At 45.9% G+C, this 72,089-nt stretch overlaps 1 protein-coding gene across 1 annotated transcript; it reads left to right on the forward strand.

Moving 5' to 3' along the window:
* Positions 1-13,271: 13,271 nt before the first annotated feature.
* Positions 13,272-50,199, forward strand: LOC138480224 (uncharacterized). Its single transcript, XM_069612231.1, has 3 exons — positions 13,272-13,399; positions 13,724-14,515; positions 49,988-50,199. Exons 1-3 carry the CDS (start codon positions 13,339-13,341, stop codon positions 50,197-50,199), a joined length of 1,065 nt encoding a protein of 354 aa, XP_069468332.1. The 5' UTR covers positions 13,272-13,338.
* The last annotated feature ends 21,890 nt before the right edge of the window (positions 50,200-72,089 follow it).

A 72,089-nucleotide genomic window follows, 5' to 3' on the forward strand; every position in this document is an offset into this window, starting at 1 on the left:
GTTGTGACATCTCATCATCACACTAGGCATTATCATAATGTGTTTCAGTCTTAAATAAAGTGTAACAACTTCTTTCCCGGGTAGCTAGATGGAGTCTCCTCCCACAGTGTAACATCTAAATGTATGCAGACAAATATATCACACTTGTCCTGCCTTTCATCGCTCTCACTTTGTTGTTAGCCATCACCTTTGCTAGGCCTTGCTGTGATGCTTGAGCTAAAACATGGCGCAGGTGTGCAATGCATTCTGGGGGCACTCAGAGCCATAATGGATATTTATTCCATGCCTCAGTGAAAGCTGCACTTGCACGCATATTTTGCTGAAAAACATGTTTTCAAAGTTATTCGTTGCTGAGACTGGCATGCATTCCTCAGCCAAGGACACGGTGCTGGTACCCGATAAGGTTTGTTATGGTTTGCTATGCCCGTGGCAAGGTTGAGGATGAGTTATGGAATTGTTTTCCGTGGTGCCTTAGGAGAGGGAAGCGCTTTGCTACTTGGGGTTACTGTCGGTCGACCCGGCCGGCAACCAACGGCAACTCATCAATGTGCAAGCGCTAATGCCAGAAGGTTCAAGATATTGCCACCCCTTTTGAGGAGGGCATATAATGCGGAGCTCTGGAAAGGTCAGGTGAGAAAAAGCACAAAGACCTCAGTCGGAGGGGGGATACCTTGTTCCGACATACTCGTGGGCTGTTGTGCTCTCGGCCTGGCTGTTACCGGGGTCTTCCATCCGCTTTTGGCGAGATGAGGAATTCAGTTCCACCCATGGTGATGTATTCTTGTTAGCTTATTATTTTTTCTGTGATTTATTCTGTTACAACTTATTGCTTTATGTATGCTTAACTATGAATAAATAGCCATATAAGTGCTACTTATCTTCTAACTGTGCGTGTGGGTGTGAATCATTGCTTCTGCCTACCTGCGTTCAAACTATTTGCTCTGCTATGCAATGTACTGGTGATAGTGCACTCTTGGCGAACAAGACAGTTGCTCAGATTTACAAGTAGCTAATGGGAGTGGATGCCAGCCCTGCATCAAAGATTAATTATAACAGGTGTGCTGCACAGCGCACACTTGCAGAGAAGTAGGCATGTCAGTGTTTTTAGATTTTCAAAACAATTGCCAACATTGAGCTGCAGGGACTAAGGGGCTATGGTTTAGACTTGGCCCAGTATATGACTGAGATAGCATTCTCCCAGCCTTTGTGTGGTACAGGGCGCTACAGAATTAGACAACAAAGGCCTTCATTACGAGTTTGATGGTATTTTGGCAATTACCATTACCACCATGGTGGTTGGCAGTATGCCTGCAGACTCATAAGTAGGAAGGGCATGCACCATCATCGCCAGTAACAGTAATTCTGCTGGTGAAATTACCACAGAAAACACAACTCCTAAGGTAATTCCGTTGAAAATTGGAAAATCAGTGACATTACTGTTATCCTCGCACATATGCCGGTGGAAACAGTGTCATCGCCAGAACAGGAAGCACTCCAGCAGGCATCTTAAACACAATCCATTCTATATCTGCCTGTAGGAAAGCCATCCATCTTTGCAGGAAAGGCACCATGTCTGGAGGGAAAGTCAAGGGGAAGGTATCGGAAATGCATCTGAGAAAAACAAAATTCAGAGGCCAGGAGCTGTCTGTGATAGTGGAGCAGGTGGTGGCCAATTCTGAGGAGTTGTGTAGGTCACAACATCGTAAAACCATCCTGCAGCAGAGGAATACCATCTAGGCGGATATAACGGGCAAGTTGGTGGGTGAAGGCCAGGTCCCATGGAACAGTGAGGACATGAGAAAGAGGTTGTATGACATCAAGGCACAAGTGCACACATGCATCTCCATCCGCCGCCGGGAGAGAAGTTTCATAGGCCCTCATTACGACCCTGGCGGAAATCGTGGCGCCAAATGCACCATGGAGCACGGCGGAAAGCTGCCGATAGCGCCATGGGGGTTGGCGGATTTACCGCCCCATTCCGAGGTTGGCGGGGCGGTAAATCCCCATTCCCCATTTTACCCTTCCCCATTCCCATTTTTGCCCCATAGGGTATAATGGGAGTGGGGAAGGCGTTAATTACGCCACCGTAAAATACGGTGGCGTAATTAACAACAAGGTCCCGTAGCGCCATGGATTTCTCCGCCCGGAAAAACCAGGCGGAAAACGCTCCATGGCGCTACGGGAACTCGTAGTGGGGCGGACGGGTCCGCCGCGAATACCGCTGGCGTAAACCCACTCCGCCAGGGTTGTAATGAGGCCCATAGACCTGCTGCAGCTGACCCCATGGGAGGAGACGGTCAGCACCATCCTCCACAAATGGTGGGCCTGGAGGTTGTGGGTTCAGCAGAGGTCAGAGCCAGCAGCCAGGACAACCTAGTGAATACATGAGTGAACGATGACCCCATTGCACAACAGCCCCAATAGCATGTTAACATACACAAACTGCCATGCATCCAGAAGACAGTAACCTCGATAATGCATGATCCATCTATATGACACCCCAGGCCATTATATCATGGGTCATGGAAGCCGTGAACACCTTCAAACTGCTATGAACTCGACGGTCCCAAATTTGCCTGACACATCACCACTACTGTTTGCAGACACAATGACCACCCATGTACTGCCAAACTGGTACCAAGGATGTTTTGCATGTCAAGCAATGAACACCACTAGATGTGTGTCTCAGACTAACAACCAATGCAACAGACCATTTGCATCAGGGCCCCCATGGAGACTGTGTCCCCTGTAATGTCATTACCACACCACCACAACTAGCAGGTCTCCCCCCACCTAACACTATAATAGGATATGCAAGCAACCTGTCCTGCCATTTATGTGTAAACCTGACCCTGTATGTAAATGATTCTCAAATGACTCCATGGTCCAATCAGGGCACAACTTCCACATAACCATCTGCACGCACATCAGTCAAGGTAGTGATCCCACATACTGTCAGACACATGGAGTATGCTTCACCAGAGTCTTAGCACCCTGTAACACCAGGGTACACACACCACTACTTCCTGAGGCTCTTCTGGGAACATCAATCAGGAAGAAATCGCCTCATCTCAGCAACCCCATGGACAATATCAGAGGGATCAACCACTGATGGACTACGCAATCAGGTGACAAGAGCGTGTGTCATCCAATCAGGTTTTTTGGCTTCACTGCCTGGAACTTCACTGCCAGTGGCCACCATGGATTGGTGACTGACATCAATTGCAGTGGCCATCTTGGATTGGTGAGAGCACTTCCCTTGGCCATCTTGGATTAGTGACATCACTTCCAGTTGCCATATTGGGTCAGCGCCATCTCCAGCCGAAGATCAGAAGAGGCTCCTCTGGGAACAGCAAAAGCAATGACAATATCAGAGAGACGAACCACTGATGGACTAAGCGTTCAGATGACAATAGCATGTGTTGTCCATTCTGGTTTTAGGCTTCACGTTCTGCTTGGCACTTCACTGACAGTGACCGTTTTGGATTGATGACATCACTTCCTGTGACCATCTTGGGTCAGTGATATCACTTCTTATGGCCATCTTGGATCAACCCCATCTTCAGCTGAAGGTCTCAAGAGGCTCCTATGGGAACACCAATCAGAAAGAAATTACCTCATCCCAGCACCACCAGGGATAGTATCAGAGAGACCAACCACTGATGGAATGGGCGATCAGACGACTAGAGCGTGTGTCATCCCTTCTGAACTCTCGAGGCGTCCAGTCAGGGGCATAACAGTGAAGGGTGAAGACCATCTTCTTTGCCTAATAGCCTTTGCTTTTGCCTTTCTCCCTGATGCACCTGTGAGTACCGCAAGCTTCCTAATTACTGTATTGTCTCTCCACACTGTGTTAATCACCTATAATTCATTCACTTCTGTTCCTCCTGCTGCTCCTCCTACTCACTTCTCCCTACTCTTTCTCCAGTCACGCTACAACTGCCTCCTTTTCTAAATTACATTAAAAACAATTCTAAACATTTACAATTAATACAATTACAAAAGCTAGAAAATAACACCAGAGCAAAATGTTCATATCTTCTTCCTCATACACCACAACTAAAACAATATCATGAACCAATTTTACAATTTACAATTGTGCAATGGTACATTTTCTATATTAGATAACCAGTTAGCAACAAGGAAAAATGAATTACACCTTGTCCACGGGCACACACTTAGGTACTTCAGGTAGATTTAGGGCTTGCCTAAAATGTACCATTGCTATATTCATTCCAGTTTTGTGATTATCAAACAATGCCCTACACGGTAGTTAAGTGTCTAGAATTTGATACGCCTTAAAATAATGTTGGCAGAATCTAATTCTTAGAGTAGTCAAAGCTACACATTCGGAGACCAGATGCTTAATCGTCTCGGGTTGATTAATTTTAAAACAATAGCTGCAACTAATGCTTGGGCTGATTTTGCAGTTGTACAAACACCTAATAAGTGGATCATAAATTCATCCTTAGTCTCATATACAGGTACCACAATTTAGGGTCAGGGAACCTTAACAAGTAAGGCTCTGGTGTATTTGACTGTTTCATCCTAAATGCCTGTTCCTTAAACAGACACAATTTGGAGCAATTTTCTCTACGACGGATCCAGTCACTCAACCAGATCTTATTTTTAACCCTGAACAGATCGGCAATCAAGAGGCTTTCTTGTATACCCTCTAATTCCATAAAAGCCTGAATTTTACATCTCCATAGTTGCATTTTTATACTCTTTGTTGTCATTACGTATTCAGATAAGATATTCATAATGCAATTCGGAGCGACAGACATCAAATATTTACTATATAAGGATAGAAGCTTCCAAATATACAAGGCATAAAGGGAAAGAGGTCCCAATTGGTGACATATTGCAAACATGGGCACTGTTTGCGGTTAACCCAGTATTGATCTCCAGAAAGAGCCCTCCATTTTTTGCCAGACTAATTCCGGCTGCCATTGCCTCGTTTTCACCCCATAGGTCAGAATAGATGCTACTTTTTGGATAAAAAAAGATGTGTTTTATCGTTCATATTGGGGCTAATAGAAAGGGCCAAATATTTATATTCTTGCACAACCTCCAATTTAGTATCCTGCAAAAACCAAGGAAATGCCTTGGATAGGTTCTTTTGATTCCCACCAGTTACCATGATTTTACATTTTGCCTGGTTGATCCTCAACAAGTTCGCTTCGACATAACCACCAAGTTGCGCTAGGACGGGTCACAAGCCCCTGGGAGTTCTAGCCAACAGCACAAGGTCATCGGCATAAAACAACCAGGGATCGCTTGCCCCTCCAATTTAGGTGAATCTGAAACCACATCTCCGAATTCAGTAGACATATCGCTGACAAAAAAGTTGAGAATGGAGAATTTAAGCCCCTAAAGGTTTTAATGGGCTGTGAAAGAGTGCCGTCCAATGTCAACCTAATCTGAACGATGGTCTGTGAATGCAATTCTTTAATCCAATTTACAAGGTTTTCAGGACAAGCAGCTTTTTAAAGTTTTTCAATCAATAACTGTCTACATACGGAATCAAATGTCACTTGAAAGACAATAAATGCCATATAAAATGGCTGCTTTTTAAGATGTTCTTGCTGTTTTATAGCTTCCAAGACATGCACATGTATGGCTGTTCCCAGACTTGGCATTAAGCCGGTCTGATGGGGATCCCGCAACTTGATTGTATCAAGCCAGCGATTAAGGTGCCTAAGGATCAACCTGGCAAAAAGTTTTCCTGGCACATACAACAATGTGATTGGTCAATAATTCCCAGGGTTTGACCGATCAACTTTTTTATAAATTGGTAAAATGTTGGATTTCCACCAGGAAGGAGGCAAGAGGCCTGTCTAAACTACTTGTCTGAAAATTGCCAGAAGAATATTCGCCCAAGCTAGTGGATGCTGTTTAATGGCAGTTCGATAAGCCGTTTGGGCCAGGTGCCCTGGAAGTACTGATATAATATCCTCTCAGTCAAAATCTAAGTTCCCAGGCCTAGTAACCTCATGTACTTCCATGCTACCAACCAAGGGGTGGAGGGTTACAGTATGAAGTGTCTCATAAAATTTGACCCAGACTTCCTCTGGGACTGAGTTAATTTATGTCACCAGATGGACTTGGCCCTGCCCCTGATTCAAAAGACACCAAATTCTAACAGAACTTTTAGAGGCTAGTGTTTCAAGCATCTTTTCTGCATCATGCTGCAAAATCAGTGCGCATCTCACTTTTAACCAGTTTTTATAACTTATAACGGCACTTGAGGGATCTCAGACTACCCCATTTTGTACTATCCAATAATAAGCGCAGTTTCCTTTTTTCCACCTTATAGGCGGATTTCCTCTCCCCTACCTCAGGATCATAAACATGACATTTATTTTTTAGAGTGTAAGTAGAGGGACTCTTCTCAGTCACAAAAATTCTCACAACATCTACATAAGTGGCAAAATCAACCTTATCAGACTGATTGAAATCATCTAAGAGGGATAACAATTTTCGATGAAAATTCTCTAAAAGGTAAGGTGTCCAATAGACTCTATTTTCAGCACTATTCAGAGTCAGGCCAGTAACAGAGGAATGAAGGATTTGTTTTCTAGGATTGGACCATGCCCATGATACTACTAAGATATCATGATCGCTGGCAGCCTGTGGCTGTATCTGAAAATTGGTGACAAGATTGAATAAGCCGCCATCTGTAGAAATGTAGTCAATCAGGACCGTCTGTGAGCCTCTATGCCAGGTATTAGCGTGTGGAATATCGCCTTGGACCCCTCTGTTTAGCATATACATCTGCCGCTCCTTCATCAATAAATTCCATCGTACAGCCACTGGTGATAACTGTTTAGCTGGATGCATCAAACACGGGATATTAAAATCCCAGCCAAGATGATAAGCTTACAAGTTGGGTCCAAGGCTATCATATCAAATAGATTTTCCAAATCGATAAAAAATGTGTCATCTGAAATACCGATATGATTCCAATAGGCATTGATATGGGTGAGGGAGTACCCGTTACATCTGATATTCACCATCTGCACAAAACTATTGGGAGTAACCCAAGGTTCCAAGTGTAGATACACTGATGACTTAACAGCAGCCATAGGCCGTCCAGTAACCCGAACAATACCCGGTAGCAGGGAAATGTCATATTGATCCCACAGTGGCAGAACTGAGAGTCAAATCTCCTGAAAAGCGATAATGTCATAATTCTGGAGAAGGGCACCTTTAGTAGGTGTAAGATATTTAAAACCCCTTGTATACCAGGAGGCTAAGGAGATTATGGTTGGTTAGGTTCTGGCTGATATGATGTTTGTGGCTCCTGCCTTTTAATAGTGCACTGCGGCACACCTTCCCCAAGTGATTAACCACCGATATAGGAGTCATAGAACCTGCATCATTTTGGTGCTCACTCAAATGCACTAGATCGTCCAAAGAGACATAAGCCAGGTTCTGTCCCTGATCACGCACCCTAGTCTTCTGAAAGGTCGCTTTTCGACTTTTATTAGCAATTGAGGCACATGCTATGCCCGCGGCCGATTTGGGAAGTGTTAACTTTTGAATGAACTGTTGCATGCCTGTGAATCTTTTCCCCAATCCTACTTTATTATTTTTAGATTATTTTGGCGGGGAGCTCACCACTAATGATTTTGTTTTAGAATCAAATATAGTATAATTGGAAGCAGGCACTGATACAGCATTACTATCCGCTGAGGAGCACCCACTCCCAATATTAATCACAGCGTCATCTACTCCATCAGTACATGACCGCTCCACATGTTTGAATTTTCGCTTTTTCTTTTTCAAACATGGCTGGCCTTCTTGACAGAGTGAATCAGTTAGATCAATTCTACTGCTTGTAGGCTCGTTAAGTGTTCCCCTGTTGTCACAGACAGAAGAGGTCACGTGCACTGATCTTGTTGTTTTAGCCTGCTCACTATATTGCAATATCCTAATTTGCTGGGCAGGAGAACAGTCTATCAGTGACACTTGTTGGGGGATTTCAATCATCGCTGGGACGCGAGCCTGCAGGCGGGCAGGCGACTTGGCAGACAGTAAGCTTTGTTGTATACCTATGAACTAGCTGTTCTGTAAGAGTATATTGTGCATTCAGTTTACTATCCAATGTTTCATACAATCGTGTTAAAGAAAAAAGAGCTGCATTCATAGTCTGTAAGGAAGTGTCCACTCCCACCACGTACTTCCCCCCACAGCCCTGACCATCCCCGCCATCGGTGTCGTTTTGCGCCTCGGTGTCGGTTCTATAAACGATACAGACAGGGCGGAGGAGGTCCTGGCCATGGGGAAAAACATAACCAGGGACTGTGAAAGCTCCCTGTTCTGTTGGTGGGCAGCTGCAGCTTTTAAAAGTGCAACCCGGAACACCTCGGGAGTTTCATGTCCCATGCAACCCAGGGTATAGCCAGTCACATCTTCATTTCCACCTGCATTGTCGGCATCATTAGGGTAATTAGCTTTGACACTCTGATCGTTTGTCTCATTGGCCCTCATTACAACAACGGTGGTAACCAATGGCGCTATTAGCACCATGGTTGCTGCCGGTATTGTAACGAGTCCGCCATGGTGCAATGGGAAATTACCACCCCATTCCAAGGTTGGCGGGGCGGTAATTCCCCATGCACCATTGGCCCTTCCCCATTCCCATTTTTACCAGTAGGGCTCAATGGGAATGGGGAATGCGGTAATTATGGTACCGCAAATTGCGGTACCGTAATTACCTTCAATGTCCCTTTGTGGGTCCCTACTTTCACGGCTGGTCCAGACCAGCCGTTAAGGTCGGGAGCCGCAAAGGGACCTCGTAATTAGGCGCTAAGGGGTTAACGGCGCCGCAGCCTTTTATGGCGCGGTTAACCACTTAGCGCCAGGGTCGTAACGAGGCCCATTGTGTGGTAAATCGGTCATCTGAACCAAAGCATCTTTCACATTCTCACGGCCTCCACAGGCAGAGACTTACACTGGCTGCAGAGGCATTATCAAAAGCGCCCCCGCCTGTACCAGTGATTTTGACGGCCTATTAGTTAAGTCCACAGTAACCGTGTCTATACAGAATTCTTTAGAGGTTTCTGGTTCCATAATGCCATCAAAGGTAGTTTGTTATAAGGCGTGAGGCTTCGGCCCTTTCAAATCAACAGCATACATTTTCCATATATCTGCCGTCGGCGGCAACACACAGACGTTTGTAACAACCTTGCTACTACGAGAGAGATGTTTAACTCTCGTTATCGAGTCAGATGTTAAGGCGGTTGCCGCATATGCTGTAATGACGTTCTTATCCGGCATACCCGTTGTCAATGAGAAAGGCATCGGATTGCAGCAGCGTAATTATAAAAACACACGATCAAATGATTATAACACAATATAACAGAGTTTTGCTCAGGCCGCCCTAAATAGTCGTTTAGAACCGCTCCCTTCAGAATACAATTATCACAATAGTCACCTGGAGCCGAGCGTCCAAATCAATACAAGAGCCCAATACAAACAAAAATAGTACAATTAGCCGCCAAAGTCAGGTGCCATACACAAAGTTGCAAATTGCCTCCCGCAGCCCTCAGCCTTCTGACAGCTGATAGCACTTGGCAAAAGCAGTTGCCCAAAATAAAGGCGCGCAAAATGCGCGTGCCACAGTTTAAATAGAATTCTGGGAAGGGAGGCGGGGTTAGTGGTAATCCGCTCTAAAAAGAAAGAAAATCGTTGTAATGGAGGTATATAACAACTGTTTTGGATAGTTATACAAATAAAAGTATACAGCAATAGTTCAGCATTTTCCTTATCTAATGTCCATACCAGCCAGGTATTATTTCAAGGAAAGAAATGACAGCAGTCATCGGAAGCAAACCTCCAAAGCCGACAGCACTTGGCAAAAGCACTTGCCCAAAATGCGCGTGCGCAAAATGAGAGCACCCAAATGTTTAAATATAATTCTGGGAAGGGAGACGGGTTAGTGGTAATCCACTCAGCCAGGTATTATTCCAAGGAAAAAATGACAGTCCTCGCCAGTGACCCTCCAAAGCCGACAGCACTTGGCAAAAGCACTTGCCCAAAATGCGCGTGCGCAAAATGAGAGCACCCGAATGTTTAAATATAATTCTGGGGAGGGAGACGGGTTAGTGGTAATCCACTCAGCCAGGTATTATTCCAAGGAAAAAATGACAGCAGTCCTCGCCAGTGACCCTCCAAAGCCGACAGCACTTGGCAAAAGCACTTGCCCAAAATGCGCGTGCGCAAAATGAGAGCGCCCGAATGTTTAAATATAATTCTGGGAAGGGAGACGGGTTAGTGGTAATCCACTCAGCCAGTTATTATTCCAAGGAAAAAATGACAGCAGTCCTCGCCAGTGAGCCTCCAAAGCCGACAGCACTTAGCAAAAGCACTGGCCCAAAAGACATTCTTACATGAGGACTCGGAGGACTCAGAGCATTGCTAGGGTCCATTTCTTGGATGGGAGTAGACGCTACTACATCTCCCTTATACCTGCTTTCAACAAACAACGCCGACGAGCTAACCATACATTTTCCAACACCTATCCACCTTCGCCTCTCTTCCTCTGAGACTCAACTTCTCTGCTATTCTTTACCTCATCGACTGAACAATGTGCTCTGGAATGCTCAGTCTGTATGCAACAAAACCTCTTTAATCACTGACTACTTTCACGCCAGCTCTCCTCCCATAGACCTTCTTGCTATCACTGAAACCTGGATTTCTCCAGCTGGCACTGCCACTCTGGCGGCCCTACACGACTCAAATTGTCTTTCATTCACTCTCCTCGACTGACTGGCCCAGGTGGAGGCATCGGACACCTACTATCTTCCCGCCTCAATGCCTCCTAAATTTCCAACGTCATGTCCTCTCCTACCTCTTTTGAATTCACCATCTCTACTATTGCTCTACCTCACTCGGTTCACATCCTCTCCATCTATAACCCTCCTGGTCGCGCTGGACCATTTTTGGTAATCTTGGGCAACTCTGTGATTTTCTTTCCACCAAACAACACCACATAAATTTGACTCTTCCCTCTCCAACCAGTACTCAGAAATCTGAACTTCATTCTTTTCCCAGTGACCACGCCCTCTGCTCTATCCATAACCTACCTATCCACACACGAGGTTACTCTTTGGATCTCTTATTCATCTCCACCGCTCTCTCAGCCACTAATACTACTATCACACCATTCATATCTGATCACTCAAATGTTTCCACCGCCATCTCCTTTCCACCCTCTGACCTTTCCACCCCACTTACTTCACCTATTATTAAAAGGACATTTAAACCTTCTACCATTCCCCCGTTCCCTCCGACGTACAGTTCTCAATCTCTTCCTTCACACCCAATGCCACTTCCACCAACACAGCATTTCCAGCTTCCAGTCCCTACTATATGCACACATACATACTGCATGCATGCACTATTTATTTCTCTGACCATTTGCACGTAGCAGGACTGCGTTCCCTGAGAGCATTCAACATACAGCATGTTGAGACAATACCAATGGTGAAACGCGCAATATAAATGCCTATTAACATAATATAACATAAAATAACCTATGACTCATGCTCCTCTCACTCCACACTGCCACTGATTACTTTCACCCCCATGTCTCAGCATCCTCCACCATGGGTCATCCCATTCATACGCTCTCTCCGCACAGACATGCGTCGACTGCTTTGAAAATGGAGGCATACCCACTCGCATGAGGACTACAAGACACCCTAAACTCACTCCTCACTCCTCCAAACGCTATGACTATCCACTTGACTCTCATAGCTAATGACCTAGCTGAATCCTTCGCAGCAACAGTTTCCAAAATTAGAGACTCTTTCCAGACCTTCCTCACAGTCCCTCCTCTTACATTCTCCACTCTGCCTACTCTACCATCTTCCTCTGCCGCTATCTCCAACTTTAGTCACACTAATACTGACAAAGTGCTATCTCTACTGATAAAGGCTACCTCCTATTCTGTCCCATCAGACCATCTTGCTTCTCATCTAGTCAAGTCTATTCACACTTTTTTATTGCCTCTCACCTCGCTGAACTCTTCAACCTGTCCTTCGACTCTGATTGCTTTCCCTCTGTTTTCAAAACAGCCACGGTCATCCCTCTCCTAAAAAAGCAGGGGGCTGACCCGAACCTACCGGCTAACATTTGCCCTGTGTCTCTCCCCATTACTACAATGCTTGAAAGGGTTTTGTTCAACTGTCTTACCAATTTCTTAACCAGCCACAACCATCGAGACACGCTACAGGCAGGTTTCCGCTCCTATAACTCCACAGAAACTGCTCTCATGAATGTGTCCAGTTTCATCGCCACTGCTAAGCACTCCAATTTATCTCCCATCCTAATTCTCCTTCACCTGCCGCTGCCTTTGACACTGCCGATCACTCTGATCTCCTTAATTTTTTTTTATTTATTTATTTATTTATTGTTTACATTCATAAAGCACACAAGCGGCCCGGCACCATTGCGCTGTTACAGCAGGCTTACTTAGTTACATGAGAACAGTAGTATCACCTGTCTGTGGTTCTTAGTTACAGTGAACCAGATAAGAGACATTGGGCCTCATTACGACCCTGGCGGTAATCCGCCGTCATTACCGCCATGGCGTAATGAACGTTAACGCCGTGGGACGATGGCGTAAAGTGCGCCATATTAGGACCCATCGCGCACGAGCATTACGCCATGGCGGTAATGTAAACAGCGCCATGGCGGTAATGCCCCCAAAACGGCACCTACCGGCATCGTATGCGGCGCAAGGTGCACCACCGCCACCGCCGTACATAGCGGTGACCGTAGTTAGCGGTCACCGCAATTAGCGGTGACCGTAGATAAGCGGAACCGGAAGTAGCGTCACCGCGGCGGAACGGGAAAGAGCACGGCGGCCATCTTTAAAAACACAATCCATTGCCATCCTCCGAAACCACTGGACATCCGAGCCTGAGACCCCGCCAATACCGGCTTCAACCTTCTACCTGCAGGAAGATGCCCAAAGTTTTGAAAAAAGCCTGTGACCGCCAGCGGCAAGACCGCTTCTCCAGAGAGGAGCTTACCATTCTAGCGGAGACCCTCCAGGAGAACGCTGCAGTGGTATTCTCCAACCAACTGACAAGACCGGCCATATCCAAGAAGAAGGCCATATGGGCACTGGTAGCTCAGCGGGTCAGTGCCGTGGGAACAACACCCCGCAATGTCAAACAGTGCCGCAAGCGGTGGGACGATCTCCGGCTCAGAGTCAGGAGCATACTCTCAGCCAACATGAACCTGGCAATGGCAACTGGGGGAGGATCGGAGTCCCCTATAAAATTGCAGCCATGGGAGGAAATCTGTGCCTCCACAATCGGAATGCAGAGCATTGAAGGAGTAGGAGGAATGGAGAGAGGAGCCCCGACATCGGGCGATGCAGGTAGGTGGCTCAAATCAAGGCATGCAAATCTCACCTAAGTCCATTCATGTGAAGTACAATGTTGGCCCATAGTGTGAATGCAACACATCAGCAGGAGACTGCCCACAGATACATCCGATCTGCACCCTGTACACATGCAGCACGCACACCCTAACTGCAGGCACCCACATACCTCCATGCTACTTCCACACAAAAGGGAGACAACTTTTTTCCCCTGCATGAAATGTGCCACATGTACTAACTGATGAGATGCCAGTCGCCACAATGCCCGGCCAATGTCCGCAGACCCATCAATAACACTCTCCCTCCTCTGTCCCACCACAGGCTCAAATTCCGACCTTGAGGAAGAGGACACCACAGCCTCCACACCCACCAAGAGGGCCAGGCCAACTGTGCCAACGCCACAACCCTCCACCTCTGTCGTCCCGAGGAAAACACCACAGCAGGCAAAATCCATGCAAGGGAAACAGGACAGGGCACAGACAGCCACCCCAGCAGGCAGTACAGCAGCAGCAGCAGCAGCAGACATCACACCAATCATGCCCACAGAAGCCACAGCCTCTGCTGCAAGCAGCACAATTGGGGAGACTGCTGCCATTGCTGCCTCCTCCGATAGCGAAGCAGGGATCTTTGAGGAGAGTGATGTCAGAAGCCCCACAGGCCACCCTCATTCCCCCTACCTGTCCCTAAGCAGCCCGCATGCGGATGCCACACAGGGTCAGCCAGAGGATGACGATTGGCCAGCCACTCCATCCCCGCTGCAGGGGCAGATCAGCCCAATGGGAATACCACTGCCATTAGCCATGGGCCAGAATTCCAACCATTCTCTGGAGGCGATTGCCACCCGGCAGCAGCAACTTTCCTCGCTGCTCGAAGAACATGTTGCTGAATGTGGGGGGTCAAGTGCAGCAATGGAGAAATGTGCTGAGACTGTGAAGGCAGCTATAGAGTCGTCCACAAAGGACATCTGCGCGGAACTAGCTGCTGTGCGGCACGCCATCACTGACCTTGTGCAGACAATACGGGCCATGCGTCCAAATGAGCAGGCAGGATCCTCCTCGGTTGCCAGCTCGACACCGAGCAGCCCCATCCGCCGATCGGGGAGGAACCTCCGCAGCACAGGCAGGGGTGCCCCGGGGGCCAGTGGAGGGGGCTGCCAATAGTGGCCGGACAGTGTAGGAATCCTACTACTGACACTGCTGCACAGACCAACTCACACCTTTGTTGGGATTCCAGGGGGGGGGGGGGGAGGGTGGAGGGGGGAGTGGGTGTGTTGGGGTGTGCAGGGGGGTGGCGGGGTGGTGTGTTGGGGAGTTAAGGGGGGAGTTTGGGGGGGTGTGTGTGCAGGGGGGAGGTGGGAGGTGGGAGGGGGTGTGTTGGGGTGTGCAGGGGGGAGGTGGGAGGTGGGAGGGGGTGTGACACGACAGTTCATAGTTCAAATACACTTTTTTCGTTTCAAAAAAGGAAATGTGTGGACATTTTCATTGCGTATGTGTGCTTTATTGGTGTCCAGTCCTCAGTGTGCATGCCCCAGAGTCACACAGTGCCCCAAGTGCAGTCTCCATGCGATGAACACCAGCCGTGTGTGCTAGAAGCAGTGGTTGATGATACTTTGGCGCATGGCACGCCCCTCCTGTGCATCGCCTCCTCCATGTGGTGGCGCCCCTTCTGCACCCTCCTCATCCTCATCCTCATCGTCAGGTGGTTGCAGTTCTGCGTCAGGGGGCAGGGGCACATTCCGTCTGACGCACATATTGTGCAGCATGACACATGCCATGACGATCTTTGCCACCTTCTCATGGCCATACAGGAGTGCCCCACCAGACCTGCTGAGGCTTCGGAACCGTGCCTTCAGGAGGCCGAATGTCTGCTCTATGACCACACGAGTACGTGTATGTGCACGGTTGTAGTCCTCCTCGTGCTGGTTCTGCGGGTTCCGGACTGGCGTGAGGAGCCACCTCTTCAGGGGGTAGGCTGCATCACCTGTATGTAGGCGAGAATGTATGTGTCAGTCATGTTGTCTGATCAGGAACATGATGTCCCACCATGGCTGGCATGGAACTGTTACCTTGGCTCACTTCTACATGCACTAATTGATTCACACTATGCAACCAGTATATGCTCATTGCTGCCATGGCCTGTTTTGCATGCCATCACCCTATGTATGCAGAGGGGTTTTGTGCATTGTGAGTGGCCTTCCTCTGTATCCGTTCTCTGTGTTACTCACAGCCAGGTGGAGTATGCATCATCCCCCCCCCCCCTTTCAGCCAGGTGGAGTATGCATCATCCCCCCCCCCTTTCAGCCAGGTGGAGTATGCATCATCCCCCCCCCCCTTCAGCCAGGTGGAGTATGCACTGGTACGTCATTCCCATGCCCACTTCCATGACATCGCACTCACCGAGTAGCCAGGATCTTGGGCCTGCATGTCGCTCCATGTAGCGTGGTATTGTGGAGTTCCTCAGGACCATGGAATCATGGGTTGATCCGGGGAATCGGGCACAACAATGTGTGATGATCTTGTTGGAGTCACAGACCATTTGCACGTTGACAGAGTGGAACTGTTTCCGGTTGCGGTACGGTACCTCCATGGCACGTGGAACCACCAATTCCACATGGGTGCAGTCGATGGCACCAATGCAACCGGGTATGCTGGCTAGTGCATGGAAACCCACTTTGGTGTTTGCAATCTCCTGGGCAGTCCGTGGTAATGAGATGTGGTCGTCTGTGTGCTTGAGGAGGGCATCGAGCACTTGGATGAGTGTTCGTGAGAATAATGGTTGTGAAATGCCATGCAGGTGCCCCACTGTGTGCTGGTAGGTGCCTGTGGCCAGGAAGTGGAGTACAGCCACTACCTTCAGTAGGGGGGGGATGGCGGTTGGACTTTCTATCATGCTGACGATGTCGTTGTGTGTCATGTCTAGGATGGCGGTGATGGTGTCCCTGTCCAAACGGTACAGGGTGTGGATCTGCTCAGCAGTGAGGTTGTTTGGATTGGCTCTGATGCGTGGGATTGGGGGCTGCCTGCGTGGTGGCACTGGCTGTGCTGGTGGGGCTTGCTGGGCCTGCCTTGCCCTCCTTCTCCTCCTGCGTCTCCTCTGTGCTGCCTGTTGTTGTTGTTGTTGCTGTTGCTGTTGTAGTAGCACATGCATTGCTATCAGGTCCTCCAGCCCCAACATTGCTAGTCGTATTGGCATCATTGTGGAGTGTGACTGGGTGTGGGTAGGGGTGGGGTGTGCTCTTTTTATACTCCCCTGAGTCTGTATTGCCTTCACCTGTGCTGTTTCTGTGCACCTGTGGCAGCTGCATTCACTTGAATTGGCCCTTTACGGTTGGTTCGCGATGGCGTTATTTGCACCATGGCGGTAAGGTACTTAGCGGCCTCATTGATGGCGTTAGGTGCATGTCCGCTTGGGTCGGCATTTGCGTGCCTTTCCGCCATGGCGCTAAGTACGGTGTGGGCGGTCGCGTGCGCGCACCCTTAGCGCAGTTTGCGGCAGCGTTAACTACGATGCCGCTATTGGCATCGTAGTTAACGGTCACGGGTCATGATCGGACCTGGCGGAAAACGATGGCGGTAAGCATTTACCGCCATCGTTTTTCGCTTAGCGCCAGGGTCGTAATGAGGCCCATTGAAATAGTGGTGAAGGTTACAATGCAGAGAAAAATAACACAAGGGTCTCCACTGTTCCGTAGTTACTGAAGAGCACAGTGATCCTTCCAAATTCCTGGAACCGCTGTATGCGTGGGCCTAGTATGGTAGGGTGAGCTAGTTGAGGAGCTTTGTTTTGAGTGCTTTGCAGAACGAAAAGTGAGAGGGCTCATTCCTGATGGTTGTAGGGAGGGCAGTCCAATGTTTGGGAGCTAGGAATAGGAAGCTGGAACCTCCGGCTTTGGCCCTTTTGATAGCAGGGATGTTAAACTGATTAGAGTGGTGATAGCGTTTGGGTATGGAAGAGGTGGCTCAAACTGATTTTTCAGAGAGATATGTGGGTTCTGAGAGTGAGAGGCACTTGTGGGTTATGACTAGGGTCTTGAACATGATACGTTCTTAGACCAGAGGCCAGTGGGCATCCTGCCTTGCGTGAGAAATATGCTCCCTTTTGGGAATGCTCAACGCTGCCTTGAGAGAATTGTTTTAAAGGATCTGCAGTATGTTGAGATTTTTTGCCGAGGTACCAGCAAAGAGGACGTTACAGTAGTCCAGTTTTGCCCCAATGGTGGCTCTGTCTACGGAGGGGCAGTTTTGCGTGGATAGGTTGGGTTCGACAGCATTGATCAATTTGGTTTTGAAAACAGCGGAGGATGCAATGGCGCTAACTTGGCACGTCATGGAGAGAGTGGAGTCGATGTATACCCCCAAGGTTTTGACTGCTGATGTGAAAGTGATTTGGGTGTTGTCAATGTCAAAGGTGCTATATTGTTTGTCAAGTTTGTTGAGCGTTTTCTTGGGGCCTACAATGAGGATTTCATTCTTGATCCCGTTGAGGCATAGTCCATTGGCTGCCATCCAAGCTTGGATGGTGGCATATGTTTTGTGCAGTGTTTCTGCATCTTTTTTGTAGGAGCTCGAGAGTGGGAGGAGGACCTGAGTGTCATCAGCATAGTTTGTGTATGCTATGCCGAGATTGTCTAACTTGTTGAAAAGGGGTAAGGTGAAAATATTGTATAGGCTGGGTGAGGTGCAGGAGCCCTGAGGGACTCCGCAGTGGATGGTGATGGGTGCAGCGCATGCTTGGTCCGAGAACAGCTACATGGCTCTCCCTTCGAGGAAGGAGGTACCCATGCAGTGTTTTCGGGAGTGAATTGGGCCGAGTTTATGAGTTGTCTGCAGAAGGTCTTGTGGTCCTAAAGATCAAAAGCTGCATATAAATCGAGGAGGAGTAGCAAAGCTGGGTTGCCTTGGTCCATTATTTCCCCTAGTTGTTTTTTTAAATCTAGTAGGGCAGATTGCATCCCTTGACCTGGGCGAAAGCCTGATTGCCTCTTGCCTAGGATATTGTTATCTTCCAGGAATTGTTGGATTTGGATGTATGCCGCTTTGTCTAGAATTTTTAGCAAGAATGGTACAGTAGTAATGTAGTTGTTAGGTGAGGCCGGGTCCAAGGATGGTTTTTTTAGGAGTGGACAAACCCAAGCCTCTTTAAGGCATGGTGAGACAAGGCCGGATGAGAACAATGCATTTATGAATGCTGTCAAGAATGGTGCTAGTGCATCTGCGCAGTCCTGGATGATGTTGGCCGGGCAGATATCACCCTTGCAATTGGACGGTTTTATGTGTTTAAGGAGGGCTAATACTTCAGTTTCTGAGACATCTTTGAAGGAGGAGAACGTCTTCTCCTTAGAGTGGGAATTTTTAGTTGGCAAGATGGGTAGGTCAGATTTGGGCAGGGCATTATAGAGAGCCTTACTTTTATTCTGCAGCAGGTCTATTTTGTTGAACATGGCAGTTTGGATGCTTTCGCACCACAAACCGTCTTTCACAAAGTCTTGGGTGCTGGGGGATGGGGTAGCCAATTCCTTAAATATGTTGAACATTTCTTTAGACTCTGATTTAGCATTCGTAATTCTAGTGTTATAAGATGTGGATTTAGCTAGAGTGATGGCTTTTTTATATTGGGTGGCAAGTTATTTGTGGGCTTCTAACGTGTTCTGTGAATCTGATTGCCACTTGAGTGTGTAATTCTTGGAGTTCTCCTGTGTACCAAGAATTGGCATGGTTCTTTCTGTTTGCTTTCTTTCTCTCTTGAGGGGCAATGGAATCAATCGCTTTTTTTAGCGTTAGATTATATTGTTCTATAGAACCAAGGGGTCATTGGAGAATGGTGGCTTGAGGGCTCGAACCTCTAGAAACGGTAGGAGCTTGTCTTTAGTTAGGTTATGTGCGCTCCTGGCTAATGCTGGCGGCGATGGAGTGTTAGGTTCAATGGTTTTGGTGGCATTGGGGATGGAGAATTTAATGAGATGATGGTCAATCCAGGGGTAAGGGGTGTTGGAGCTGTTGTTGGCTGTGCAGTTGTGGTTGGCTACCCAGTCTAGGATCCATCCTTTGGAGTGAGTGGGATTGGTGACTCGTTGCCTGAAATCCCAGGTCCTGAAGTGCTTTGGCAAGAGATTTGTTTTTTTTTGTGTTTCGGATCATTGAGACCAAGGTTTAGGTCACCCAGTAGTATGGATCTGGTGGTAGTTTTTAGGTTTTCGCCTAGGAGATGGAGGCGGTTTTCCTGGATGTCAAGTAATGGGCCTGGTGGCCAGTAGATACAATGGATGGCAATCGTGCCAATTAGGCGAAAGGGAGAGTTTGACAGTCAGGGAGTCTGCGTTGCCCCCTAGTGGAGCATTAATTTGCCTGAGAGAGAGAGAGATTCTTTTATTATAAGTGCTACTCCCCCCCTTTTCAGAGTAGTCTGTCCTGCCGGAATAAGGTGTAGCCTGGTGGGAGGGCAAGGGAAGTAGCTGGTGCAGCTGCTTCCTGCCACCAAGATTCTGTGATAGCGAGGGCGTAAAGATCAAGGTTAGTAAGTGTGTCACGGATCTCAGTGGCGTGGGCTGGGAGCAAGCGTGCGTTAATGAGGGCATATTGAAGTGAGGTGGGAAGAATATTAGAATTGGTAGTCGGTATCTTAGGCAATGAGCGTGGTAGGGGCCTCTTGGTCGCGTGTTGAGCGGGGAGCATGTGTTTTGTAGGGTGTGGGCGGGGTATGTCTGGCTTTTGTTTAGAGGCGGCTGTGAAGTGCGATGAGGGCAGGCCTAGCATTTGATTTCTTAGAACGGTCGGCCCGGGACAGGTTTGGTGGTGGTGGGGCTCAGTACGGCACCTTAAGATGGATAGCCTACATGCTACAAGCGTTGATGGACCTGGGTTGCATGACGCAGAAGTGCTGTGGGTGCAGGTGTGGACATAGGTGGAAGAGCTTATAGGAAGCTAGTTTGCTCAATATAGCACTTGTGTGAGTATCAGATCCCTTGGCAGTGGGTTGGACTAAGCAGCTTTGTGGTGGGTAAAGCTCAATACAATCTGTTAGGTTAAACAATGTGGTATTTCACAGTAGGGTTAGATAGGTTAAGCACAGTGATCATTCGCAATATAGTCTGATAATTCGCAATATAGTCTGATAATTCGCAATACCGTCTGATAATTCGCCTTACAGTCTGATAATTCGCCTTTCAGTCTGATATTCACAATATAGTCTGATAATTTGCATTATGATCTGATAATTCACAATGCAGTCTGATATGCGAAGTAATGTGATAATTCATGTTAGACAGTGTTACTGTAGAAAGGTTAGAGTATGCATAGCTGCATAGAGTTAGTGCTGAGCAATAATGTAAGCAGAGACAGACAAGCGTTATAATGCACCTATTTGGGCTAGATTAGTGTTTCAATGGCAGCCTGGAGTGAGCACTTAGAATTAGTGTGGAACAGCATATTAGGCAGATACAAAGTGAGCGTTTAAACTAAAAATCGTCACAATACTTCTAGTTGAGCAGAAACGTTTCAGTGGTAGGCTATAGTAGGTGCAGTTGCATATAACGAGTCCCCGAATAGAGCTAACATTGATTAAAGCTTTACAAGTTACAAACTTAGCTTGGAATCACGTGGCGGCAGAGATGAATATGATTGTGCTTCGTGGCACGCTTCCTTTGTGTCTCTTTGGGAAATGCTGGGCGGCGTACAATGTACTGAGAAGGGACATCCACCCGTGCAGGAAAGGGTTGCACTGGATGACAAGTCTCTGTACCTGCCACACACCGTGGGGAGAGTGTGGGTGTATGTGGTATGGGCAGAGATCCTGCGTGGCAGTGCTATGTAGTCAGCAATATTACGTGACACTACGTACCTATTAGAGCGGAGGCCACATCTCGAAGCAGATACGTTATGAAATGCTGGGGCTAATTCAGGCGCATTAACTGATTACATGCCTTATGTGGTCTTCCATGTCGTTAGGGCTTCAGGTGGGAGGACACATTTACTGAGGCGGCAGATAAGAGAGCAAGAAGGCGTAGCTCGCTCAAAAGTACTCACAGTGGAGTTTTGTTGGTCACTTCTGGGAGGCGGTTAGCACAGGGACGGTGGATGCGAGCCGAGGCAGCGTGTCTGGCTCCACAGCTCCCGCGACTTCCGCCTGTCGGCGTTAGCAATTGGCTAAAGAGGGAGTAGGCGGCCAATCAGGACACAGGTGGAAGGAGCACAAAGGCCTCTCAGCGAGGTGAGGTAAATGCGGCAGCCATTGTCGGTTTTGCTGCGATGATTGCAATAAGGAGGGAAAAAAAGGCGATTCCAGCAATCCTTTGTCGTTCTGCGGGCTGCAGCTTGAGGAGGCAGAGCCCTGGGTAGACCACAAGAAGAGAGGCTTTTTTGCAGAAAAAAAGGCACAAAAACAGCAGTGACCATGCGTGCCCTCTATTCTCACCCAGCGAATGATGGGGCTCGCTTCTCCTAAAGCGAGACATGGGTCCTGGGGGAGAGGGCTACTGCCCTCTCAGGATGATGTAGTGTAGGAATAAAAAAATAATTCTTTCTTCTTGGGATTCACGATCAAGCCCTTGCTAGGATTGAATCCTACCTTGCACCTCGACAGTTTTCTGTCTCCTGGAGTAACAACAATTCTCTCAACTCCTCTAACTGTTGGTGATCCACAAGGCTATGGGCCTCATTACACGGATGGCGGTAAGGATTTACCGGTAAATCCTTACCGCCTTACTACGAGGTCCCTTTGCGGGTTGGGGGATTTAACGCCTGCTTTTTGCAGGCGTTAAAAACCAACCCGCAAAGGGACCCAGGGAGCTAATTACGGTACCGCAATTTGCGGTACCGTAATTAGCGCCTTCCCCATTCCTATTGAGCCCTATGGGCCAAAAATGGGAATGGGGAAGGGCAATGGTGGAAGGGGGAATTACTGCCCCGCCAACCTTGGAATGGGGCGGTAATTCCCCTTTCCGCCAAGGCGGTGCCGGTATTTTGCGGCATGAACCATGGCGCTAATAGCACCATGGTTCTCCGCCATCCGTGTAATGAGGCCCTATGTCTTGGGTCCACTCCTTTTCACACTCTACACCCCTGCTCTTGAGGCACTAATCTCCCCCTTTGGTAACTCATACCAACTCTTTGTGGATGAGACCCACATCTTCTTCCAGTTTCCTGAACTCTCCTCTGAAAATTAACATTTCCAATTGTCTCTCTGCCATTAAATATTGGATGGCTTTGCACTCTGAAGTTAAACTCTACCAAAACAGAGGTGCTCTTCTTCCCTGCCAAAAGCTCTCTCTCATCTCTTCCTTTGCCTATTCAGTTCCCACCTGCCACTCTCCGCTACTCTTCTTCAGCAGGAAACCTCAGTGTCAGCGATCACCCTTATCACCCCATTTCTACTTTCATCTCCGAAACTGGAACAGCAGCTCGCCTCAATCTCCTAAATATTAGGAAAATCAGGCACCTCCTTCCTTTCAACACTGACAAGCATCTTTTAACAACTCCTGTTTTCTCTAAACTGGACTACTGTGCCAGCATCCTCTTTGGACAACTATGCTTTTTGTCCTCTCAATAATATCATTAACCTCGCTACCAGCTAGCACTCTCTTTGAACTCCCTCACTTCATACCTACTTCCTCATTCCGTCACCAGGCTGGATGGCTGGCGATGCAAAACAGTGCAAAATTTAAATGTCTTCTCCTGGTTCACAAATCTATCCATGGTAAGGCATCACTGTATCTATCCTTCTTTATATGACTCTACAGGCTTTCTCGTAATCTCTGCTCTGCCTCTTGGACTACTCTTGTGGCTCCTCACCCTCCTTGTGCTTTCTCTCGCTTCCGCTCTTTCTCTCTTCCTGCTCTACTTGCATGGAATTCTCTTCCCTGGACATCCGAGAAACAGTCCATACTGATCTGTTCAAAATAAAACTAAAAGCCTACCACCTTACCTCTGAGTTACCCTCTTTACCTACCTCTCATCTGCCTTCTAGCTAACATGCTCCAACCTGCCTCTGTCCCTCACTTCCTCTGCATCCATTGTAGCCAGCCCTTAACCCATCATGGTCACATCTCGAGCACAGCTGGCCGTACCGCCTACCTGCACTTAAAAATATCCAATGTTGGTTGTCCTTAACCTATGTATGTCCACTTATGCATTGTCCCTGGTGACTGTTCCATTTACTGCCCTCCACAACCTGGTCAGAAGGTCCCTCAAACTCACTCCATTGCAAGATGCTCACTGCTTCCCATCAAATCTGATTTCTTATCTAGTGTAAATTCTTTTGTGATCAAAAGAACATTGTTCCTCCAGTATATAAAAAAATAAATACCCTAAACTATAAATAAATAAACTATAAACTACTTGACAATACACCTAACACATGCCAATCAGGGTATTGACATGTCTCCCAACAGGAACACAAGACACCCAGGATCCCTTGGAATCTGCCAGTACCTCAGGCACACCTGCACCACCAAGCGCGAAAATGTCACTGGCCATCCAAAATCTAGGTAGGGGAGTGCCCCAAGAAAACACCACTCCGAGTAGACAGCATTGGCAACCTCCATGGGCACAGGCACACCCGCGGCAATTGCTACACCTATCCTGGCCATGACAGAGGCTGCTGCTTGATCCACAACAGAGTCCCCACCCAACACTGCAGGTGACTCAGGGGAACTGCACACCCACCCAAGTGCACACGACATGCTGATACAGGCACAGCCCACTGTATCCACTGCCACCATGCAGTCTGAGTCTGCCTCCAATGACTCCAGTTCTGCAGCATGCCCTACCAGGCAGTTCTCCCAGGAATCCTCCCCCATGCTCAGCATCTCACCTATATGGTCATCCGCTCTCCCTTGTCATCTGACTGTATCCTCCGCTTTCACCACTCAGAGGACATGGATGACCACGGGGAGCAAGCAGGCCAGGTCAAGACTGAGGACATGATCTCCCAACCATTTCCGGGACCAGTGCAGGGCCCTGCATTACATGCCATAGGGCAGCACTTTCGACATGATGGAGCCATGGCAAGCGGGGATGCAAGCCATCACCCAGGAGCAATTGGCCATTTCTCAGGTGATGCACAATACAATTCGGAGAGCCTCCAAGTGGGTGGCTGCTTCCATTAACCATCTGTGCCGGCATTCAGTGCACTTAAATGCCACTAACACCCTTGTCAGTCATAGGGTGATGGAGCTTGTGGAACAAATCTTGGCTTCACATGAGACCATGGCCAGGGGCATAAATATGACCATGCAACAGGTCTGGGGCAGTGAGACAGTGAGTTCTGTGTCTGCCACCCCTACCGAATCAGCCAGCATGCCGACAAGGCACTCCCAGTGCCGCACTACTCATGCTGCCCTACCCGGGCAAAAAGGGACAAGAGGAAGCGCTAGTGTTCTCTCACATGGGACTAACCTAACTGTACACCATGGGGTTGTGGGGTGGCTGATGGAGTTGGGGATGAGGGTGTTGGGTGGGTGATGGAGTTGGGGATAAGGGCGTGCAGTGGGTGATGGATTTGGGGATGAGGGCATGGGGTGGGTGATGGAGTTGGGGAAGAGGGTGTTGGGGGGGGTTTGGGGATGTGGGTTTGTTAAATTGACATTAAATTTCTGTTGAGTCTAGTCTATGTTTACAGTGTTTATTCAATGGTGGTGATACATGTGCATTCAGTGAATCATCAGTGTCATGAGCGGTGCATATGTGCGGAGTCAAATACAATTGTCCATGAGGTCCTGGTAAATAATGGATCCTTCCCTCACCTCCTTGCAGATGTGATGAGGATCCCTGTTTTCACCTGCAATGTATTTGTCATCAGAGCCAGGGGGGAATAGTCCTCCTCTGGAGGTATTTGAAAGTTCCATCTTATGCATATGTTGTGCAGCATAGCGCATATGATAGCAGTTTTGCCAAGTTTCTCAGGGCTATACATGAGTGCACTACCTGTCCTGTGGATGTACCCGAATCTAGCCTTCAGCAGTCCGAAGGTGTGCTCAATGCAAGTCCTGGTCCCAGAGTTCCCCACAGGTGTCATCAACCAGGGTATCTGCAGAGAGCCTGAGTCACCGATAAGAAATAGGATGTACAGTGCGAGACATGGCTGTTTGTTGATGTACATGTATATTGTTCTTTTGTGCCGTTGCTCTATGTGCGCTCATCTTTGCATGTGGATGATGCACCTTGCATCAATTGTGGAGGAGGAGCATTGGCCTACAGAGTGCACTTGTATTCATTAATAGTGTGTGCAGCATCATTAATCATGTGTTTGTCTATGCGCTGACATCCACCATGCAGCTGACACTGTGGCGATGGTGCTAGGCCATGTACCGCCCTATGATCATTCAATGGCAGGGAATGGCTTTGACAGGGGACTGCTTGGTGTTACAAATTGTGTGTCTGCTACTTTGATAGGCAGGATGTCCTGTGGAATCACCTGAGTTCAGTAAGCGGACTACGGTAAGTCAGTCTTGGGCCATTGCTTATTTATTGTTTTCTTGGTGATGCATTATGGGACTTTTAGTTTGCTCACATTTGTTCTCATTCTGTTCTCCATGTGTTTCATTGTGCTGTATCTTTGTCAGATTGACTACTACTACTTACCCAGAAGCCAGGTACGCTGTCCTCTGTGTGTGTACATGTATGTTGGTAGGGTGCTGTTCCTCAGTATCATGGCATCATGTGTGGCATAGGGAATCAGACGCAGCAGTGGCCGATGGTGAGGTTGGCATCACATGTCATCTGTATATTCATAAAATGGAACTGTTTCCTGTTTTGGTATGCCTGCTCCACTGCCTGTGATGCTACTAATGCCACATGTGTGCAATCCAGTACCGCTATGGTGTTGGGCTACTGGGTAATGGCATAGAACTGTGCCTTGGCTGCGTGCACATGCGCCTGGGTGGTGGGCATGCAGATGTGTTGATGGGCATGCGTAGTGAGCTCATCCAGGACTTGCTCCAGCACGTTTGAGAATGTTGGCTGGGAGATTCCATGCTGTGTGCCAACAATGTGCTGAAATTCGCCCATGGCAAAGAAGTGGACAGACACAACATTTGCCAAGGGGGGTGGCAGTTCTGATAGTGATTGCACTCTGGAGATTAGCCTTGATCAGGCTCAGCAGGTCTGTGATGATGTGCCGGTATAACCAAAACAGTGTCATAAATTGGTTGTGTGTCAGTGTCCAAGGGGATGGGCAAACAAGTGGTATGGGTGGCCTTCAGAGCACACGTCTCCTGCACCGTTGTGGTGCCTGTCTCCTTCCCTGCTGAGGTGCAGCATGTTGCTGTATCTCAATGAATAATTCATGTCGCAAATCCAATAATCGACGTCTGGTTGTGGCTGCATGTTGCTTGGATGTGTGTGTGGGGAAGGTGTGTGCCTTATATACTCCCTCTGAGTAGATTGAATGCACATGTGACTTAATTTCCATTACCTGTATGCATTTACCTCCACCTTTTATGTGGCGGTAACTGCACTTTGTGTTTGGCTGAATTACCGCTGAATTTCGGTGGTAATTCAGCTAGATTTCCTCTTGTAATACGGTGTAAATACCATTAATGTTATTGCTGGTAATTCCACTGATGAAATTATCCCTGCTGCTAATTCCGCTAGATTCCAGTGGTAATTCTGCTGGTGGTAATTCTGTCCGTGGAATAAGCAACTAGTTTCTTGAAAGCATAATATGATGCTGTGGTAAAAGTGGCAGTTATTCCTTTGCCACCATTTTATCCACTTACCACCAAATTTGAGACCCTTCATTCAGCTCTTCTGGTATGCTGTACGAAAACATACTCAGTTGCTTTCAGAATTGTTGCCCTCTCTGGCTCTACATCCCTATTTTCTGAAATGGAGGAGTCCCCTCACTGTGTGCCTTTCAGAATCAAGGGCTCATAGGGGGCTGCCACACCAGAAATACTTTCCACTAAAGTGAGGTCCGTCCAATGCCCTGCTTAGGCTCCCACCCCCAATGTAATGACCACATTTCATCCTCGGACAAGCATTTTTAAAAAATCTATGAGCCTTGTTATTCCGGGCTCTTTAAACTAACCTGGTGCTTAAGCAATCAAGAATTCACTGGTCAGCTAAACAGTACTCATTTTATCCAAAAGGTTGAAAGTCGGCCCTGATGGGCTTCTGAAACAGTGTCCTCCAGGTTACAGAGCTCAGTGTCCCATTTACGTTTCCTTTAACTTTTTGTATATTTTCAGCACTCTGACCAGGTTAGTTCAAGTTCAAGGCAATGTAAAGGGTGAACTGTTACTTTCCCTCTCCCGTATCCTGCTGTATAAAAACTAATATGTGTGATAGATGGTGGCAGGGCACTATCAAACATGCTCTATTGCTCACACAACAATCTGGCCTTGGCGCTGTCGAGCCCAAATTCGAGGATCCTAGAAGTGATGGGATGATATTTGCACACAGCAGCACAGAAGCTGGTGGCTAAAGAGTCACATCACATTCCATATAATTGCACTTTTAGGCATGGGGCGATGCAAAGATTGGTCCAAAATAAAACAGTGATGATCAGGTACTGGCACCCCTTTGTGACGGCCCTGCATGGTTGATGAATGTACAGATGAATGTACTTACCTTCCCCAATTTGATGACCAATCATCTCCTTCCCCTCAAGCCTTGAGGTGGAGCGACTTGAGGAAGAGCTCCACAGACTCCTGGCTGGCTGTCCTTCTGTGGTAGGAAGGCTGTAAGCAGAAAAGTGAAAGTGCTGATCATGGAGGGCAGACAAACAGCAACAGTGGTGGTGACCTGCTACATCATGCACCGAGGGAGGGCATAGCAGCCACCTCAGGCAAGCTGCTCCAGTGTGACACCGCACAGGAGGAGGTGAAGCATCCAATCCATGGTAGGCCGGAGTTACGATAGAAGTCAGGTCCTGCTGCCTCTCAAAGCATGGGACCTCATGCTGCTTGGATCTGAGGATCGCACAGTCACACTCACTTGCTTTTACACCCACAGCCACATCCAGCTGTCAGAGAAGGCAGAGAGAACAGTGACAAATGATTGGGTCACTGCAAGTAGGGGAGGAGCCATCAGACAACACAAACACCTCTATGTCAATCATCATTACTGTTTTTTAGTTTGGGCTATTAGGTGTCATTTTAGCACCACCTATAAACCAAAACTATTACATTAGACTTTAGACAGGGAGAAATGTCATATATGGAGGGACACAAAGCGTGTAGGTGTTGTTTGGTTATTTGTTCACCCATTGACTGCCTATGGCCATGATAATCCCTTTGGCCATTCCCACCCAGTTCCTGCACCTGCCCGCTCAAATCACCTCATCACAGGAAATCTTTCAGCTTGCTTTAATCAGGCCTTACCAGAAAACTTTGCACTCAAAGCACCTACCAGTGTTTTTTCAAAGCAGTCTGCTGAGGTTTAATGTCTTAATTGGAGTAATAGGCGTGCTACTCATGGAATAAAAATGTCCTTACCAGGTCAGCCTTCAGCCACTCGATTTATAAGCACTATGTGTGTCATTCACTGATGTCCTGTTAAATACAAGCATTGGGAAAGCCAACAGATTTGGCACGTGTATAGGTATTATGCATTTCCAGGCACTGTTATTAGACTCCCAGGTACTGGCACCATTTTGCACTTGCTACCATAAATAGCCAGTTAACACCACTGTGGCAGTGCCTGGCAAGTGCCTTTCCTATGACTACACAAAACCCCAAACTGTTAGCATTGCCAAGGCTTATTTTTAAATCTTTCTAGTTCCCACCTGCCGTCCCCACTCTGGTGCCAGCAATGAGCAGCATGTGTCCAATCAGCAAACTGATTGGTTGCCGTGTGATGAGAGCTGCATGGTCAGGGAGCAATGAGTCATCTCTTTAGTTTGGACTATAAAGTGACAGAGCTACCTGTAAGCCAAAACTATTGAATTATCATACAGAAATGGCCAATGAGGAGGGACACAAAGCTTGAAGGTATTTTTTGGTAATTTTCACACCCATTGACTACCCCTGGCTACGCTAATCCCTATGGCATGCACACCTAGTTCCTTCCCGCTCTCCGCCCAAAGCAGCCCCACATGTGAACTCTTTCAGCTCCCTTTAATCAAGCCTTAGCATCAAATGTTTCCCTCAAAGTGCCTGCCAGTTTTTGTTAAAGCAGTCTTCTGAGAGTTTAATGACTTTATTGGAGTTGTAAACACACTACTGGATCATGGAATGGGACAACCCCACCTCATCCGGTGGGGACACCTTAGGCTGTGGGAACCTGCTGCCTGCTCCGACGATATCGTTGTCGTCGTCTTTCATTGTGCCCATTTCCGTCCCAATACCGGTGTCTGGGTCTGCTGGGGGGGAGGGGGCATGACGCGGATGTGAAGGTTGAAATTGGGGCATCAGATGGCGCTTCCTCCTCTTTGTTGGCAGTTGGTCTGGGCTCCGGGGGACCGTTGGAACAGGCCTTTGTGGCATCCTTCTCTGGATCCCTGAAACCAAGGTGTGGAGGGTTGATAATGTGTCCAGAGACACATCCCTCGTTGTCGCCGTCGTCCTCTTCCACGTCCTCGTGGTCCATGTGTAGGGACTCCAGGCCCTTGTCGTTTCCATGGCTTGGGCCACGGCCTGGGACTGATCCAGGGCCTCCTTGCTCTCCCCTTTTTTCTACCCTGAGGGGCTGGAACCGGGGTCTGAAACAGTGGCCCCTTCTCCAGTGTGCAGGCAGACCTTGTCAAAGTCACCACGGAGGCCTCGTGACTCGGAGGGAGGGATACCTTCAGTGCTGTGTGGGCTACCTTGTTAGGGTGAGCCCCATTCACCTTTGTAAGAGCAGCCGCCACCAGCTCTATCATCAACAAAGACTTCTCCTGTGCTGCCTAGGCCTTCTTGGGCAGCTCAGCCTTCTTATTCTACGTCCACGGCTTCTCTGGCTTCTGCTGTAGTTTAGCCTGGTTGGACGACTTTGTCTTCAAGGAGGAGCTTGAATGCCGGCTAGCAATGGAGGTGGAAGGCGATGTCGATCGTGCCCTGTCTGCCGTGTGACTCGCTTCCGCAGCACCCCCTGTGGACCCAGACTTGTGGTTTTTGGTCTTATTTGGGGCCCCCACCGATGAGTTACCCTTACAGGACTTAGAAGCCACTCCTAGGACTGACCGGCCTTGGGTGAAGCATGCCCGTGCTCGGAGCACTGGCCAGAGGCTTAGGCATTTAGCCATGGCGCCTGTCTACTGTGCCTGTCCTTTGTCATCTTCTTGGAGAATCTGCGGCAAATCTCGCAATCTCCTTCCTTGTGGTCCGTATGCAGGCAATGAACAAACACATTCCGAAGCACATATCAACAAAAAAAGGGGAATGATTTTTCAAAACTAGAGATATATACATAATGTTTTTTGTGTATGAATGTTATCAATTGCATGTTATTTGTTACTTGACAATTAATATCAAGGTAAAATCATGCCCAAATCATACATTGATTATAAAAAAGGAGGGTGTGTAGGGAAATACTTTTCCCATTTCTGAATTTCAACAAGGTAGCTCCACATTTCATCATCCACATTTTAGCAAATGTCTGAATTTTAACTAGGGTCAAGGGTGTGAGACTCATGTGTGTGACTTGTATGAGACTCGTGTTGAATCTAATAGATGCCAATGTTGGGAATGCACAAAACACATGCTAGAAAATGATCACTTTGCTCCACGATACCAAAGTTGTGGGCTGAGTTGCATTAAAAATAAACTAACATGAAACTAACATACTAATTTACCTTATCCATTTAACATATAACAGATTCCCATACTAACCTTCAGTGCAAACCAGTCCATGATATAAACTTAGTGAAGACTGATGGAAATGCATGGGGAACTGGAAATTAAATAAACTAAAGGTACAGGCTTAAAGCTGCTCTGTGTCGTAAAGTGCGGATGTGAGATCTATGCTGCTCAAGACATTGCATTGTTTCAGAGCAGGAAACAGCGCCGGATGAATGTAACATTTTTATTCAACGCTGCAGCTTGAATCTTGGTCAAAGGCACAAAGGAAATCATGTGCTATTTAATAGGCTGATTTGTCAAGGGGAGGTTGTCTTTAAATGACACATGAGTTTGAGAAAAAGGCTTGAAGCAGAAAGGGCTGGGTCACTCACTCACTGGCAAGGAGAGCAAAAAGACTGGGCGAGAGTTAATTCCTGCGCAGACCGACTCTTCTGTGTTTGCTGACAGCGCTGCAGGCTAACTATTTTGTTGCCAATCTGTCTCTCTCCTGAGTTGGCAGTCATTAGAAGAGTTGCAGTCTTGAGCAACCTTATCTTTGGTTGACCCCTTGTGGTGTGGCAAGCAGAAAGGCTGGGGGAGGACTTTGTGGGTTACTTCCAGGCTGAGTGAGGGAATAACTCCCACTGAATCTAGGTAATTATGGAGTAATCGAAGAACGTGTTAAGTGATTGATTGATAATTAAGCAGCTTAAGGTAAATAACTAATTTTTAGGCACTGCATAATAACAATTGAAATGTGTATATAGAACTGTGCTTATATTTCTCCAGGTTTGCTGCGATAAAGCTGGGAGTGTCAGAACTGTACCCTACCAATTTGTTGCAAAGTTCAAGGCCAATGACAGACAGAACTCTGGGCATTATTGCAGATAGAGTGTGGAACCCCATTGCAGGAAAGACTTTGCTTATGTTTGAATTACAAAATGGATGCACGTTATTCTGTGTAGCTTGCATATTTCCAATTTCGGATGAAAATCCGCAAAGGTGACTTAGTCTCTGAATTCTCATTATGCATCTGAATTATTTTGTTAGCAGATAGGCCGAAGTCCAACAGGTGGGAAGCTCATTTTACTGCAGGCGGTAATTCACATTACCACATGTGGTAAACATAAGATAAATTGTTTTTTTTGTGAGTTGAGTTTTTCAGAAGCATCATGCGTGTGTGTGAGTACAACTATTTTGTGATGTGAAATGATCAATGTATTTTGAAACACAGCCAAAAGGGCATAAAGTGGTATTGTACATAAGATACCGTAAGCAGATAGGAGTGTACTAAGTCCAGTAACTGTTTACCATCAGTGACCCTGGTAAAATATTTAGTAGGTTACATTTTAATATTAGTCTCACCACTAAAAAGATAGCCCAATAAGTTTACTACAATATATTACTAAGAGCTAACAAAAATACTACCACACCAAAATACCACAAAATACCATGAGATACTAAATATATCCCAAAAAGCTCTCTAACAGTGAGGTACGTCCCTGCACAGAGCACAGACCTTGGCATTCAGCCGCGCCACCAGTCTACTGTGACTTTTCTTTGTCGTCTTCTTGAAGAACTACAGCAACTCTCACAATCTCCTTCCTTGTGGTCTGGATGCAAGCAGTAGAGGCATTTCAGGTGCTTGGGGACTGTGGAGTTACAGATACAGACCACAAGTGCAGGGGGTTCCAAGAGGGAGTGCAGGTATGCAGCTGGATGGGCAGGGACCTGGGCCCGAATTCAGAGGGTAGTCGGGTGACCAGTGCAAGTGTCAGACAGGGGATCAGCAGGGGAGAGGAAGAGAGAAGGCAGAAGCATAGAGGAAGGTCTTGAGGTTCTTCCAGAACCGGTGATGGTTCCACTCAAGTTTTAGAGAGGCTGTTTCAGGGGGAGGCACCAGCCGAAGAAAGAGATCTTTCCCAACTCATTGCTTGTTGAAAGAGCGAAGGGTAGGAGGATATTTCCATAGAGAGAGTTGGAGGTATTGCGATCCCAGGCCACAGAAAGCCTTGTGGACATTGCAGAGGGTCTTGAACTTGATCCTTGCTGCCAGTAGAAGCCAATGGAGAGAATTCAGAGATGGAGAGATATGATCCCTGGGCTTGAGTCTAAGGAAAAGTCATACAGTGCTGTTCTGGATGAGTTGTAGAGTACAGAGAGTAGAGGCAGGTAGATTTAGAAATAGGCTGTTGCAGTAGTCCAGCCTAGAGAGAACCGGAGCGCTAGAGACAGTGAGCTTCTGGGGGAAAGTGAAGAAAGGAAGAATACCTCTGAGGAGGTGCAGCTGGTAGTTTGGCTTCTTAGAGATGTCAGAGATGTGAAGAGAGAAGGAGAATGTGGAGTTGAAGATGACCCTGAGGTTCTTAGCTTCACAGGTGGGAGCAGGAAGAGGGCCCTCAGTGGGCGGCCAGAGTGACAGGAAAGGAAGGTGGTAGTGAGCCGATGATGATGATCTCTGTCTTACTGGCATTAAGGCAGAGATCATTGGCGGCACACCACGCCTGGATTGTGGACAGACAATCTGGGATGAGAGAGGGAGAAGAGGTGGTTGAGGGGAGCCTGAAAACGAGCTGAGTATCATCGGCATAGCACTGAAAGTTAGCGCAGAGAATAGCTATGTGGTGGGTGAGAGCTGCCAGGTATTGGTTGCAAAACCAGGGAAAAAGATTAGACTCCTGCGGAACACCACAGGTAGAAAGAGAGATAGAGGAGAGGAAGGAGCCGAGTTGTATCTGGGAGGGTCAGTCAGAGAGAAAGTATCACAAACAGAAGAGAGATCGAGTAGGATGAGGACAGAAGGGTGGTTAGTATCCAGGTTTGAGACAGGTCCACGTGAATCCACGCTAGATCCCATGCTGGAGAAGTAAACAAACTGTTGGTGTAACAAAATTGTCAACCAGGTCTGCCTACAGCCACTTGATATATAAGAAGTCCTGTTAAAAATAAGCATTGGCAAAGCCAATAGTTTTGGCTTGTGTATACATATTAGGCATTTGCCAGGCACTGCTATTAGATGCCCAGGTACTCGCACCATTTTGCACCTGCTACTATCAATGGCCAGTTAATACCCTATGCAAGTGAATTCCCCATGCCTACACAAAAGTCCGAACTGTTGGCATTGCAAATGTTTGTTTTCTGTGAGTGTTAAATGTGCCTGCAGGCATGCACACATTAAGGATATGTTCTGGTCATTGGGCCTCATTACGACCCTGGCGGTAGAGTGATACCGGCGCCGGTATTGCTGCTGCGTCGTTATCACTCTACCGCCACATTACGAGTTCTGCTCGCGGGGCCTCCCTGTACGCCTGGTCAGACCAGACGTGCAGAATTGCACCCGCTAGCAGAACAGGATGCTAACAACGGTCCCGTTATTAACGGGACTGTTGTTAGCATCCTCCACATTCCAATTGAGCCCTATGCTCAAATGGGAATGGAGACGTACCGGGTCCAGGTCTCGCGAATGGAAATTACCGGTCCTGCAAAGGTCGAAATGGCCAGGTAATTCCCATTTTTCGGGACCCGGACCTGGACCCGAGTCTGGGGGCAGCCATGCTGCTAAAAACGGCATGGCTACCTCCAAACTCGTAATGAGGCTGTCTAAATGATGATGTGAATAAGAGAAAGAAATAATGCAAAATGTTTTCTGTCCTCGTGACTTGGCCCCACACCAAGAAGTGCCACACACACACTGCCAAGCTGTGCCAACCTCCACCCCCTATGCCCACATCCACCCTCTAGTTAGGGAGCAGGTGGGGCTCCCCCCAAGAGATGGGGCTCGGGGCACGTGCCCCATTTGCCCACCCATAAAAACGTCTCTACATTTCGGCGGGGTGCCAACCCTTCAAATGTTGGGAGAGGTATTAACTTCATAGGTGAGGGGGATAGGAAAACCTATTTGTGTGGGGGCATCTAACTTCGTTATGCATTCTAATGAGACTATTCTAATGCAGCTTCAAGGTTACAAGCAGTTAACGCTCTACTTTAAGTCTGAAAGTACCCACTTATGAAATGTGTGAGACTAAGCGGTCACCTGTCCCCTCGCTACACTTCAATTCACTTCCGTGGCATGCAAGTACTAAACACACACCAAGATTTCAATTGCCTAAAGAATTATGCATTTGAATGCAGGTACTAACAGTGATATCCTTTATTTAGGTGCTGTTTAACATCTGTGTCCTGTTCTGTCCGTCAAGGGTTCTGTAGGTCAGCCAGGATGAGTCAACATAGCCCACAATTTCAGGGGTGAGTGTGGTGGGGTGGGGAGTTATTGTAATCCTCATTAATCATACCCCTATTCTTTCTTGTCGCAGTACTTGTGTATGAGGCACTTTGCCTGTTGCGATTGTTCGGGCTGGGGAGGGATGGGGATTGTTCGATACATCGTAATGGTCATCCATGTCCAGGCTAAGCAGGCATTGTTTGTGGTATTAGTGGCTAGAGGGGCATTTTGGTGCAGCCAGTCTAGTCATTTCTTATTTTGGCTTGACTTTTTTTAAACTGGTCATCTCTGATAAAGCATTCCTGCTAAGTGTAATTACCTGGCTAGACAGACACTTGGTGCCGCCAGTCTAGGTATGTCTAAATGTGGCCTGGCATGCTTTACTGTAATATGTTAGTAGGTGTCGAGACTGGTCTACATTGTGCAGCCAGTTGGACATGTTTTCATTGTGGCATGGCATTTTTAATAGCAAGGCATTACATCAAAGCATTCATGTTCCTGTGCACTGTTGGTGACTTGCATGCATTGGATTTTTGGATTGTTGTTGCCCTACAAAACAAGTGCAAATGCTCTGGCCTTTTAGCCAATTTTTCTCAGAAAGTGTGCTGTATATGGCCGAAATCATCCCTGGGGAGTGGGGGCCGGTTTCTGGCTATGCCTGGGCCGGTTTGGAAGAAACCAAATGTGAAAAAAATATGTATTCTTTCAATTTATTTTTTCAATTTTTTCCTCCAAAAAGCCTTTCATCCTTCTTAGGTCGATAAATGAGTACCAACACAGGTTGGGTGATATTGTATGCATATTTGTTCTATAAAAAAAGAGCTTAAGCGTAAGTGCTATACAATAATATATTATCATTTGGCCTTGGACATCTGCTTGGATTCAAAGTCATTTAGTGTACTTAGGAACAATGCTATTTGATTCCACTTCCTGTTTTGTCAAGGGGTGAAAGGTCATGTTTCATCGCTTCCCGGGATGTCACTTTGGGGTGATGTCATCAGAGGTCAAGGGTTGCGAGGCAAGGGGTGGGCCACTTTTTTGAGGCAAGGGGCGGGCCACCTATTTTTGGGTGACCGGGCCTATTTCTTGTCCCAGTCCGACCCTGGCTGTATAATGCATTAAAACACATATTTATTTATTTCTCCTAGTGCAGTGTGCGGCGGACCCCTGCAGCAGCACGTTCATGCTTATTGCGCAAGCGTGGTAATCTAGGCCGGCCCAGAGTGTGGTGTGACCCATGATTTGCTGCAGCGTTGGGAGGGGGGCACTCAGCATGGCTTGCAGGGGGTCCCCAAATGTTGTGTTACGCCACTGGTGACTGACTGGTAGTTAGCAAGGTCCTCTGTATCCAGGATAGAATTTTTAAGGAGAGGGAACATGCCTTGACTGGTTGAGGCACTAACTATTTGGAGGAGAGGGAGATGGCATAAGGTAGGATGTCGCTGTGAGACGGCACATTTAGTGAGGTGATAGGTTCGTAGATAGCCTTGGGAGTAATGGAGGTGGAGCGAGGGAAGGCCAGGGTTGGGATATGCAAGGTCAGTGCTCGAAGTGAGCAGGAGAGGTTGGGAGCGGTGCTCCTCTACTTTTATTAAATTAAGTTTCACTGTTCCTATACTTTTATTTTAATAAGAAACTATTCCGGAATGGTTTAATTGTTTTTCCTTTCAGTATTTACACAGTGGTGGAGGTGGAATGAAGGAAAGGCGGGACCCAGATTGGGGTTTGTATTGAGTGTGGGAGGGAGTGTGGCAATGGGGTGTGTGGGGGCGGGTCTCCAGGGAACATACTTCCACAACTTCCTTTCATACACTTGGACCACTGTGCTAGGTGGGATAGTTATTAACGGTGAAACTGATTTAGATGCATCAATGGCCCTCATTACAACTCAGGCGTTAAGGGTTAACGCCGTCGTTAACCCTTAACGCCTGATCCCAATTTTAACGGCTGCTTTTAGCAGGCGTTAAAATCCATGGCGCTAAACCGCCTTGGTGCTAATTACGGCACCGTAATTTACGGTGCCGTAATTAGCACCTTCCCCACTCCCATTATGCCCTATGGGGCAAAAATGGGAATGGGGAAGGGTAAATGGGAAATGAGGATTTACCGCCCCACTCACCTTGGAATGGGGCGGTAAATCCGCCATCCTCCATGGTGTAAACATAGTTTACACCATGGTGGTAAAGTTGGTGTACTTACCGCCTGGGTCGTAATGACCTCCAATGTGTTGTCTTGTTGTGTCAATTTAAGTAATAAGGAAATTAACTGTGGAATCGCAGTTCCATGGATTCATTTAGTGGCTGAAATGCACGGCTTGATTTCCAGATAGTATAAAAGGGTTGCAGCTCTGCAACTGAAGACTCCTTCTGGAGTAGCGCGCATAGATGGACTTCTTCAATAGCAGTTGTGTCTTTTGGAGGAACCCACACTCCAAGCACCTGGTCCTTGGCACTGCAATTGCCCGTCTCTAGGATGTCAGTGGAGAAACCTTTGCTGATGTTGAAGTAAGAATCCGGTGCTCAGTAGCCATCGAATGCCCGAGCAATGTATGATGTTTTTCCGATAAAGTGGACAGCGAGAGCTGTGTCAAGGACTGGACACTGAGATATCGATTTCTCCTACCTAGCTTGGACAAAATAAGCACTGTTCCCCATAGCTTTATTCCCATTCAGAAAACACCACAGAGGACAGCAATCTGTCTGCTGGAACAGGTACCCAATGGGGGTCGAAAGCAGAAAGAACACACATACACTGGAAAAGAGGAACAAACAGACTGGGAGCCTGGCCATCTGGGTCTATGTAACAGGAAGACGGTGTGGCTGAATTTGGTACCATTTTGGGACGGGATAAGATTTGCTCACACTACACGTTCGACCATTTAGAGATCATTTCAAATAATTGACTATGGCAGACATCTTGAAGCAATACAATGGACGTTACTGCGGGTTTTTCCGTGTTTTTTCTTATAAATACCGTCCAGCTCTGTTACCTTTGCTGTCAATCTGTCCGGCAATAAATCTGCCAGTTTATTAGTGGTGGATTCGATGTGTTAATCCCCATTCGTAGAGGCCATATGACTCCATGAGGGATTTAAAGATTTTCTGCAAGGGTGGTAAACACTCCATTTTGTTCAGGTAAAATATAACCTCCAGCCAAGGGTTCTCCCTCCACTTTCCCTCAACACTTGGCATTTGGGGGTTGGGGTAAAATGTCAGTAAATCCATTGCTGCCATTTTACTATCATTTCTTACTACACAGTCAAACTGGTAGTCAGGTGCCCTTTTCTGTTACTAATAGGAAAGCCCAAACGCCCCATTTCATATCTAGCAGAAGTGTGAGATGAAGCAGAATAGTGCAAGAAGCCCAAGTCCTAGACCGCTGTGCTGCACCTGATGCAAAAAAAAACAATCAGGCAGGTCCCAAAGATCCATCCTGCCACACTCGTTCCCATGCCTGGTGCTACCATACTGGTTGTGTTGCCTCCTGGTGCCACGCATTTCCAATCACTCCACATTGTCACGCGGCCCCCTTCAGCTGCCTAATATCACTGTACAATTTGGGGCTAGTGAACAAAAGAAATATAACCCTTGTAATAGAGCAACTACTGAAAATAACCGAGACAATCTAAAACATCACACATTGTTGAGCTTTCAACCTTCTCAGGACCGTCAGCTAACGGCGGGGAAATGCAACAACAGAGTACTGCCCAAGCGTGTTCTAGAATGTTCAACTAAGGCCCATGAACCGCGTGGAATGCTGCATGTGTCCGCCAGTAAGCAGGCAACTTAAGTCAAACAGCAACATGGTAACCAATATGCTCAAAAACAAATGTGCCAAACAAGAGGTGGAGGATTCTACAGGCAAACAATGGGCCAGAGACAACAATAAAAACAACCAAACTTTGTTCACTACAGAGTATTTCAGGTGAAGATTTCCAGAACATCTAGAACAGCAGCCACACACGAATGTATGTTTCCCATATGTGCTCATTGTCTCATATGTAAGAAAGAGAAGTGGGTACCACTTATTGAGGTGGAACCAGATCCAGAGAAAAGTGAGGAGACATACCACAAAGAGAAAACAAATTCACAGCAATGTAGTTGTCGTTCCCCATTGTGTCACACGGAAGCAAATGTGCATGACAAGATGTACTGCTAGGCTGAATTGATACCTCACAGATACATATGTAAACAAATATTGATGTTTGCCAACGTTGACCAGGATGGAACTGTTTTTCTGGCCGGTGATAGCTTTCGGGACATGTTCGGCATAGCGGAGATCTCGGTGCATCACACCACGCATGTGCGTGTGAACACGCAGTTCACATTCTATAGTAGAGTAGCTCGGTGTCTTTAGGCCACCGATTGAGTGCAGCTGATGAAGATGGACAGTTCCGTGTATCCCAACATTATGGCGAGGAGGGACATTCCGTGGCATGGATCTTCATTGCTTGTTTCCAGATGTATTGGAATGTTTTCTAGTGGCACCTCAGTACGCACTCAGGGATATCGATGCAGCGTACAAGGCTATGATATAAAGGATTTGTTTGGTGTGATTTCTTTTCGTGAATGTCTCGACAGTGAACTTTATATTGCTCGACCATTACTGGAAATGGTGGTGAGGATGCCTGGCGTCTAGTGCAGAGAGAAAGTGTTCAAAATGTGATTACATTGCATTGATTTGGAATGAGTGACACTAGGACTGGTGGATTTCTTTGCTTTTCTTTTCGTTCTATTTTTGTTCTTTGGTGTCATTATTCAGACTTTGAGAGTCTTGGAAGGTAGACAATCTTATGCAAGTTATTTCTACATATCAATCTTTGGCATTGTGTTCCTTTTGCAGTATATAACCTGGTGTAATGTTACCTCCCGTGGCTAGATATATGCCCCCACACCCCTACTGAGTGATCATTTGAACATATACCATTAAAGTCACCCATAACCATCATTGGGATTCTGGGGTACACGGTTTTCCAATCTTCTAGAACCTCTTTTTTCAGGTACCAATTTCTGACCGATAATTCCTGGCCTGGTGGGTCCTATACATTTATTATGAGCAATGTGTACTACAATTATTAGTTGGAATGTCTATGGTAGCTGCTTCCGCATAGAGACAAGTCACTATCAGTTTTTTTTGATGGTTTTCAAATTGTTCTCATCACAAATAATGAGGCCACCATTCGAAACCTTTAATTGCAGGTTCCTGTGTTATTGTGAAGCCATCTATATTAAGCTACTCACCGAGCCAACTTCTATGCAAAACAATAATGACATGTTGACGTAAACAAGTAAGTCTTCTCCCTGGAATGAAAAATGAACATTTCTCCTAGTATTCAAGCATATAAAGTTAATTTCATCATCTTATCCAATAGAGACATTGTAGCATCTCAGGGTGCAATACCCCAGCTAGCCAGAAGCAATCTGGTGACTCCCCCCTCGGCTTACTATGGTCACCCTTGTTACTGAAAACTAGTAACTGACACTGGCTCCTGCAGGCTGACATGTGATCGTTATGTGTGCTAACATTTGTACAGGAATACCTTCAGGGTACAAATGACAGTAAATGATGACATGTGTTTGTCCTTTAATCCTGATGGTCACGTTCTAATTACACACTGTACCACATTCCCACATCAAAGAGGGCTCATTTGTTATATGAAAGTGCACTTTTACTATTGAAGCATTTTCTGTTATTATGAACCATTGTTCCATTTTTTATGTAAGCATATTGCCAAATGCAGAAAGCAAATACAGCAAAACTCAACTCCTTACTCAAGGAAATGGACTCAAGCCATCCCAATCCACCTCACAAGTGGAGCATAGGCTGTCCTGTAATATTCTGTCTGGTGGGGTCCTAACAGTTCTGTGTTGGTATCAAACCTAGGTTGTTGAGAACTTGCTTAGTCTCCATGCTGAAGAAGAGTCAGGTACCACAAGCCAATGGGGACTTCCTCGAGAGATACAAAACTTTGGCCCTCATTACGATACTGGCGCTAAACCATGGCGCTATTAGACCCATGGTTGGTGCATGTATCGTAAAGTGTCCGCCATGGTGAAATGGGGAAATACCGGCCCATTCCAAGGTTTGCAGGGCGGTATTTACCCATTTCCCCATGGCCCATCCCCATTTTTGCCCCATAGGGCATTACGGGAATGGCGAAGGCGCTAAGTCGGTATCGCAATTTGCGGTAACATACTTACCGCAAAGGTCCCTTTGCGGGTTCCTACTTTACCGGCTGGTCTAGACTAGTCGTTAAGGTTGGGTCCCGCAAAGGGACCTCATAATTAGGCGCTAATGGGTTAACGGCGCCGCAGTCTTTTATGGTGCCGTTAACCCATAAGCGCCAGGGTCGTAATGAGGCCCTTTGCATCCATTCAATAAGAGCGATTCGGGACCGGGGGTGGTCTCAGATTCACCATCGCCACTCGGGACCCGTCTTAAGATCACCACCCCAACTTCCAAGGTACTTTCCGCTGCCCACTCTGAAGTTCACTCCGAACGTGCACATTTGCAAATACCTCCTGGTTGGAAAGCTCCAAGTTGTAAGATTTGGCCTTTCGGGGCAGGATGAGGTTTTCTCTCCAGGCAAGGTTCATGCATTACCGGAGAAGTGTTCCTGCCTTGGCACTGTCCTCAAGGCGGAGCGGTCATTCTCAAGACTGCTAGTCCTCGAAGGTGAAGCCTAGATCCCTTCTCCTGGAGGGTATCTCTCTTCAAGTCCCTGGTCAATGTTGCCTCTAAATATGTTCTTGCAAGTGTGGAAAAGGATGGTTTTCAAACGCCCATTATTTCATATATTCACAACTGACGTGCGAGGTAAGTCACTTTTTGAGCATGTGTAGTTAGTGAGCTATGACCTATAAAAGGAAGATTGGAAGGGAATTTTCCTCTCCCAAAACACTGCGAAAAAGGTGAACCTTACAGCACATCTTGCAAATATATTGGCTGAAAGCAACAAATGTTTAATGCGATTAAAGCTCAGAAACCAGTCGTACTTCAAGACAAGCCACAGTACCTAGAAAAATTATTCTTGCGTACAGCAAGATACATGTATTTACAAAAATAAAGCATGGTTATTACCTTATCAAGTGGCAAACACTGCACAGAGGCAGTGCATTTTTACATTCGGGATAAAAATCACTCATGTTCATCACACCACATTTGGCAGGCAGAAAATTCAGACAGTGTACGCGAATTCCCAGATGGAATAATGGCAACCAGACGAGTGTAAACACATCTAGCATACTCTGCCAGAAACTCTGTGAACCCTTGTGTAACCTCACATTTAATTCACAATAACAAATTCACAATGCATTCAAAGATAATTCATGAATATTTGATCCAAGAACCATTCAAAAACGTCTTGCATAAAACATCATTTACTCGTTAGCAGAGACACAGACGTGCGTTGAATGCATTTGGGGTATGCATCCTTCGTCATGGCAATGTCTGCCTTGACTGCCTCCAAAGAGCTGAAAGAATCTTTGAAATTCTCGGTACTTAGTTCTGGAAAAACAGAATGACCAATCCCGAATTGGTACACGAATATCAAACATTGGTAAATCTAAACACAAGCTCTGATAAGCATATTGACTAATTGACCTCATGGACCAACAGTATAAGGGCAACCAGAAGAAGTGTGCCATAAAACATGCCAATAAGAGTTCATGTGTGACCTTCATGAAGCAATTCAGGGGCCGGAAGAACACGCCTCTCAATTTGTCTCCAGAGAATGATTGCATCATAATTGCTGCACCAGAGTCAAATAATCAGAATTCTTGTGCCACTGCTTCCCATCAACATTATATTGCCCTGGGAAAAGGAAAAAGTATCTGCTCTAGAGTTAAAATACATTTCCACTCACCTGAAAACTAGCTAAAGTGGCAATGGAAATTACATTTTTACTCCCTGAAAAATCATGTCAATACAAATATGGGGTAAAGACCTAGCTATCGGAGCCCTGCTTGTAACCCTAGGAAGAGTACTGACAGTGCACAAAATCACCCTACCTTACACCAGTCTAGACAAAATTTAACAAGCCTTTTTGAAGTGCATTATGGAGCCCCTTTGAAGATTATAGATTTTCCTTTTTATAGCAGCACTGCTCAGGGGTATAACACATGTATTGCTTTGTACAGGGCCGCCTGTTCTGCAAGTCACTCATCAATTAAACAAGATGGATGGAGAAGCTAGAGGATCTTATCACGAAATATAGGATTGTATTGAAAAAGCTCTGAGCATCAGAGGATAGATAGAAAGAAACACTATCGTTTCCTAAATTGTTACTAGAGTTATCGATCCTTTACTAATGCAAACACCAATTTTCTTGACCGTACTGTACTGAATTATTAGAGATAAAGCACAACATTCACATGGTTGCCTCATTGTTAAAAAAAAGCCACCTTCCTCCACACCACTGCTGCTCCACCCTCCTCACTTTGCTACCCTGCCATGTCCGGATTAAGTCCTGAATCCTTATAACCATCTTTGAGATTGTCTGCTTAATCTGATACCCACATGGTCCTTATGTCCGTTGAAAATAGACTGCTCGCCTTTCCTATTATATTTTCGTTTTTTCTTCTTTGTAGTTGGTGATATTTCACATCCTCCTATCTTAATTCTATAAGGGCAAATATGCCTTCTTTAAACATCACCCAACAACTCTTTGTTTAGCCATCACTTCTAAGCATATTGCAAGAGTGTCTGGATTGCCTGATGACTTTATTCCCTTTGTATTTCGTTATTATTATTTTTTGCTTATTCTTAGGTATGTGCGAGTGAGACATTGATTTCTGGTCAGCGGATCTGTGTCCTACTATTGGGAAAAAACAAATGCTATTGTGGGTCAAGCTCCTGACCTCTGATGGTATCAGTTCCACAGACCCAGACTGACTCTCTATAGCTTGTACAATGTATCCTGGGTCCTTCCCTATGATATTTCCACTGCCCTCAGCTTCTAGACTAAGCTATTTATAGATAAGGGTCTCGAGGCAGAAATAACACACTGGTTACTTACCAGTAATCTTCATTCCTCCTACTCATAATGTTTATCATCCCAGAACTCACTCATGATGGATATTGACCATCCAACAGAAATCTCTCCCAAAAGGTCGGTCTTCTTTTTCCTACCGGGGTTATAAATACCAATTCTCACAAACAGGGAGTGAGAGGCGGGAGTCAGTATTGGGATGAGGAAAAGTAGGAATAGGAGTAATAAACCTGTAAGTCTAAAGCAGAAGACTGTAGGGGTAGAAAGGAGAACCAAGAGATGAGAACCACACAGCCTGCCGACCCCATCACTAAGCTGACTGTGAAGACTAAATTAACAACTCCCTTCATAAAATCAGGACTCATGGAAGAGCCAAGTGGAAGGAATTCCACACCAAGAGGGCTGACTCCAGAGAAGGAACCACATTTGGTGAATCCTTACAGGCAGACGACATCCTCCCGAAGAGCAACATCAAGAGTCACCCAAACTAAACGAGGTAGCACCAGTGAAACAGTGAGGATCACCACTGCAACTCATCAAAGAGCCATTGCCAAAGTGAGAAGAGACTAACAGCCAAAAGCATACAGTCAACCACAGAGAGAAACATCTCCCTTGACAACGGTGACCACCGCCTCACAGAAAGGGTCAACCTGTCTAGACAACATTGGGCTAACACCCATCCAGGCATCTAGCAAACAAGAAAGGAGAAAACCCTGTGTAGGGCAGAATCCCACCAAACCTCGCTACATAATGGGATACACTTAAATCCACAAGGCATAGAGTGGGTGAAGTCAGCCCGGACACCAGCTCTCCCTTTCCCAGGACACACAGTTCCTTGACCCAATCTCAACTACAAATCACAGCTGCAAACACAAGCAAGGGTGTCCATAGGGGGACCCAAGCAGGGAGAAACTTGTAAAGAGTGGACTTAAGCAAACACCTCAAGATAGGGGGAAAGTAGAAAACAGCCTTGAAATCATACTAACGAGGAACTACTGTCTCTAGAAGGTAAAAGTAGGAGTAGCAACTGGGCCCCAACTTCAGAAAGCAGGCAACAGACTATAAGAGGGGGTGAAGATCACACCCAAAAGCACCTACTCACTCAGTAGGACTGACATTTTCAGACCCACACCAAGGGCATCCTCCCTGCATAGTAGGAGACCCAAGGACTACACAAGGTAAAGGATAGCTCAGGGGCAGTATAGCTCAGGGGCAATGCGTTTGTCTTGGAAGCAAGACAACACGGTGTAACACAGGTTTGAATCCCGATCCTGCGCTTTGAAACCTCTCGCAGGTATTAAGCGTGTTTTAAATGAACAATAAAATAAATAAAAATAAAGCCATATCAACAAATAACCAAGCACACAAAAGTAGACCTGCAGACTCCCAGAGCAAAGAATGGGTTTTTTCAAAGAAAAATACAAAATAGCACACCTTGGGTAAATACACCATGTCCCCAGGAGAGACTGCAAACCACAAACTCACAAGTCTCATTTAGGAAGGCAAAGAAATTAATTCCCAACAAGTTTACACAACACCAGGCATGACTGTGTGGTTATGCAACATGCTACCTGATTAATACTGGTAGTAAAATAAAATGCAGCTGTCACTGATAGGCCTGAGTTTGCAGGGATGCAGCATGCTACTTGCCCGGTTTCTATGGGGCTGTGCTAAAAATACAGCAACTGTCTGTAGTGCACTAATATGGGATCTGCGTAATTTTTCCATCACGGAAAAGTCTGTGACGGAAAAGTTTGCATGGAAAATGTACGCACCACCAAAGGTTTGTACATTTCCCATGCGAACAAACACTGCAAATCACTACATACCCACACCCAAACCCACAACAAACCCACGACAATCCCCCACCCACACCGCCAACATAAACAAACCCTACTTAACCTGATCGGGAACCGGTGCCGCAGGGTCCTTTTCTTTTTTTTTCTTTTTTTTTACGGGCAGCTGCCTGGGTTTCCCCCGCAAGCCCCGCTCACTATACTGGCATTTTCTGTTATTATGAACCATTGTTCCATTTTTTATGTAAGCATATTGCCAAATGCAGAAAGTAAATACAACAAAACTCAACTCCTTACTCAAGGAAATGGACTCAAGCCATCCCAACCCACCTCACAAGTGGAGCATAGGCTGTCCTGTAACATTCTGCCTGGTGGGGTCCTAACAGTTCTGTGTTGGTATCAAACCTAGGTTGTTGAGAACTCGCTTAGTCTCCACGCTGAAGAAGAGTCAGGTACCACAAGCCAATGTGGACTTCCTGGAGAGATAGAAGACTTTGGCCCTCATTACGATACCGGCGCTAAACCATAGCGCTATTAGCACCATGGTTGGTGCTGGTATCGTAACGTGTCTGCCATGGTGAAATGGGGAAATACCGCCCCATTCCAAGGTTTGCAGGGCGGTATTTCCCCATTTCCCCATGGCCCTTCCCCATTCCCATTTTTGCCCCATAGGGCATAATGGGAACGGCGAAGGCGCTAAGTCGGTACCGCAATTTGCAGTACACACTTACCGCGAAGGTCCCTTTGCAGGTCCCTACTTTAACGGCTGGTCTAGACCAGTCGTTAAGGTCGGGTCCCACAAACGGACCTCATAATTAGGCGTTAATGGGTAAACGGCGCCGCAGTCTTTTACGGCGCTTTTAACCCATAAGTTCCAGGGTCCTAATGAGGCCCTTTGCATCCATTCAATAAGAGCGATTCGGGACCGGGGGTGGTCTCAGATTCACCATCGCCACTCGGGACCCGTCTTAAGATCAACCACCCCAACTTCCAAGGTACTTTCCGCTGCCCACTCTGAAGTTCACTCCGAACGTGCACATTTGCAAATACCTCCTGGTTGGAAAGCTCCAAGTTGTAAGATTTGGCCTTTCGGGGCAGGATGAGGTTTTCTCTCCAGGCAAGGTTCACGCGTTACCGGAGAAATGTTCCTGCCTTGGCACTATCCTCAAGGCAGAGCGGTCATTCTCAAGACTGCCAGTCCTCGAAGGTGAAGCCTAGATCCCTTCTCTTGGAGGGTATCTCTCTTGAAGTCCCTGGTCAATGTTGCCTCTAAATATTTTCTTGCAAGTGTGGAAAAGGATGGTTTTCAAACGCCCATTATTTCATATATTCACAACTGACGTGCGAGGTAAGTCACTTTTTGAGCATGCGTAGTTAGTGAGCTATGACCTATAAAAGGAAGATTGGAAGGGAATTTTCCTCTCCCAAAACACTGCGAAAAAGGTGAACCTTACAGCACATCTTGCAAATATATTGGCTGAAAGCAACAAATGTTTAATGCGATTAAAGCTCAGAAACCAGTCGTACTTCAAGACAAGCCACAGTACCTAGAAAAATTATTCTTGCGTACAGCAAGATACATGTATTTACAAAAATAAAGCATGGTTATTACCTTATCAAGTGGCAAACACTGCACAGAGGCAGTGCATTTTTACATTCGGGATAAAAATCACTCATGTTTATCACACCACATTTGGCAGGCAGAAAATTCAGACAGTGTACGCGAATTCCCAGATGGAATAATGGCAACCAGACGAGTGTAAACACATCTAGCATACTCTGCCAGAAACTCTGTGAACCCTTGTGTAACCTCACATTTAATTCACAATAACAAATTCACAATGCATTCAAAGATAATTCATGAATATTTGATCCAAGAACCATTCAAAAACGTCTTGCATAAAACATCATTTACTCGTTAGCAGAGACACAGACGTGCGTTGAATGCATTTGGGGTATGCATCCTTCGTCATGGCAATGTCTGCCTTGACTGCCTCCAAAGAGCTGAAAGAATCTTTGAAATTCTCGGTACTTAGTTCTGGAAAAACAGAATGACCAATCCCGAATTGGTACACGAATATCAAACATTGGTAAATCTAAACACAAGCTCTGATAAGCATATTGACTAATTGACCTCATGGACCAACAGTATAAGGGCAACCAGAAGAAGTGTGCCATAAAACATGCCAATAAGAGTTCATGTGTGACCTTCATGAAGCAATTCAGGGGCCGGAAGAACACGCCTCTCAATTTGTCTCCAGAGAATGATTGCATCATAATTGCTGCACCAGAGTCAAATAATCAGAATTCTTGTGCCACTGCTTCCCATCAACATTATATTGCCCTGGGAAAAGGAAAAAGTATCTGCTCTAGAGTTAAAATACATTTCCACTCACCTGAAAACTAGCTAAAGTGGCAATGGAAATTATATTTTTACTCCCTGAAAAATCATGTCAATACAAATATGGGGTAAAGACCTAGCTATCGGAGCCCTGCTTGTAACCCTAGGAAGAGTACTGACAGTGCACAAAATCACCCTACCTTACACCAGTCTAGACAAAATTTAACAAGCCTTTTTGAAGTGCATTATGGAGCCCCTTTGAAGATTATAGATTTGCCTTTTAATAGCAGCACTGCTCAGGGGTATAACACATGTATTGCTTTGTACTGTATCCAGGGCCGCCTGTTCTGCAAGTCACTCATCAATTAAACAAGATGGATGGAGAAGCTAGAGGATCTTATCACGAAATATAGGATTGTATTGAAAAAGCTCTGAGCATCAGAGGATAGAAAGAAACACTATCGTTTCCTAAATTGTTACTAGAGTTATCGATCCTTTAATAATGCAAACACCAATTTTCTTGACCGTACTGTACTGAATTATTAGAGATAAAGCACAACATTCACATGATTGTCTCATTGTTAAAAAAAAAGCCACCTTCCTCCACACCACTGCTGCTCCACCCTCCTCACTTTGCTACCCTGCCATGTCCGGATTAAGTCCTGAATCCTTATAACCATCTTTGAGATTGTCTGCTTAATCTGATACCCACATGGTCCTTATGTCCGTTGAAAATAGACTGCTCGCCTTTCCTATTATATTTTCGTTTTTTCTTCTTTGTAGTTGGTGATATTTCACATCCTCCTATCTTAATTCTATAAGGGCAAATATGCCTTCTTTAAACATCACCCAACAACTCTTTGTTTAGCCATCACTTCTAAGCATATTGCAAGAGTGTCTGGATTGCCTGATGACTTTATTCCCTTTGTATTTCGTTATTATTATTTTTTGCTTATTCTTAGGTATGCGCGAGTGAGACATTGATTTCTGGTCAGCGGATCTGTGTCCTACTATTGGGCAAAAACAAATGCTATTGTGGGTCAAGCTCCTGACCTCTGATGGTATCAGTTCCACAGACCCAGACTGACTCTCTATAGCTTGTACAATGTATCCTGGGTCCTTCCCTATGATATTTCCACTGCCCTCATCTTCTAGACTAAGCTATTTATCGATAAGGGTCTCGAGGCAGAAATAACACACTGGTTACTTACCAGTAATCTTCATTCCTCCTACTCATAATGTTTATCATCCCAGAACTCACTCATGATGGATATCGACCATCCAACAGAAATCTCTCCCAAAAGGTCGGTCTTCTTTTTCCTACCCGGGTTATAAATACCAATTCTCACAAACAGGGAGTGAGAGGCGGGAGTCAGTATTGGGATGAGGAAAAGTAGGAATAGGAGTATTAAACCTCTAAGTCTAAAGCAGAAGACTGTAGGGGTAGAAAGGAGAACCAAGAGAGGAGAACCACACAGCCTGCCGACCCCATCACTAAGCTGCCTGTGAAGACTAAATTAACAACTCCCTTCATAAAATCAGGACTCATGGAAGAGCCAAGTGGAAGGAATTCCACACCAAGAGGGCTGATTCCAGAGAAGGAACCACATTTGGTGAATCCTTACAGGCAGACGACATCCTCCCGAAGAGCAACATCAAGAATCACCCAAACTAAACGAGGTAGCACCAGTGAAACAGTGAGGATCACCACTGCAACTCATCAAAGAGCCATTGCCAAAGTGAGAAGAGACTAACAGCCAAAAGCATACAGTCAACAACAGAGAGAAACATCTCCCTTGACAACGGTGACCACCGCCTCACAGAAATGGTCAACCTGTCTAGACAACAGTGGGCTAACACCCATCCAGGCATCTAGCAAACAAGAAAGGAGAAAAACCTGTGTAGGGCAGAATCCCACCAAACCTCGCTACATAATGGGATACACCTGAATCCACAAGGCATAGAGTGGGTGAAGTCAGCCCGGACACCATCTCTCCCTTTCCCAGGACACACAGTTCCTTGACCCAATCTCAACTACAAATCACAGCTGCAAACACAAGCAAGGGTGTCCATAGGGGGACCCAAGCAGGGAGAAACTTGTAAAGAGTGGACTTAAGCAAACACCTCAAGATAGGGGGAAAGTAGAAAACAGCCTTGAAATCATACTAACGAGGAACCACTGTCTCTAGAATGTAAAGGTAGGAGTAGCAACTGGGCCCCAACTTCAGAAAGCAGGCAACAGACTATAAGAGGGGGTGAAGATCACACCCAAAAGCACCTACTCACTCAGTAGGACTGACATTTTCAGACCCACACCAAGGGCATCCTCCCTGCATAGTAGGAGACCCAAGGACTACACAAGGTAAAGGATAGCTCAGGGGCAGTATAGCTCAGAGGCAATGCGTTTGTCTTGGAAGCAAGACAACACGGTGTAACACAGGTTTGAATCCCGATCCTGCGCTTTGAAACCTCTCGCAGGTATTAAGCGTGTTTTAAATGAACAATAAAATAAATAAAAATAAAGCCATATCAACAAATAACCAAGCACGCAAAAGTAGACCTGCAGACTCCCAGAGCAAAGAATGGGTTTTTTCAAAGAAAAATACAAAATAGCACACCTTGGGTAAATACACCATGTCCCCAGGAGAGACTGCAAACCACAAACTCACAAGTCTCATTTAGGAAGGCAAAGAAATTAATTCCCAACAAGTTTACACAACACCAGGCATGACTGTGTGGGTATGCAACATGCTACCTGATTAATACTGGTAGTAAAATAAAATGCAGCTGTCACTGATAGGCCTGAGTTTGCAGGGATGCAGCATGCTAGTTGCCCGGTTTCTATGGGGCTGTGCTAAAAATACAGCAACTGTCTGTAGTGCACTAATATGGGATCTGCGTAAATTTTCCATCACGGAAAAGTCTGTGACGGAAAAATTTGCATGGAAAATGTACGCACCACCAAAGGTTTGTACATTTCCCATGCGAACAAACACTGCAAATCACTACATACCCACACCCAAACCCACAACAAACCCACGACAATCCCCCACCCACACCGCCAACATAAACAAACCCTACTTACCCTGATCGGGAACCGGTGCCGCAGTGTCCTTTTCTTTTTTTTCATTTTTTTTACGGGCAGCTGCCTGGGTTTCCCCCACAACCCCCTCTCAATATACTGTAAAGTATAGTGAGCGGTGTGTTGCAGGGAACATCACCGCAGCCCCCATTTTTTTTTTCTTTTTTTCTCGGTTGTGCTACAGGGCTGTCCACCGCAACACCCCGCTCACTATACCACACAGTATATTGAGCGGGATGTTGCTGGAAGCACCCCCGCAGCCACGTTTTTTTTGTACTTACCTACAATGCATGCCACCAAAGGTTTGAACTTTCGGTGTTCGGACCTTTGGTTTTATGCATTTTCGGACTTTGTGTACAGTCAGACTTTTTTTTTTCGATCCGATCGTACAGTTCCCTAATATGTAGTACCTGCTACCTACGTTTTGCTGCTTCACAGCACTGTTCATTCTACTAGCCATTATTAAGATACACAAGGAATCAACATAGTGAAAACAGGAGTGTAGTGTGTGAACCCAGATCTGAGCCACACGCTTATGGTTCCTGCAGATGTGGAGTATAAACTGCCTTCCGTGAACCCAGATCACTGTAGGAGGGAGGAGATTCAGCAGTAGGTTACCTGAGTTTGTAGGGTGAGGAAGGAGGGTGTAATTTCCAAGGACAAGACAGATACAAATTAGCAGGGGACTAGCACCGGAGTCCCCAGTGTGCAGTCCACTGGGAAAAACACCTGCTTTGTTAACCTGCCTATTAACCCTCGAGCAGCTAGCAAAGGACAGCCTACTTTGCCCGTGGACAATCAAGCAATTCTGCTTTTACATAGAGAATAGAGAGTTCCCTATACAAGTCGTGCCTGCAGAAGTACCCAATTCTCTCAATAGAAGGTGGGCAGGACAGGAGAGTCTCACAGAGGTGTTTACTATCAATGTATGCATTGCAAATAACTACACTTTGCGTTAATGTGGAATTCTCTGAATGGATGAGAGTGTGACCAACATGTCACCACCCGGTCGGTATTCTTTGAATGTCTACCCTCCAAGAGCATCAGTTAACAGAGAGTCGGTTGTGTGGAGTAACACTATCTGTTTTAAGTTATCAGACCCCGAGTTCAACAGTGCAGGTTCCTGAGGAATCCCACATGGCTATATCATCTCCAACCACATGAATCATTGCCAAGAGGATGAGCCTGCCAGTGATACCCAGGCTAGCTCTGTAATTTCAAATAGAGTTTCCTCTATAAATATGCTAGGAGCTCCAAGCCTCCATTGTTTCTCTGTTGGGCCCCTTCTGCAGGTAGATGTTCAGAGAGTTTTACTAATGACTTCAGGACCATGTAGGTGGAGGCTTGAGAATGTGAATTTCTTGATTAGCGACAAACTCCGGCTTAATGAGTTGTGGTAATATGGAAATGCAATGCCCTAATCGCCCTAATTGTAAAGGGAAATACAGGCTGTGAGAATTCTAATAATGTGAGGGCTTCTGCCATTGTAATGTTGTTATTGTTGCCATGTTGTTTTAATATCTCTGCCATTTTGGATTAGGCCTACTTTCTGCCACATCCAAGAGAACTGTTCAAGTAGTAGAGTGCGGAGCTGGATAGCAAGGCAGTGCACATATTAGTCATATTAGTTATTGTTTCAGGGATGAGTTGCTGTTAACCTTTCTCATGAAGCTTTTCCCAGGGAATGTGAGCACATGGAATAATAACGATTTATGACTTTAGCATTAGTCAGACAAAATAGAAAGTTACAAAAAACGTGTTCCGGTGTGAGCTAGACCTTGGGTTGAGGCACTGCCAAAATGCTGAATCAGGCTTCAGATCAACTGCCCTGTAGTTAAGTCTTGGGACTGCCATGTTTGTGGCAAAGTGGCTTGGTAGCACAAAGATATATGAGAACTTACTTCTCAAGAGTGGGGCCTCCATTACATTTTTTCATGCGAGATGAATGTCCTGCAAACTAACAGTTTCTGTCTCTAGCCTAGTTAGAAGGATGAGTAATGGGGACAGCAACATGTGTCAATGTGGTGTACGGTTAGTATGAATACCAAACATACTACGCTGACAACAATACACAACAATAATTAGCTAACTTTTAGACATAATAGGTCAGAGTACACGCTAGGACCATCCTTGAACCAATGGACAATATTAATGGAGACCTATTCATCACATGTGTCACACACACCATGATTGACCCAGAATGGTATCATGAATCAGAAGGCACTTATTTTATGATTCAGCCAGAATGGCACTCGTCATTCAGAGTCTGTAAGCGTGTTCTTCACCAATTACACCATTGCGACATGTCCTTACCATCTGTATAGCAATGCAATCTTACTCTATTATGTTTGATTATCTCCATTTTCTCTTCCCTTCCTTCCCCTTTATGATTTTTTGATCTTTTCTCAAATGCCTTTCCTTTTCATTTGACTGTGATATACTGTGCCTTGATACAATCACTATTGCTTGAAACATACAATGAACTACACATTTACTAATGTTAAGCCTTGATGAACACCTTATTGTAGAAACAAGTGTTGGTTAGGCATGACACTCCATGATTTTGGGAGTACTGGAAAACTGTAATGACGTTTCAATATTAAATTCTAAAAGAAAAACATTGGGCTCAGTGCAGAGTGATTGGTGTTCGCTCTAATCTTACACTATTTCCTTAAGAGGTTAGGGCATTACCTCTTGAACATCACAACATTCAGCAACCAACTCTAGTATTTTTCTATCACTCCTACACCTCAGCGCGTAAGACAATTGGTTGCCCTTAAAGTTGTCTATTTATGTGTCAATGTGGTAGTTGCAAAGGTATGCTTCACGGTGAGGAGTTTGCAAGGTCTGGGAATGGTCTAGGGTGCCAAGATGTCTGGTGTCATGGGAAAGGATATTAGTCTAGCTACTATTGTTGCCATGGGGTGCTGACTTCACTTTTTTACTAATTGCCTGTTAGGTCATCTGCAGGGATGGATTTGGAATATCACATGTAATGTACTAACCAATAGAGTAGGGTAAGGTATGTTGTTCTTACAGTTTGTAAATGGCAAGAGCTAGTAGGAGACTAGGGATCTGCATTTGTTTTATTCCTGGAATATATTGTATTTTTGTGTTTTTTGTCTATAAATACTGTAGCGCGGATTGAGAGTTCTCAGCCTTCTGGTCACTTGAGACTGACTGACCTCCCGGCTGATAATTGCATGCATTAAAAAGCCATCTTTCTTCAAATTGTCCACCTTGTTATTTTTTCCTAGATTTATTGGAGTCAAACAGCTGGTGACTCACTGAAACATTTCTTTTCATTATTGTGGTTGAATTGCTATTGTTTATGAGAAGGCGGGCAAAGCTCCTCTAGACGAGGAAAGACAATGGGGTCATTATGAGTATGGAGGTAGCAATGGAGCAATTAGCTCCATGGCTGCCTCCCATACCGTGCCTGTGTCCGGTGTTGTGCAATGGGGACTTACCGGTCTAGTCCGACCCTGGCGGGACCAGTAAATCCCATTGCACAAACCATTCTATTTACGGGCTTGCTAATGGTAGGCCCGTAATAAGTGGCCTGGTCCCCTAATGGGACCCGTAAGGGACGTGTGGTTCTACCACACCTCCCTTGCGGTTCCTGTTAGGGGACCTCGGAATTGGGCGGTAGGGGATTACCGGCACCGTCTCCTTACTGGTGCCTGGTATCCCCTACGGCCTGACTCGTAATGACTCCCAATTTTTGTACAATATTGCATGAATATTAACAATGTGTTGAGGTGAATCTCCCTTGATGTGGGGAAAGATGATGTCATAAAGTGATGAAAAGTGATGCATTAATGTGCAGAAGCTCCTCTTAAAATGGGGAAAACAAGACTCATTATAAAGTAATGGTTCTATGAGGAAGGGAAAGGTTATCCCTCAGTGGTAGAAGTCAAGGGAACTTGAGGAGGGTTGAGTACCCTTGCTTGAAGTAAAGAGTTAGTGGAAGGATCTTCATCATTGTGTTAGGAAATATGTTTTTAATGCAGGTATTGCTACAAGTTGTGTAAACAGAGGCATTCATCATGTGGCATTTTTAGCACATTGCGCATATAGAGGTGATTGTGAGTAAGGAGTCTTTGGAAATTGTACAATATTCCTCAATATGAGGAAAAGGTTTTAGAATACCACAAAGAATGGGTGATGGGAACAGTGGGTAAACTGTTTGAACCATGGCCTGGAGAGGGCACCCACAATAAGAATGCACTAGAACATATGCGCATGTATTTGCTGTCAACATATAATGGGAAAGAGTTCAAAAATAGACCAGGCATACTTGTCTATGGAAGATTTTTGTAGAGAAAGAAAATGTCTGCGAGAATGGTAAAGAGGAATCCAGTCAAGTGCACAGTCAGGCCACCTCCCCACACCTTATGGGTTCTACCCCCTACAGCCTGCCGTACGATACTGTAAACCCTAGTTCTCACCCCCAGCCAAAGACAGAAAGGGAACATTAGGGAAACCCAAGGACAGCACCAGAAACCCATTGATTTTATAAATTGAGAATAAGGCTCACCAACAGTTAGAAGCTGCATTACAGAACACAGAGGAGAAGCTGGCAAAAGCAGCACAGGGGCAAGCACAAATAAGAGAATGAAAATTACACAACATAGATTTAAGAGGGCACATCTTACATTGTGGTGAGCTGCAAAATATGCCTACGAGTGAGTCTGTGTCAGTCCAGGGCCTAGGAGTTGAGACAACCGCAGCACAGCTACCAAGAAATGACTGGTTGCCAGGGTCAGCATAGAAAGATAAATAGAAGAACTCTCCAGCTCAGAGTGAGGGATTGCAAATCAATGGGGCGAGGGAGACGTGTAGAACAGAAAAGAACAGAAATAACAATGATGCACAGCTAAGTGGCGCATAAGTAGGGGACTGTGAAATGGGAACAGACACAGTCACATAAAGATCTCACAGCTATGGGCAAGGAAAGGTGGGGCACATAGACCTAGTTAAAGTGATGAAGTCTCATAAGGAAATTATGAAGCCATTACAAAAGATTCTAATACATCCATTGAGGAACATTTTGATCAGGTCATAAAAATGTATCAAACTCTAAATGTCCAAAACAGCAGTACATTTGATTCTTCCAGTGGACAATCAACCCTAAGTGTTGAGCAATGGTGCTCCGTTTAACAACTGTCAAGCATAAACATGGAAGGTGTTGAGAGACATGTACCCCGACAGACCTGACATAAATGTTTTCTTGGCTCACACGGTGAAGATAGATGAGAGGTTTGGGATACAAATATTGCTGTTTGTTATCACCTGCTGCGCAAGGGTCTGCCCGCAGAGGTACAAGCCGATTTGAATAAGGTGGTTGGGATAGAATGAAATGGATGGCTTGAGAAACAGGTACACATAATACATTATTACAGACAGAAAGAAGAGAAGGAGAAGGATAGGGCAGAGTAAACCCAGATGGCAGAAGAAAAGCCAGTGCAGAAAAAACTGGCTAAGTTGAGCATGGAAGGGTCGGTAATTACACACACCCTGGAAGGGGAACCTGAACATAGCCCCATGCAGGGAAGGACAGAAGGGCCGAGAGATGGTAGAGTGGGAAATGGGAGGTTTCCAGAGTGGAAGAGGAGGTTTTCAGAGAGGTCGAGGTGGTGGATTTGGGGGCATGAGACCTAGATCTGGCGTACAGTGTTGGTTCTGTGGGAAGACAGGACATTTTGCATGAGAATGCAGAAGTAAACCGACCATGCCTCACCACCCTAATGTCCTAGGGCATCAATGCACCTTTTACCCATAACCCCAATTTCTCCAGAACCAATTTGCCCCACATGCTCCCTGTCCCATGCAACAACAACCAGTGAAATACCCGCCACCAAATCTCATCCAGCCACATATGCAGCTGTCACCTTCTCAGCTGTGGGAGAAGAATCCCTTATCACACGGCCTGATAATTCACTACACAGGGGCAAGAGTGTTTGTGAGAAATCCCTTCCCGCACCCAGGTACGAATGGCCACCCACAATAGGACATCCCACTGAGAGCTCTGATGTGCCCAGAACTATTAGTAGCTGCTGACCCGGATGAGGAACCCTGAGTGGGAGTGAAGATAGGAGATCGAACATTTTCATTTTTGGTCGACACAGCGGCTACCAAGTCCTGTATTGAAGAAGGGAAGTTCCCTTTGTTGGACAAAATAATGTGCATGTAGGGATTTTCTGGTGCTATTGTACTGACTCCTTTCACCGAAGACTTACCCATTACTGTAGGCCCACAAGAAGTGTCAGCACCTTCATTGTATTCACAAGATATCCCAGTCAACCTCTTGGGCAGGGACTGCATGAGCAAGCTGAATGTGACCATCTCATTCACAGAGGAGGGTATAGTGTGTTCTACCCCAGGCACATACCAATGGGAGGGCTGTAGCACTAATATAAGCGCACTGCATTCACAGCGTCCTGCGTGGCATACCGCTCGATCTAGATTTGTTCCTTTATGGGGTAAAAATTGAGTTAGGTTAGGTGCCAGGGATTAAGGACACAATTTGACACATACCTGTCTAATTTACATTCAGACTAGCTGTCCCCCAGGAAATGGCACCAGTGTTCCGGCGCCCGCTCTTGGGGATTAGCACGCCTGCCTCTGTTTACCCTTAGAGATCTCGCTCACCTGCCTACTCCATTAGGAACTCACCGTTCGGCCCTGTCTTGGCAGCTCAGTCCCTGTTGGCACTCCCTGTGGGTCCTTTTATGCGGTCATTATTACATCTGGGGGCGATTTTCTGTTCGGACCGGGCATGCACGCACAGCCGTGTTCCATGCTCCATGCATGCACAGTGCACCAGTTCTTGCAGAAATTACTGCTTGCTGTTCAAGCCTTGAGCTACTTAAGCGTCCAGAGTATGCCGGATCTCTGCGTCTTAAAGAGGTGGGCTGCTGAAACCGTGCATCGCTCTTGAAATTCTGTGAGAATTCCTGTTCAATTTTTTCCTTCTTTGCATTGCTGTTCCCAGCCCTGCCCTGTTCATATCTGTCTCCTTCTGGCTCCTTCCATGGTTCCCTTGACTGCCTCCTGTCAATCTGTCTGTGCATTCTTTGCTTCCTGCCAGTACCATACCGCCTCGAGCCTGAGTCCCAGTCCTCCTTCAGCCTGCTCCCTTGTCTGCCTCCAGTTTATACCTCTGCTTGATACCAGCCTGTGTTCTTATCTGCCCCTTACCTGTTTCCAGCATGTAAAATCACCCACTGACATCTGGATTCTTTTACCCGGAAACACCATCCAGTCTGCCCATTTGTCAGCCTCCAATAATATTTTTGCTGCTTCTTTGATACTGACTGCTGGGATACCATTGTGGACAACAGAATCAGCATGGCCTCCATGTCAATGCTTGCACTGTTCCTGCACCACCAAAATATGAGAAGAATTGTCCCGTGGTGTGGGGAGTTGATTCAGAAGAAATCAGTCACATTCTGGGGGGTTTTGGATTAGTACCTCGCATCATACTGACAACGATATCACTGTCATCGACAGTCTGGAAGCTTCATCGCAACCAACAGGAAGGACAGGTATGCAGCGCTTGCTGGACATCTTGCTCAACAACCAGGTACCATTAACAAGATATATTTGGAATCACTGATCACCAAGGCAAACATTGCAATCCTGGCCAGTTTGAACAAAGAAGATTTTTGAAAGGCACAGCGTTCTATGCATTGACCCAACACAGAAATTGAGGGATGTGTATGATGAACGGCTGTTCAAAGATACTGAGAATTTGGGAGGAATGATATCTCAGATGTCCATACCTTGCCAGATAATTGTAGAGCACAGAGAAGTCCCCACATCATGCTACTTGCCAGGACAGAGATTGAGAAAAGGTGCCCAGGAGTTATGGAACAGTAGTCCCCACAATGTAGGGCTGCTAAAGGGCAAAATGGTGGTTCATATCAAATCAAAACCAGGTGCAATATTGCCCAGAGTATAGCAGTATCCCATGTCAAAAGAGACAGAGGAGGGAATCTATGACACTATATTAGCTTTAAGGCAGCAGGGCATAATATAGCCATTAATATAGCCATTAGAATCACCATGTAACATGGCTGTATACCATGTCAAAAAAACAAGAGGGTCGTCTTGCATTTGTCTCCACCCCATTACATCCCGAGTCCCGGCCCCTCACAGCATTTACTCATAGGGGCCAGAGATTCCACCACACTCATATTCCCCAAGCACATTGGGAATTCACTAGTATTTTTAACGCAGTATTGCAAATGGTCTTAGGAAACCTACACGTACAGAGAACAGTCATTCACTATGTGGACGACTTTCTGGTCTGCAGCCCAACAGGAGAACAATATAGAAGAGACTCAGTCAAATGACTGACTTTATTGGCAAGAAAGTGCTAGAATGTATACAAAGAGAAACTGCAGTATTGCCAGCAAGAGGTTGTGTACTTAGGACAGATCAGGCAGGGAAAGGAGTAACACTAGAAACGGCTGCAGCAGTGCACCACAGCCAACCACAGTTAAACAGGTAAAACATTTCTTAGGGTTATTTAGCTACTGTGAAGCAAGGCTCTAGCTGCCACTGCCTTTGCTATACGGAATTCATCCACGATCACTGTGGGAAGTCAGTCACCTTATAGGTGGAACATGCAGTTTTTGCAATATTATAAAAATAAAAAAAACATTCTCACTACACAACGAGCATCAGGGTATGAGGTCATTTTGTCCAAACCCTCAATTCACATTGTCAGGTGGCACACTATCAAACCAGCAACATTAATTGCAGAGTCCATACAGCCAGATGACATAGTGTATGATTGCGCTACATATGAAGAGATTACAGACGACACTATTCACATTAGAGAAGACACACTCACAGAAGGGAAGATAGTCTGTGTTGACAGTTCGTTGATGACCAATAAGGTTGCCACAAATAGACACGTGGGAGCAGAAATGGTAAGCCTTGAATCAGGAAACTACCAGGTGTTAGCAAAAGGATGACTGCTGTGCTCTACTGTGCACAGGCATCAGAGCTTGTAGCACTCACGAGAGCATAAGAATTACTCAGGGTGTACTGCCACTATTTATTCACATTCAGAATATGTCACCTCTACAGTAGATTTAGGTCTATCCAAATGTCATAGGCGAGGATTAAAAAAATCAGCTGGAATGCCAGTTCAGCATGCAGCTCTACTCTACAGGTTATTTGATGCATTAGCACTCCCTACAGCAGTGGCAGTAGTTAAGTGAGCAGCAAACACAAACAATACAGACCCACTGGCTTATGGCAACAGTGCAGCAGACCTAGCAGCAAGAAAAGCAACTTACCCACACACTTCCAATGCCATTCTATCAACTGATGCAGTGCTACAGCAAGTAGAACTCACACTTCCTTACAATGCAATCCTTTTGTCATGGGAGCTAGGTTAGGTCGAACTGTTCAGTCTATTTCATACCCAGTTCATAATAGCACGAGGGGAAATCAGCCGGGAGCATTATGGGTAAGAGCTTGGAGGGCAAGGACAGGTTGATTTCCATGTCTCCATTAGGAACCGCATACCCCCAATTGAATAGCAAGGGACTTCCTGTTCCATTTCAATGGATTCCTTTTGTGCCAATCTGGGATTTATGCAACAATCTAGTCTTTGGGCGAGGCTCTCTATAAAAGCCACGCCCAAAGAGCAGGGACTTGCTTTGTGTGTTTTATCTGTGGCAGTGAGCACGCGCATTCTTGTTCAGTCTCCGGCACAAATCCACAGCTTCTGCAGACCCAATCTCCGGCCGGACAGCATCCTCGCGTCTTCGAGCTCTGCATCTGCAAGAAAGAAAACAACAGAAAGCATTAGCGAACTTCATTTCTCTACTCACCTGTTTTTGGGCGGGTCAGTCTGTCTATTCAGCTCCATCTTCATCACGCGGACCATCTGGCCTCAGCAGCTCATAGGATTTCCCATCTGCCGAGGTATTTCTGGACAACACCTGTTAGGAAAAAGACAAGACAAAGGCTGATTAGTCGCTAGAGACAATTCAGGTTTCAAGTACCCAAAGGACAAACTTTTCTCCTTACCTATGCCTAGTGAAGTAACTGGGCCTCAGAGGACACTTGGGCATTGAACTCTCACACCCACCATATAAGGGCCAGTGAATTAACTGTCCCTGAATTTATTCGGACGGCCAGAACTTTCCAAGGACTCAAGGAGGCGGTCTTGTGTTTTCTCCCCCCGCAAACCACACAAGTGGGGGACAGCTTCCATACTGCACAAAAGCCATCTGGCCCCACACCGTAGCACCCCTGCAGAGCCAGAACGGAGAGCACGCTGTACCAAATTAAGAGGTGAGCTCCTAGCACCGCGCTCTCTCCGGGAGTTGGGAGGTGGGTTGTTATCTGAGCCAGGCACAGTACTTAACCCATCCTTTACCTATCCTTGCAGGAAGACCCCAGGAGAAGGAGATAGAACAGAATTCAGAGGTTGGAAGAGCAGAGGTTGAGAGAATCCATCGCTCCTGCGGAGTTTTGAGGTGAGTATGAAACTTTTGGCCCAAATTATCAAACTACAAGCACAAGCTCCCCAACAGGAAAAAGAGGCAAAGAGAGGGTGTTCAAGTCCCCCACAGATCTAATACGGAGACTAAATATTTCAGGGAACCAGTTATGCCCCAAGCATTAATTACAGTTGCCTTCGAACAGTTGCACTTCCGTGCACACACATCCAAATAGTACATTTCAGCAGATTTACAGGAAGAGTGGTTCAATTGAACACGTTCATTATTTCATATCCAATTGTATCACGTGCAAAATGTACAACATGGGTCGCACACCCAGGACCACTCAGGACCCTGAAAGCAACATTGCCTCGCCCGTCTGGGCCTTTTCAACACTTGCACATTGACTACATTGACATGGTTAACAAGTGCAGTAACTTTCGTTATCTAATTGTTGTTGTGTGCGCATTCCCCCAATGGCTTGAAGCAGGTCCCTGTGTTTACCCTGATGCCAAATCAGCAGCCATATTTTTAGTGCGGGAATATTTGATGTCCTGAGATCAAATAATGGTGCATACTTTTCAATTAGATGTTTAAAGAGATGTCCTCTTTATTGGGCATAAAGCACAAACTTTTCAATTTACCACTCCCAGGCCAACGGAAAAGTGGAGAGTTTAAATGAAGTATTCAAACATCAACTTGCTAAATTGTGTGATACACTGGACAGGAACTGGCTACACTGTCTGCCGCTCGCCTTGTTTGCACTGAGAAACCAGTCTGGTTCTGATCATTACCTTACACCGCATGAGATAGTGACTGGCAGGACACTGCATACACACCTCAAACCCACATTCAAAGCCTCAGATGCACATCATTCTGCTAACATTCTAGGTGATGAGTTTTGGGGGTATTTTAGGGAGCTAACAAAATTTGTCAGATGTATATCTCACCAGATTGTGCCCAACCGAAAAGAGCATGCTTCACCAGTGACCAACTCATCGCAGCAACATCAAGAATATTTGCATCTACAACCACTACAGCTCTTCCCAGGTTATTGTTGTTGGGTATGGAACGTACATAATTGGGAGGAATCTAAATTCAAGAGACTGTAAAACATCATCTATGCCATGCCTATAGACATCAAAGTCACCGGCCGGAAGGCATGGATCATGAAAAATCAGGGATATCAGGAAAGAGAAGAGCTCCACCTTGCCTCTCCAACAGGATGAAGAAGAGGGGGGAATAATAAGATGAGTGACATTCCTTTAATGTTTTTAAACACAATATGTCCATTTGGGTAGTTGCACAAAAACGTTTTTCCACAGCCTCCAAAGACTACGGACAATATTACAAAGTAGATGCTTTACATTGTTCTTCTCTTCTGCCTTATGTCTTTATCTTTCTTCATGATCAAATTCATACGGTTTCTTTCTAGGGGTGGATCCAGTAATGGTATTAACATTGCACATATACCAGTGAATATAAGTATTTCTATGACTAGAATTAGGAGGGATATTTTTAACCTAAGTGTTATTTCAGGATGATCTAAGGATATGCATCACCATACAGATGACAACATGTGGTATCGCCACATGAGGGCAGTGGGAAGAGAGAAATTGAGTGAACCTTTTTTTGTTTGTTCATTGAACCCCATGCAACAGCCACACATAGATAGGTAATATCACAAGAAATACCACCAGAGGTGGCGCTGTTTTGAGTGCACCTGGCCTTAAGGTGCACGGGTTGATTTGGGGTACAAGTACAGCGGGTAGAAGTAAACACAACAGTATATGAAGATAATTATAGAAAAGTGAAAATAATAACAGTGAAAGATAGTTTGAAGGATACTATACTCAGCTATCAAACAATGGAGAGGGGAACAATGGGGTTATTTTTTATGGTGCCACCCACATTCCTGTGTTTGGAAAAAGTAGGACAGGGGCAGCTTCACTACAGAAGAAGACATTGGTAACAAATGAAAGGTGCAGTTTTCTACAAAAATGAATGGGTCGAAGGGCTGATTGAGTGCAAAGCAGGAGGGATGTTTGTGTTACCAAAAAGTGCTGTACTACAAATAAATTAAACCTGTTTTGCAGTCTGGAAAAAAAATATGTCAAAGGTTGGACTTGGATAGATCAACATAAACACAATGCTCCCTGGATTTTATAGGCAAAGGCAGTGTGTTTGTTGGCACCAACAAGCACTGTAATATGATGGTCAATCTCCCAGACATCCAAGGGGTACAGCAGCACTCATGGACATTTATTCAGTGTGTGGAGGGATGGTTTATACGCAATTACCATGTTTTGTGGGAGGACTTCAAGCCCCCATGTTGGTAATCTCAGATGTTGACTTCACAATAATCTGCAAACACCCACTGGCCAAGCCTGTGTACTTAATGCATTAGCGGGTCCAATGCACTTTGGGTCTGCAACGTCACCGCCGGAGCAACTACCTGTCTCAGGACTCCAGTGATAGGCTTAATGACATATCCGACATATCCGAGGAATATAGATTTTTTAGCAAAGCAGAAACGTTTTTGCATCATATTTGACTCCTGGAATACAAACAGCGGCTAATGCCAAATGGCTCCAATTTACAAGCTGTGAATTGATACAATGGCTAATGAAACCGAACATGGGCTGAATGATTAGGTTGACTGCTCTTCAGAATCGCTATGTTTTAGATTTACTAACTCTAATAGAAGGCAGTGTTTGTGCAAAACTGGGCACTTCCTGTTTTACTCATTAACCTTCCAACGACGCGGACAATGGACCAGGTAATACATGCAATATACAATTTGTGCACGACAATGGAGAAAGAGGGTGGGGTGAAAGAAAATGACTGGCTTATGCCAAATTTCCCATGAGGGCCCTCATGGATGACCAATATTTTCAAAATGCTGATTTCTGTTCTTGTTTTGCTGCTTGTTCTTTTTTGTACTTGTCAACTGATTGTGGGATGCTCCAAGAGATAATGTTAAAAGAATGCCCATGATGTCACTCATTTGACTGAAACCTGTCAATGAAACTCCCTTTTTGAAAATGTTCACACCCAAACAGAACAATGGACTGGTGATGATCCGCCTCAAATGGTTAGAATAGAGAGTCTAATTGCTCTGCGAGGAAAATTATTTGATCGCCTGAATGACCCTGAAAACTATATTGAAACTTATGTTGATTGCACAGGGGATGAGGAGTGCTGTTTTTTACTAGGCAACCCTGAAGAAAATGGAGGAGATTTGTGTAATGTCAGTAAAGTGTGGGTACCGAAAACTCCTTTAGAGAAGATGAACAAGAGAGGGGTGTAGTTAATAAATTATCTGGCGGGGGGAATGTTAACATGCAAAAGCAACACCCTGAATGTAAAGGGAAATACAGGCTGCGAGAATACTAAAAGCGTGAGGGTTTCTGCCATTTTAATGTTGGTATTGTTGTTTTAGTGTTTCTGCCATTTTGGATTAATCATCGTTTCTGTCGCATCCAAGAGAACCTTTGAAGTTGCAGAGTACATGGCTGGATATTAATGCAGTGCAAATGCTAATCTCATTAGTTATTGTTTCAGGGATGAGGTTCCTGTTATCCTTTCTCATTACGCTTTTCCCAGGGAATTTGAGCAAATGTAATTATGCTGATTTATGGCTTCAGCATTAGTCGGATGAAAAAAATCATAGTTACAAAAAGACATGTTCTGATGTGAAGTAGACCCTGTTGGGTTGAAGGACTGCCAAAATACTGAATCAGGCTTTGGATCTATTGCCCTCTTGAGAAGTCTTAGGACTGCTGAGTTTGTGTTGGAGTTTCTTGGTTGTGCACAAAAAATACTATACATTTCTTCTAAAGAGTGGGGACTCTGTTAAATGATGAATGTCCTGCAAACTAGCAGTTTCCGTCCTTGGCCTAGCTACAAGGCTGAGTAATGGGAGCAGCAACATGTGTCAATGTGGTAGTTGCAAAGATATGTTTCACAGTGTGAAAGTTGCAAGGTCTGGGAATAGTCTAGCGTGCCAAAATGTATTGCTCATGGGAAAGGATGTTAGTCTATCGACTATTGTTGCCAAGAGCGGCTGATTTCACTTTTATACTAATTGCCCTATTAGGTCATTTGCACTGGGATGGATTGGGAATATCACATGGAACATACTAACCAAGAGAGTAGGGTATTGTATGTTGTTCTTTAAGTTTGTAAGTGATGAAGACCAGTAGCAGAATAGGGATTTGCATTTACTTAATTTCTGGAATATATTGTCATTTTGTGATTTTTGTCTATAAATACTGTAGCCTGATGTGGGTGGGTAAAGAGTTCTCAGTCTTTAGGTCACTTGAGACTGACTGAACTCCTGCTTGATAAATGCTTGCATTAAAAGCTGTCTCTCTGCAATTTGTGCACCTCGTTATTGTTTCCTTTATTTATTGGAGTCAACAACAGCTGTTAGTGGAAAACCTCTGGCGCATTGTTCTTCTTTCCTTCTGTGACCTTGCCATATCTCTTCTAACAAAAAAGATCCCTGGAAGAGTTCATGTAAATTAAGAACAGCTTGTTGAAACCTGGTACAAGTTGCTTCGTCCTCAGTATTGCTCCCTTCTCCCACTATTCCCTCATTAATAGAACATATTCCACTGTGTATTCTACTTGCTAATAAAGCCATCTGCAAATATATACCTTCATAATTATTTTTGTCTTTTCTTCGTTAACCAGGTTGTTGGTCTCAAAGTGTGTTTCATTACAGAAATTGCATAGATTACATGTGCTCCTGTGAGCGCAATGGAGTGTGTAGTTCCTTGGAGCTACAGATATGCCCTCATTAGTATGTTATTATTAGTCCAAGCACTTCAATAGTTTGAGTGCTCCACAGGCCATACCCTCCAATTACGTAATCCATTAGCCACATGGTTCACAAGGACCACCCCTATTAAAGCTCCCTTTATAAAACACTGGATATACAATTAATTAAGAATCAGGAAAGAACTAGACTAAGAGCATGAACAATGTTTATAAGAAAGTCACAGAAGACATGAAGAATGAGCGGCCCACCAACTTACTTGTGTGTTAAAATAGTTGTATTCATCATCCAGGATCAGCACTCGTGACCATGCCCAAAGTGCTGTGCCTTAACTCGGAGAACATTTACATGCTTTGTGAATACTACAGTGGTGAGTTGACAAAGTATAAATAAACAAATAATGATAACAATAGCAAAAGGGCCAGTAAATGGTGCCTGGCAGTTGGGTGGTGTAATGCTCTGATTACTGACCGGGAGGGGCAGGAGGATAGCTCAAGGGCAATGTGCGTGTCTTGGAAGCAAGACAGCATTGATTTGATACTCGGTCCAGCATTTAGAGGCTGGACTCCGGCATGAAGCATGATAATAAATATTTGAAAAATCTTCATTCACAGTACTTACTTTATGAAGGCATCTGCCTTCTGGCAGATCCCATTCCATATATATTTTTTTCTTTGGACCCTTCCCTTCATAACCTGGGGAACAAAGCACCTGACCAGTAACATATTCCTCATGACTCTAGCAATGTAGCCGGGACGATCCTACCACTGAGAAGGGAGAGGGCGTCAGTTCTCTGACGAGGAAGAGTACTAGATGTAATAAAGATTACTGCTAAGTAATCAGAGCATTACCTTCACATCCTCTCTTCCTCATCCCAGTACAAAAAAGTGCCCTCTTTCATCCACAGACAGTGTTTGGGTACCGACAGAGAGATCCTCTCAACCATGTTCCAATGCTCAAAACGTGACACAATACGACACTGCAGGAAAAGGCCATTTGTCTTCTGCAGGGAGAAGGTAGACAACCAAAGGGGGCCAGACTTCCCTGCCCTTACCATCATCATCATGGGAGAAGAAGATTGGGAAATATTGGGGGTAACCAAATATACAAAATATATAAAAAATATATATAAAAAATAAAAACTTTTCCGTGTGCAGGTTGTCCGAAATAATGCTGCTCGCATTGTGATGGGGTTGGGCAGAGCAGATCATGTCTGGTTAGCCAGAAAGGCTCTGCACTGGCTGACAGTGAATATCTCTGTCCTGTTCCGCATGAACTGCATAACACGTTGATGCCTATATGATCTGGCCCCAGAATATCTGGCCAAACATCTTCTCTGGTTGCCAGCCCACAGGACACTGCGTTCAAACAACACCTCCCTTCTGGAGGCGCGATACTCCAAAAGCTCCTGTTCGGTAGAAGGGTCAGATCCGCACGCAGCGCCGAGAGTGAGCTTCCTCTCCACCTACGAGCTTGCACACCCTTCTCTGTCTTTAAAAAGGGCTTGAAGACAGCACTTTCTCCTGATTACCTGTTTGCTGATTTCCACTTTGATTAGACTGAGCCGAGCTGTTTCTGACAGCATCTGTTGTGTATGTACGTCTTATCTAGCGCCTCTATGCCTGTGGGTGCTATATAAATAAAGAAATGAAGGAAAAAAAAGTTCAGTGAGTCTGCCTCACCTTCCACAGTGCCAGATGACAATCAAAGGTTATACATTACTGGGGTCACAATTGGCTTACCACTCCATAAACCCACAATGTTAATGGGTCCACTACAAACTGCCTGCTTGGGTACCGCTATACCTAACGCACAGCCGGACAAGGCCACTTCCATGGCTCAAGAGCAGTGCCTGTCATGACCCACATAGTTCTGCTTCTGCCACAGGCAGAATGGTTCAACTCTCAGGAACTCCAGAGCCTCCAGGAGCAGCGTAGACCAACCGAAGGACATTCCCGAACAAAAGGCCAGGGTCAGGGAAGTCCTGAGAATTGCGACCCTGTCCTGACCACTACCTGGAAGAACCAACCAACCTAGCTGGTTGGGTTGAGTTCCGAAGGCTGCCCAATTCACAACCAGGGTACTTCATGGACAATGGACAACCTCGAGACAGACAGGGGGCAACTTGTATCAGTGACACCCATCACCACCCAAAGTGAGAAGGAGGGGAGCACCTCACACCCCTGCACCCATATCTCTTTTCGGCAACTGGAGAAGGGTAGGTGGCGGATTCAGAAGCACTCACAACTACCTGAAGTACCCTGCTGCAACTTACAATAATACCAGCAGACAGCCCGGGCTCATCACACAGACTATTCAGCAGGTGCCAAAACCTGGCATAAATCCAGCACCTACAGCACAGTCAGTGCACGTATCCCCTTAAATAAGAATGCTCCAGGCCAGTAATATCAGACCATCTACCTTCCCAGGGCTATGCTGCCTCTTATCAGCTGGAGCCCTGAGGTCCCTCCCCACTTCCGGTGATAACGCCTCTGCAATCCTTACATGATAAGCAGGTACACATGGTGTGCATGGAAAATGTCCTCTGTGCGCTTGTTTTTGTGTTCTTTTTAAGAAGTAGGGTGCCCACTTTCAATCCCTCTACTGAAGGTCATCACTGAAGGCTTCCTGCCTGCTCCTGCAGTCCCAAAGGTTGTAAAGAGGTTGGCAGATTTTTGTATGTAAGCTATCTTGTTCAAACACATCAAAACTAGTATCTAAGTTGTGTCACATTCTTTTTCTTTATTGAACGGCTTAGGAAAGCAGGTTGGTATTGCCACCTCCTAGGAATTGTGAAGCTTTGGAACAACCTTAGGGAGAATGGAAGGGTTGCATTTTAGTGCAATTGCTTAAGAGAGAGCAGTTGGGCATGCAACGGGCTCAAAAGAAGGGCTGGTAAGTCTTTTAATACCAACTGCAAGTTGCTCACATAAACTCTTAAACAAATGATAAATCCTATTCTTGGGCCAAGCGGTTCGGGAGTCTCAGGAGGATAGCTCAGCGGCAATGTGCTCGCCTTGGAAGCAAGACGCCACAGAGCAGCACAGGTTCGATCCCGGGTCCCCGCTTAGAAACCGCTGGGTATTAAGTATCATATCATATCATATCCCTCCCACTAAGCTATGAAAGTCTTTATGGATGCCCACTGAATCGTAAGAGGGCACACCACCAATCCCCCTGCACACACTCCTGGAGGGAAAAGCATCACTGCTGATAAAATATGGATCATTTCACTCTAGGAAACCACGTGTCCCTAATGCCTGCTGCAAGTCTTAGTCATGTAACTCCAGATCTGCATCTTTGTTGTACTGTTCATGCTAACTGCTCAGAGAGGCCCCTTTTCTGTGGAATTTCCTTTTGGAGTTCCATACCCCTATTTCCTGTTGTCGAGGCCCCTTGTCATCTTCTGCTACTGCGACAGAAGGTGGAATTGGGGATTAACCCAACCGGTTCCATTGCCATCTCCAAAAAGAGGAGGAGACAAGGTCCCCTCTGCCTAAAGTGAACCACTAACATGACCTCTGGCCATGAAACTCAGATCTTTTTTGTAGGACCCTGGATATCAGTGGAAATGGAGGGGGTGAGAATAGCATAAAGTAGGCCCCCTGGCCATGTCACTGAGATCCACCTCCAAGCCAGAATGGGAGCAATACATATTTCCCTGCACCCAACTCTCAGGATCCCCTGTGCTCATTCGTCACCTGTGATTTTTTCCCCCTTCTTTTCACATTCCTCTAGCCTGACCCTGTGGGGCTTTTGCAAGCATTGGGGTCTTTGCTTCTAAGGTAATGCAGGCTTGTTAGTAGTGAACTGGACTTGGTTCTATGTGATCTGAGTGAAAGGTTTTCATTGAATTTCTTCATTTTCACTGGCTGATTCAGCTGCAAATAAATGCGGGGGGATACCCCCTGCAGCCTCCTTAACTCCCCTACATTAATAATTTTACTAAACCCACCCCTCACATATTGTTGGGGCAAAATCCATTGGAAACAATGCGATGAATTCTTCTTCGATGAAAACTTCTGTGGCCAAAGCTCCCTGTCCCGCGTGGGCTTATTGCCAGCATTCTGCACACATCTTTCTTTTAACAACTCTGAGTGCTATGCCTTTTTAAAGTACTTGATTGATATGATATGATATCATAGGTTATTTTTGGCATTGCATGGAGCTTTTCTACATGGTTATCATTCCAAACACCTCTGTACTCTTTTTCTTCTATGTGGTCCCGGAACAGAAGTGCTCCTTCAGAATGCACCCACTTTGCATTGTATTTCGGGGTCAGGTCTGAGTGGCACTCTCTAACATGTATGCCCCTTCTGCCTGAAAGAGATGCCCCCATTGTTACTGCTGCTGCTTTCACTGGTTCCATGTGAAAAGGTCCCCTGGGAGAAAGTCGCCAGGCAGGCGACTTTTTTCCCTGTAGCCCTAAGAGCCTCCCTCCACACATCCTATGACAGGTCGCATGTTCTATTACAACTCCAGTCCTCGACTATTTGGGGAAAGTGTCTGATTTTCGTGCGAGTGCACATTTGGGGAAATGTCATCCCTGGTGACTTTATCACTGGATACCCTGTCACCATAGCAAATGCTGGATCCACCAGGAACCCTACCAGTCGTTAATCCCTGCACAGTAGGGACACAGTCTTCGCCCCAATCAATTGCCCTGTCCAAGCTGTGGAATCAATTGGCTACTATATTTGATGTGCAGGAGGCATATACTGAAGACCGTTAGGATAAGTGAGCTCCTGCGTTGAGTTTTTCAAGGTGTTGTCCACCTTTCACCCACTTGGTCTCTAATCATGCCTTCATCCGCTGCAGAGGACCAACCCGCCAGTCTTGGCAGGATCTGGTCTAGCAAGATGCTCTCCGGCATAGCTTTCTCCTCCCCTCCACGTGGATTTACCGAAGACCTCAACATGGCTATTTTTTCTGGGTTTTTTCCATTCTCCAAAAATCTTTGATTACTGCATGGCCCCTCACTGCTGTATGCTTGAAATGAGGGCTCGTTGGGAATCCATTGCATTCCGCCCCAATGCTTCTGTCATTTCTATCAGGTCCTCTGCCACAGCCTCGCTGCTGAGGTATTTACCCTTGAGATCCACTGTTTCTGAGAACTCGTTTGAAGAAGGTGCAGATGTGGGAGAACTTGAAGATGAGAAGGAAAAGGGTACAGCCCATTTTTTGTGTGTTCTTTTTCCATGCTTCTTTCCCTTTCTCATTGTCTTTTTCACCAGTGTTGATGACTATGTTGATGAATATTGCTTTTTCATGTTTTCTAGATGGGCTTCATTTCCTTCGGGCATGAGAGGA

This window comes from Ambystoma mexicanum, chromosome 1p, assembly GCF_040938575.1.
Source record: "Ambystoma mexicanum isolate Mex_15411 chromosome 1p, UKY_AmexF1_1, whole genome shotgun sequence".
In the NCBI taxonomy this organism is placed as follows: Eukaryota; Metazoa; Chordata; class Amphibia; order Caudata; family Ambystomatidae; genus Ambystoma; species Ambystoma mexicanum.

What these genes read in the sequence shown, in the direction of transcription:
- LOC138480224 (XM_069612231.1), top strand. Translation starts at nt 13,339, where the DNA reads ATGCAGAGCATTGAAGGAGTAGGAGGAATGGAGAGAGGAGCCCCGACA. An exon ending in CCCGACATCGGGCGATGCAG is followed by an intron (nt 13,400 to 13,723) that starts GTAGGTGGCTCA and finishes GTCCCACCACAG; the next exon opens with GCTCAAATTCCGACCTTGAG. An exon ending in ATCGGGGAGGAACCTCCGCA is followed by an intron (nt 14,516 to 49,987) that starts GCACAGGCAGGG and finishes TCATAAAATCAG; the next exon opens with GACTCATGGAAGAGCCAAGT.